Below are 72,089 nucleotides of genomic sequence, written 5' to 3' on the forward strand. Positions count from 1 at the left end.
CTGAGTCATAAGAATTTGCTGCTATTTATCGAGCACTTACTATGTGCTGGGCGCTGGGCCAAGCACTTTGTCTGCATCATCCCAGCTAGGCCTGCTAACTTCCCTTGAAGCAGGTACTATTATTCTCCCCATTTGGCAGTTTGAGGGTGCCTGGGGGCCAGGGCTCAGGGCCGGGAAGTGGTGGGGCTGGGATTGTATCCAGCCTGTAGGACCCCCAGAGCCCGAAGGGGCCCCTCGGATAGGCCCCTCAGTCACTCAAAAGGGAACGGTCTCTGAAGCCTGGACGCCCGAGACAACCACGTCACTGGTGTCCTGGCCTCCAGGCCACCCTCCTTGTGGCCCTGACTGCCACTCCCTTCTTCCCCATAGTCCTGAGGCTCTGCGTCTGGAAGCCCCGTGTAGCCTCACCTGGGCGGCTTGGGGAAAATACAGATTTCCCAGGCCCTGCCTCACCCCGCTGAGTCAGAATCCCACTGCGGGAGAGGGGGCTGGAAACCCAGATTTTAAAATGTTGTCCTGGGAATACAGAGGCCTGTGGACTCTCAGAACCACTGCCCGGCCCAGTGGTGTTCAGGCTGCTTTAAGAGACTGCCTTGCCCTTAACCCAGATCCCTATGACCCTGCCCCCGCTTGTGTTCTCAGCCTCTGCCCCCTGCTACCCTAACCCAGCTCTGCACACACCACACCACACTGACCCCCCACGCCCCAATTTGCCTTTATCCAGGCACCTGCCGCCACTGTTTCCTTCTGGAAACAGGTCCCAGCTGGCCACAGACCCCACAGAGCTTGTGTAATACTCTGGACCGGTCGATCGCGGCCCCGCTCCTGCTAGCCCAGGCCTGGCACACAGCCTGGGGGAATCGTGGTGGGTGAGCGATGGTGGCCGGGAAGGCGGAACAAGGGAGGGCTGCCCATGACAGGTGGGGCTTCTAGGCTGGGCACAAAGGCACTCTCTGGGGGCCGGCACCTTGCCTAACATGCAAAAGGCATTTGATGACTGTTCCTTAACTGCTTAATGAATGGTGATGGGTCGTGTGACAGGTGAGAGCCACTTTCGGAAGCAGCGCAGATTGGCCGGTTTAGGCAAAAGATGGAGAAGGTGCCTTCCGGGCCATCTCTGAGGACCGTGAATATTAATGGTCTGAACTCATTTATGGCTCGGATGGGAGTGAGGGGCTGGTGCTTTCTTGCTTGATTTCATTTCAGTATCTCAGGAGCCCTGGGAGGGGGTGCTGATGTAATCCTTATTTCGTTCAATGGAAACTGAGCCCTAGACAGGTGACTTAGTAGGGTCACACAGCTGGGAGGGGCTCCTGCAGAACGGAGCCTTGCCCGTTGTGTGAAAAAAAATCAATGAGTCTGCACTCTACAGTTTATGAAGCAGTAACACCTTATCTCAGTTGGTTCCAGCTGTGGCTTGGAGGTGTGGCTCTACGTTTTCACCTATGCCCACATCCCAGGGTCAGAAAACCTGCATCCAGGGGCCTTCTGTGTCTGTAAGGGGTGGTGGTGGGAAGAGATCCCGCCTCCGCGCTGGCGGAGAGAGAGAAACAAAGGGGCAGTGTTGGGGGCTCTGGCACACAGTAGGTGTTTGGGGACCCCTGTAGTCGGTTCAGGCAGAGCCAGCTCTGGTCCCATCTGGACCTTGGAACAGCCCAGATCAGGCTTCAGTCTTTGAGCCAAGGCCCACAGGGTGTGGGTGACGGGTCCAAGGTCATACCTGCCATAAGGACTAGAGCAGAGGGTGTGAGGCTCCTCCACCATGGCCGAGAGGTCCAGGGAATGGGTCAGGGGGATTCTGTCTGTGCGGGATGACCTCTGTCAGAGCCAATAAACCACAGAGCCTGGCCCCAAAGGGTCCCCAGGCAAACCCCTCTCAGGGGTGTCCAGGACTGCTGTGGGGCCTGGAGTGTTATTGCTGTCACGGAAGTTCGGGGCCATACGTGAGTAGGGGCAGTGGTCCTGCAGCCACCAGTGGGGGATGTAACAGACTCTGTGGTCTGCCTCCAGGCACTGGCATATGGGGAGGGCGAAATGCACCAGCACCCCACCCAGACTAGAAATCCAGGTGCTGGCTTCCCCCACACACACCTCCCTCACCCCCGCCCCGCCCCGCCGCCGGGCCTTTGCAGATGCTATCCCTCTGTCTGCAGTGGCCTTCCCCTCCTCTCCTGGCAGGTGCTGGCTCATCCTTTAAGACCCCTCCAGGAAGCCCTGCCTGACTCCCACCCCAAGGGCCAGGCTGATCCGCCCTGCCGGGATTTCCATCTGGCTGCTCCACAGGATGCTGAGAAGCTTGAGGGCCTGGTCTGAGATGCCAGTGGAGTGGGCAGGGAAAGCAGCTGTAAGGTGCAGCCCAGTTCAGGCGACTGTCCCTGCAGCCCACAGAGGGGACCAGGCTGGGGAGCCTTGAGGCCAGATAGCTAGCCAAACATGCTCATTTCACAGAGGGAACGTTGAAGGCCCGAGGTGCTTGGGACTGACCTAGAGCACCCTGGGGAGTGGTTGGTAGTCCCTTTGTGGCTTGTAAGAGGAGAGCCCAGGGCTATGTGGCCATACCCCTCCCCCACTCCGGTCCCCAGCTGGAGCATTTGTCTGCAGGATCCAGGTCAGGTCTGGGGGGGATGGGAAGAAGCCCAGGAGAGCAAAGTCCCCAGGGCTCAGGTCTGCACTCGGTCTTCCCATGTGGAGGACAAAGCTCCTTAGAGAAAATGCTTGCTGTCCAAAAGCTGGCAGGAAATGCACATCGATAGCTCATTCCAGCAAGAAGGTGCACAGGGGAAAAAAACCTGTGAGAACTTAGGCCTAAATGTTAGCCCCGGGGATGGTGGGCGATATGAGCCTTCTTGCGCTTTGATTTTCACATTTCCTAGGTTGTAGGTGAAACCGTTATGCCAGAAAAATGAAGTTACCATGGAAAGGAGAGAGGTCTAAGAAAAGGTGCCCTGAGAACAGCCAGCTCCCCATTCATGAGACTCTGGGGTCACCATGTGTGAGTGGCTTCCAGAGGGACCCTGGCCCCGGGCCCATCCCCCAGAACAGGCGCGCCTGGGGCAGACAGCTTAGCCCGTGTGTCTCTCTTTCTCGGAATTTGGGTCAGCGAGAGTCCAGACCTGGGGCTACTGGGATGTAGCACAGCCAGAATGCCATTCAAACCTCTGCTGTCCTTCCTGTCGTGTGGGTTAGGCCTCAGGGCCCTCACCTTCCCACCTCCACCTGGAAAGCCACCCCACCCCACCCCACCCCAGGCTGCCCTCTGCCCCTCCCAGCCAGAGGTGGCCCTAGGGCTATTTGCTTCACCTCCATCCGGGTGCCCAGGTGGGTGTGTAGCACTGTTGACTGCCTTCCTTACCGACTCCGGCCCCGAAGTGCCTTTCCAGGGGGTCCTCCTACAATGTAGTCAAGTTCGACCTCGTGCAAATGGTCTTTGGAATCACAGCTGAGCCTTGATCCTGGGTGAGGATCCGATCTCCGTCTCCCCCATATACCTAGCCCAGAGCACCCGTTCATTCGGTCAGCTGTTATTCAGCCAAGTGCCAGGGCCCAGGCTAGGTGCCAGGGGCACAGATCTGCTGACTTGAGGGTGTGACGTGTCTGTGTTTTTGAGCACGTGTTTTGTGGGCATCACCTGCACGCACACACAGCGTGAGCATCTCTGTCATATGTGAACTCTGGTCTTTGAGGCTGTGACAGTGTGTAATCCTGCCGGGACTCTGGGCACACCTGGTTGATTCATTCTGCAAGTGTTTAACAGACACCCACTAAGGAAGTACCAGGCTCTGACCCCAAAGAAACATGACCCAAGGTCTCTGTCCTCGAGAAGTGCCGTCTTGGGGGCTGTCGCAGTGCGGACTGGTGGGAGCAGAGGCCGGCAGGGCTGGGGGTGGTCAGAAACGTGGTCCTGGAGACACGGGGAAGAGTGGGGAAGGGTGTTCCTGCCCAGCTGTGAGGATGATCTCCAGTTTCCCCTTTAGCCCAGTGATCTGGGGCCTGGGACAGGCCTCCCCAGCCATTTTCATGCCCTAAAGCAGCCCCGAGGGCCGACGGAACCGGAGCTCCAGGTGGTGACCCGTGGGCCCCGACTGCTGGGGGCTGGGAGAGAATACAGGGAATGAAAATGAAGCATGTTGGCTGGAGGACCTGCCTGGGCTGCAGACCTTTCTGAGAGGCGAACTTGGGGACCAGGCACCAGAACACAGCACCTGGAAAGTAGAACCCCGTGATCCAGACCAGAGAAGCGGGATCATGGAACTTAGAGGAGGAAGATGGAGCAGCAGACCTAGAATGTGGGCCTTCTAGAACCTGGAACACTCAAGTCGGCCGGAAGCTGGAAGATCCAGTCTGTGCCCCCAGTGGTCAGTGGGGGGAAGGTGGAGGTCCGGCAGGAACGGGGAGGCCTTGAGCATTGGTGAGCTGCAGTGGCACGCACGTGGTCTCTGCTGAGCCAGGACCTCCCCACAGCTCGCTGCTGCCTGACCTCGGGTGAGTCCTGTCCCCTCTCCAAACCTCAGTTTGCCCCTCTGTGAAATGGTCACGTGACGGTGAGACAAGATGGAGCACTTCACCTGGTGCTCAGGCTCTCCCGGCAAGCTAGTGGCATGGCTAAGGCCTGGACCCTGGCCACCTGACTCCTGAATGACTCTGTCCCCTTGTGGTGATGGTCTGGTCACTGCTGTTCCTTTCTCTTCTTTCTCACACTCAGTGGGACATTTGGGCACTTGTGGCCCTTTTCCGGAATGCTCTCGGGATCTAGCAGAGGGAAAAGACTAACTAATCAGAGGAGCAAGAACAGACTGGCGGCTCCATAGGGAGGAGCAGGGGCCCGGTGCCTACAGCCCTGCATGGTGCCCTGTGCCATTTGGTGAGGGCTTCTTGAGTGTCCCCCGGTGGAGATGGTCGGGTCCTGAGCCGAGGACGCCACAGCCCCTCAAAGGCAGGGGTGGGCAGAGGTGGATTGGGAAGGGAAAAGAGAAAGGGCTCATTGTTCCAGCTCCACGGAGGCTCCCCAGGTGCACCTGCTCCAGGCCACCTCTCCTGAAGGAGGTGGACGACCTTGCTCGGGCTCCCAGAGAGCTGGAGCTGTAAGAGCTGGGCCAGGAGCAGCCCGGTCACTTCCCCAGATCCCTGTGAGGCGGCGCTACCAGCCCCCGCTTTTCTGCCTCCAAGAGAGCAGGATTCCAGAGTTGGGGGCGGGGGGCAGAGCCAGGGTTCCAGCCCATCCTTTGAGGCAGCAGCAGCCGGGCATGGTGCCAGGCACTGAGCACCCAGGGGGGAACCGAGATCCCTTCCTGTTTCCCCTCCTTCCTTGCCGGGTCTCCTCCGGACCATCAGCCATCCTGCTCAGAGCGCTTGGAAGGCTGGAGTCCTTCCCCGTGTCTCCGCTCTCCACCATTTCCCTCCCATTGTGGGGGACCCGTCGAGTTCCTGTACATGAACCACCTCATCGGGGTGTGCCTTGCCCAGGCAGGACTAGACTTTTTCGAACCCCAGACCAGTTCTGAGAGCCCAGCAGCACTGACTGCAGGTGCAGGTGTGTGGATTTGGGGGCGGAGCGGGGGGGTGTCGTTTATTCATTCAACAGGCCAAGGTCAGCGCCTCCTTTGCATCAGGCTCTGTGCTGGGGCCCCAGGAGAGTTGGGCAGCACCGCCCAGTGTGGGGTGAGGAGCCCTGGGAGGCAGGCCAGGGGTGAGGCAGCTCAGTCCTTCCTCAGCCTGGGGGAAGTGCAGTTCAGCTGAGCCTCCCTGGGCAGGGAGTGAAAGATGACACAGAAACTTGGAGCCTCCTAGAGGATTTGGACTTTATCCTGGGAGCAGGTGTTCCAAGCTGAGAGGGGCAGCATCAGATGTGGCTTTTGCTTGGCTCGTGGGGCTCAAGCCAGGAGCCCCTTCCCTGGCAAGGCTGCTGCTGTTGTCCAGGTGAGCGTGGATGGTGGCGCAGGCAGCGTGGGACAGTGGCACAGGGGGCCGGGTGGGACGACAAGTACCTGGGCATGGAAGAGACGTGCCTGGCGATGGGGAGCGCGAGGTCAGCGAGAAGCCAGATTCAGGATGACTGCCGGGCTCCTGGCCTGGGAGACTGGGTGGATGGTCACATCTCGGGTTATCAGCTCAGGTTTCGGGAAGCACTATTTGAGCGAGTTCTTTGTGGCTGGTTTTGCGGCGGAGGGTCCCAGGCAGGATGGGAGCCGACTCTGCGCCCAGGCCTCTGCCCTCCAGCTTGGCCCAGACCCCGCCGGGTCTGTTCCTCTCTCTCCCTTAACCCTACAGGCACTTTAGCCTCTTGAGTGCAGGGCTGCACCTCGCAACTGTGCCCTGTCCACATGGGGGAGCGCCACTCCACTCCTGCTGCCTGGGTCCACGGGAACCGCCCTCTGCCCCGGCACGCCGACCCTGTGCTTTGATGTGTCTCATCCCCTCGCTGTGCAAGGGCATCTCCCCCACGCCTCAAGGCGCAGCTCCTGGAACAAAGCCTCTCCGCACTACAGCTTGAATCTGTCACCCTCCTGGCCCTGTGCTAGAGCAGGCTCCGTGAGAACAGAGGACAGCTGGGACACACCCTCCCCTCCCCTCCCCCACCTCAGGCCTGTGGGCTAGAGATGGAGCTGAAGCTCCTTGCTGAAGTGGCCCTTTGTACATTGTCCCCCTGGGGGAGGGGGGAGCCTGGTGGGAGGGGCTGGCACTGCCCAACACCCTTGTGCTGATCTCAGCGGCACTGAGGATCCAGGTGGGGAGTGCGGGGGGTGCGGGGGGGGGCGGGTTGTCTGGGCCTGGGATCAGGGGAGAACACCCTGCCAGGTTGGGCTGGCACTGGCCGGGCCTTCCGCCCCACACTAGACGGTACTTGTCATTCAGAGTCTGTCATCACTTCTCAGGCAAGGTGCGTCGTCAGGCCACAGTTGTTTAGGGAGCGCTGCTCCTGGCCAGGCTTTGTCCTAGGGGGTAGGGGCTGGGGCGCCACCGCGACCGGTGACCGGTGACTGAGGCTTACAGGCTTAAGATGACCCTGCTCTCCTGTTGACATTCTGAGCGCCAGGGTGTGGGTGGGGGAGACAGACCAGGAACAGGTAAACAAGGAGCCAGCTAGCTTCCACTGTGAGTGCCTGAGTGCCAGGGAGCAGAAGACCCGGGCAGGGGACAGCCGCTGTAGCTGGAGGGCCAGGAGGGCCCCTCTGAGCAGGCAGCCACATTCCAGGCTGAGGAGCAGCCAGTGGGAGGACCCTGCGACGGAAAGGTGGGGACTGTGACTGGAGCCCAGTGGACGAGGACGGGGAAGGCACCAAAGATTCGAGGACCAGCTTGGCGGGGTCTGTGGGCCCAGAGAGGAGTTTGCATTTCATTCTGAGGGAGACTAGTGTGCGGGTGGGGTCGAGGGGAGGGGGGACGTGGCCTGGTGGGGACTTTGCAGTGACAGAATTTGTGGGGCCCAGTGCCAAATGAAAATGTAGGCCCCGAGGGGCGCCTGGGTGTCTCAATGGGTTAAGCATGCGACTCTTGATTTCTGCTCAGGTCAGGAGTCCAGGGTTACGGGATTGAGCCCTGCGTCTGGCTCCGCATCGAGCCTGGAGCTTGCTTAAGAATTCTCTCTCTCTCTCTCTCTCTCTCTCTCTCTCCCTCTGCCCCCCTCCCCCACTCTTGTGTGCGCGCGCTCTCTCTCCCCCCCCCCCCAAATAAAATAAAATAGAGGCACCTGGTTGGCTCATTTGGCTGACCACTTCTGCTCAGGTCATGATATCGAAGTTCGTGAGTTTGAGCTCTGCGTCGGGCTCTGTGCTGACAGCTCAGAGCCTGGAGCCTGCTTCAGAGTCCGCATTTCCCTCTCTCTCTGCCCCTCCCCTGCTCACGCTCGGTCTCTCTCTCTCTCTCTCTCAAAAATAAACATAAAAAAAATAAAATAAGATAATGAAAAGAAAAAAAAACGAATGAAATCACAACTATGTTCAGTTAGTCTGAGAAATGCAAAGTTGGTTTAACATGAGCAAATAATGTAATTCCCCACAGTAACAAATACTTTATTTTTTTTATTTTTACTTTTTTAATTTAATTTTTTAGTTTTTAGAATTTACATGCAAATTAGTTAGCACAGAGTGAAACAATGATTTCAGGAGTAGATTCCTTAGTGCCCCTTGCCCATTTAGCCCATCCCCCCTCCCGCTACCCCTCCCGCAACCCTCAGTTTGTTCTCCATATTGGTGAGTCTCTTCTGTTTTGTCTCCCTCCCTGTTTTTATATTATGTTTGTTTCCCTTCCCTTATGTGCATCTGTTTTGTCTCTTACAGTCCTCATACGAGTGAAGTCATATGATTTTTGTCTTTCTCTGACTGACTAATTTCACTTAGCACAATACCCTCCAGTTCCATCCATGTAGTTGCAAATGGCAAGATTTCATTCTTTTTGATTGCCGAGGAATACTCCGTTGTATCTAGATACCACATCTTCTGTATCCTTTCATCCATCGATGGACATTTGGGCTCCTTTGCATACTTTGGCTATTGTTGATAGTGCTGCTATAGACATGGGGTGCATGGGTCCCTTCGAAACAGCACACCTGTATCTCGTGGATAAATGCCTAGTAGTGCAATTGCTCGGTCGTTGGGTAGTTCTATTTTTCGTGTTTGGAGGAAACTCCATACTGTTTTCCAGAGTGGCTGCACCAGCTTGCATCGCCACCAACAATGCAAAAGAGATCCTCCTTCTCCACATCCTCGCCAACATCTGTTGTTGCCTGAGTTGTTAATGTGAGCCATTCTGACAGGCGTAAGGTGGTAGCTCAGTGTGGTTTTGATTTGTATTTCCCTGATGATGCGTGATGTGGAGCATTTTTTCATGTGTCGGTTGGCCATCTGGATGTCTTCCTTGGAGAAGTGTCTATTCATGTCTTTTGCCCATTTCTTCACTGGATTATTTGTTGTTTGGGTGTTGAGTTTGAGACGTTCTTTGTAGATTTTGGATAGTAACCCTTTATCTGATATGTCATTTGCAAATACCTTCTCCCCTTCTGTCAGTTGCCTTTTCGTTTTGCTGATTGTTTCCTTCGCTGTGCAGAAGCCTTTTAGTCTGATGAGGTCCCAGTAGTTCATTTTTGCTTTTGTTTCCCTTGCCTCCGGAGACGTGTTGAAGAAGAAGTTGCTGCGGCCAAGATCAAAGAGGGTTTTGCCTGCTTTCAACTCGAGGATTTTGATGGCTTCCTGTCTTGCATTGAGATCTTCCATCCATTTTGAGTTTATTTTTGTGTATGGTGTAAGAACGTGGTCCAGGTTCATTCTTCTGCATGTCGCTGTCCAGTTTTCCCAGCACCGCTTGCTGGAGAGACTGTCTTTACACCATTGGATATTCTTTCCTGCTCTGTGAAAGATTAGTTGGCCATAGGTTTGTGGGTCCATGTCTGGGTTCTCTATTCTGTTCCATTGATCTGAGTGTCTGTTCTAGTGCCAGTACCATACTGTCTTGATGATTACAGCTTTGTAGTATAGCTTGAAGTCTGGGATTGTGATGCCTCCTGCTTTGGTTTTCTTTTTCAAGATTGCTTTGGCTCTTCGGGTCCTTTTCGTGTTCCATACACATTTTAGGAGTATAGGTTCTAGCTCTGTGAAGAATGCTGGTGTTACTTTGATAGGGATTGCATTGAACATGTAGATTGCTTTGGGTAGTATAGACCTTTTAGCAATATTTGTTCTTCCTATCCAGGAGCATGGACTCTTTTTCCATTGTTTTGTGTCTTCTTCCATTTCTTTCATAAGCTTTCTATAGTTTTCAGTATATACATTTTTCACCTCTTTGGTTAGATTTATTCCTACGTATTTTGTGGCTTTTTGTGCAACTGTAAATGGGATCGATTAGTTGATTTCTCTTTCTGTTGCCTCGTTGTTGGCGTATAGGAATGCAACCGATTTCTGAGCATCGATTTTATATCCTGCAACTTTGCCGAATTCATGAATCCATTCTAGCCGTTTCATGGTGGCCTCTTTGGGGTTTTCCATATAGAGTATCGTGTCATCTGTGAAGAGGGAAAGTTTGACCTCCTCCTGGCCGATGTGGATGCCTTTGATTTCTTTGTGTTGTCTGATTGCAGAGGCTAAGACTTCCAATACTATGTTGAGTAACAGTGGCGAGAGTGGACATCCCTGTCTTGTTCCTGACCTTAGGGGGGAAACTCTCCCATTTTTCCCCACTGAGGATATTAGTGTCGGGTTGTTCATATATGGCTTTTAGGATCTCGAGGTATGCTCCTTCTCTCCCTACTTTCTTGAGGGTTTTTATCAAGAAAGGATGCTGTGTTTTGTCAAATGCTTTCTCTGCGTCTATTGAGAGGGTCCTATGGTTCTTGCCCTTTCTTTTCTTGATGTGATGAATCACGTTAATTGTTTGGCAGATATTGAACCAGCCCTGCATCCCAGGTATAAATCCCACTTGGTCGTGGTGAGTAATACTTTTCATGTATTGTTGGATCCGGTTGGCTAATATCTTGTTGAGAATTTTTGCATCCATGTTCCTCAGGGAAAGTGGTCTATAGTTCTCCTTTTTAGTGGGGTCTCTGACTGGTTTTGGAATCAAGGTAATGCTGGCTTCATGGAAAGAGTTTGCAAGTTTTCCTTCCATTTCTATGTTTTGGAACAGTTTCAAGAGAATAGGTGCTAACTCTTCCTTAAATGTTTGGGAGAATTCCCCCTGGAAAGCCGTCTGGCCCTGGACTCTTGTTTTTTGGCAGCGTTTTGATTACTAAGTCGATTTCCTGACTGGTTATGGGTCTGCTCAAATTTTCTACTTCTTCCTGTTTCAGTGTTGGTAGTGTATATATGTTTCTAGGAATTTGTCCATTTCTTTCAGATTACCCATTTGATTGGCATAGAATTGCTCATACTATTCTCTTATTGTTGTTTTTATTTCTGCTGTGTTGGTTGTGATCTCTCCTCTTTCATTCTTGATTTTATTTATTTCGGTCCTTTCCTTTTTTTCTTTTTTGACCAGACTGGCTAGTGGTTTATCAATTTTGTTAATTCTTCCAAGGCACCAGATTCTGGCTTGATTGATCTGTTCAACTCGTATTTTTGTGGGGTTTTTTGTTGTTTGTTTGTTTGTTTGTTTCGATAGCATTAATTTCTGCTGTAATCCTTATTATTTCCTGTCTTCTGCTGATTTGGGGTTTTATTTGCTGTTCTTTTTCCAGCTCCTTAAGGCATAAGGTTAGGTTGTGTATCTGAGATCTCTCTTCCTTCTTTAGGAAGGCCTGGATTGCTATCTATTTTCCTCTTATAACCACCTTTGCTGTGTCCCAGAGGTTTTGGGTTGTGGTGTTATCCCTTTCATTGACTTCCATATACTTTTCAATTTCCCCTTTAACTGCCTGGTTGGCCCATTCATTCTTTAGTAGGATGTTCTTCAGTCTCCAAGTATGTGTTACCTTTCCCAATTGTTTCTTGTGGTTGATTTCGAGTTTCATAGTGTTGTGGTCTGAAAATATGCACAGTATGATCTCGATCTTTTTGTACTCACTTAGGGGTGATTTATGTCCCAGTATATGGTCTATTCTGGAGAACGTTCCGTGTGCACTGGAGAAGGATGTATATTCTGCTGCTTTAGGATGAAATGTTCTGAATATATCTGTTAAGTCCATCTGGTCCAGTGTGTCATTCAAAGCCATTGTTTCCTTGTGGATTGTTTTGATTAGATGATCTGTCCATTGCTGTGAGTGGGGTGTTGAAGTCTCCTACTATTATGGTATTACTATCGATGAGTTTCTTTATGCTTGTGATTAATGGATTTACATATGTGGGTGCTGTCACATTTGGCGCATAAATGTTTACAATTGTTAGGTCTTCTTGGTGGATAGACCCCTTGATTATGCCATAATGCCCTTCTGCATCTCTTGATACAGTCTTTATTTTAAAGTCTAGATTGTCTGATATAAGTATGGCTACTCTAGCTTTCTTTTGTTGACCATTAGCATGATAGATGGTTCTCCATCCCCTTATTGTCAATCTGAAGGTGTCTTTAGGTCTAAACTGGGTCTCCTGTAAACAGCATATAGATGGACCTTGTTTTCTTATCCATTCTGTTACCCCATGCCTTTTGATTGGAGCATTGAGTCCATTGACATTTAGAGTGAGTACTGAAAGATATGAATTTATTGCCATTATGATGCTTGTAGACATGGAGTTTCTGGTGGTGTTCTCTGGTCCTTTCTAATCTTTGTTGATTTTGATATATATATATATATATACACATGTATATATATATGTATATGTATACATATGTATGTATGTATATGTAATTTTTTTTCATCTTTTCTTCCCTCAGAAAGTCACCCTTAAAATTTCTTGCAGGGCTGGTTTAGTGGTCACAAATTCCTTTAATTTTTGTTTGTCTGGGAAACTTTTTCTCTCTCCTATTTTGAGTGACAGCCTTGCTGGATAAAGAGTTCTTGGCTGCATTTATTTTTTATTTTATTTGTTTAATGTTTATTTTTGACAGAGAGAGAGAGAGAGACAGAGAGACAGAGCATGAGCAGAGGAGGGGCAGAGAGAGAGGGAGACACAGAATCTGAAGCAGGCTCCAGGCTCTGAGCTGTCAGCACAGAGCCTGACGAGGGGCTCAAACTCACAGACCGCGAGATCACGACCAGAGCCGAAATCGGACGCCTAACCGACTGAGCCACCCAGGCGCCCCCGCACATTTTTCTGATTCAGCACACTGAATATATCCCGCCACTGCTTTCTGGCCTGCCAAGTTCTTGTGGGTAGGTCTGCTGCAAACCTGATCTGTCTTCCCTTTGAGGTTAGGGAACTTTTTTTTTTTCCCCTTGCTGCTTTCATGATTCTCTCCTTGCCTGAGTATTTTGTGAATTTGACTATGATATGCCTTGTTGATGGTCGGTTTTTGTTGAATCTAATGGGGGTCCTCTGTGCTTCTTGGATTTTGACGTCTGTGTCTTTCCCCAGCTTTCGTACATGTTTTCCGTTATGATTTGCTCACATTACCCTAATACCCCTATCTCTCTCTCTTCCGCTTCTGGGACCCCTATGATTCTGATGTTGTTCCTTTTTAATGAGTCACTGGTCTCTAATGCTTAAATGGTGCTCTTTTGCCTTAATCTCCCTCTTTTTTTTCTGCTTCGTTATTCCTTCTAAGTTTGTCCTCTATATCGCGGAATCTCTGTTCTGCCTTGTCCATCCTTGCCGCCACTGCATCCATCCGTGATTGCAGCTCAGTTATAGTATTTTTAATTTCATTCTGGCTATTTTTTACTCCTTTTATCTCTGCAGAAAGGGATTCTAATCTATTTTGAACCCCAGCTAATATTCTTATTATCGTGATTCTAAATTCTGGGTCAGACATCTTGCTTCTATCTGAGCTGGCTTCAGATCCTGTCTCCCTCTCTCTCTGCCCCTCCCCTGCTGGCTTGCTTGGTCTCTCTCAAAAATAAACAGTTAAAAAACCTATCTCAATAGACGTGAAATAAACATCTGTTAACGTTCAATATTCATTCATGACAGAACTTAGAAAACTAGTATTATAAGGGAACTTCCTCAATATACTTGTGGCAGAAAGACCCTAAGTGACTCCATAATATCTGCCCTTTAGTGTTGTCACCTTTTCTTTATAATTCTTTTCTCTTAAGATCTGTGACTTGACTCTAGCTATTAGAATATGGCAAATGTAAAGGAATGTTGCAGACATAATTAATTCAGTTAATTTAGAGTCAATCAAAAGGAGGATTATGCTAGGCCAACCTGATCTGATCACGTGAACACCCTTCAAGGAGGACTGAGCCTTCTCTGAAGTGACATTCTCCTTGCTGGCCTCCTAAACTAAGCGGCCACATTGAGGAAGTCTACGTGGCCACGAACAAGGAACAGCCTTGCTCTAGGCTGAATATTGTGTCCCCACTCACCGAAACTCATGTGTTAAATCTTAATGTTCAACGTGATAGTATTTAGAAGTGGGGGATTTGGGAAGTGATTAAGTCATGAAGGTGGAGCCCTCATGAATGGGATTAGTGCCCTTATAAAGGAGGGCTGGGAGAGCTCCCTTGGCCCTGCGCCAAGCAGGAAGACCAGCGTTCATGAACCAGGAAGCAGGCCGTCGCTGGACACTGAATCTGCCAGTGCATTCGTTTTGGACTCCCCAGGCTCCAGAACTGTGAAAAATAAAACTTTTTTTCATAAGCCTATGGTATTTTGTTAGAGCAGCCCAAAAGGACTAAGACAAGTGTCTGGGAACGCTTAGGACCTAAGCCTCCAACTAGCAAAGAGCTGTGGAAATGAGTCCAGTCATACAGTCACAAGGAAATTCTCTTAAAAACAAACACAATGGGTTTGGAAGCAGATTCTTCCCCATCGAAGCACCCAAATGGGGAAGCGCAGTCTAGTGGACACCTTGGGTAGAGCCTTGTGAGAACCTGAACAAAGGACCCAGCTAAGCCATTGCTCAGCTTCTGACCCATAAAAATGTGAGATACATGTGTGTGGCTGTAAGACACTGTGTTGATGGTGATCTGTTGTAAACGGCAAGAGCAAACTAAGAGACTGATAAAAGATATACACTTTAAAAAACCCAAAGATAGTGGGTAGAAATAGTTTCTAGAATAGTTCTAGAAAACTATTTTTACGTGTTGCAATTTCAAGAAGACATGAACACTCACTATCCTCACATTTACTCAACGTCATTCTTGTAGTAGGAAAGAGAGAAAAAAAGAAAGCTCTAGGAATTGGAAAGAAACGAAAATGCCACTATTTATAGATTGTATGTCGCTGCTGTCCCAAATCCAAAGCAATCTGCAGATAAGACACTCGAGTAAGAAACAATATATTGTGGGGAATAAGCTTAGACAATTAAAAGACTAGTTGTTTGGAAAAATCAGTATAAGAAATGTCTTTCCTGACAAACTCTTGGCAGATTCAATGCAATTCCAATGAGAAACGGCTTTGGAGAGCTTGCCAAGTTGATTAAAGAAGACCTGTGGAGCCCTTCCTTCCTTTCTTCTTTCTCATCCCCAACAGTTTAGTTCCCAGTCCTAGAAACAGAGGCATGGAGTTGTGGGGGTCCAGAGTGAGGTGCTGGAGCTTAGACAGAATGGGGAAGGCATTATGTGTGGGACAGTCACCCTGCACAGTGTTGGAGCTCAAGTGAGAGCATCCCTGAAAAGTGAATGATCTAGAATAATGAAGTATCACAGACTGGACAGGGTGGGGAGGCATCTGCACAGGGGAAGAATAGTCCAGCGTGGGTTTTCAGAACCTGCAGGGGGGCAAACCGTCTGCAGAAGAGGTGGCCTGGCACAGGGTGTCTGAGAAAGGAGATATGTACATGTCTCAAAGTACTTCCCCACAAAATACTAAATAATTGGAAAGTGGAAAGTTGACATTCCAGGCGAGAAACCTGGCAGATACTACCTCTGGTGGCCAACATTAACATCACCAGTACTGGGACAAATCAAAATTGTAGGTCACACGATAGGATGCAATGAAAAGAGTAGGTTGGAGTGATACTCTTGCTAAAAATGTATGATCTGAATTTTACCATAAGGAAACCTAAGAAAAATCCACATTGAAAGACATTCCACATTACTGGAATTTACTTGTCAAAAGGTTAAAAGTCATGAAAGTCAAGGAAAGACAAAGAACTGTTCTAGAGTGAAAAAGACTAAGACACACAACTGACTTCAATACATGGCTCTGGACAGGACCTTCCTTGGTATTACGTATACTACAGATAAGTGAGCAAACTTTAAAAGAATTATGAGGAATAAATGATAGAATTATACTGAACCTTGAACAAAAGAGTTTTAATGGGTGCACTGATTACACGCAGATTTTTTTTCAGTACTGGAAATGTACTTTATAGTTTTCTTCATGGTATTTTTTTCTGTAGCTTACTCTATTTTAAGAATATGGTACGATACAGATCATATACAAAAGATCATTGGTAGTAGCAGTGGTTAAGTCTTTGGGGTCAAAAGTTGTTCATGGCTTTTTGACTGTGGGGGGCAGGGGTCAGAGCCCTTAACCCCATTATTCAAGCATCGAGTGTATTAATGTTCTGACTGTGAAGGTTGTATGGTAGTTATGTGGAATGTACTGACTTGTAGGATTTTTTTTTTTAATTTTTTTTTCAACGTTTATTTATTTCTGGGACAGAGAGAGACAGAGCATGAACGGGGGAGGGGCAGAGAGAGAGGGAGACACAGAATCGGAAGCAGGCTCCAGGCTCTGAGCCATCAGCCCAGAGCCTGACGCGGGGCTCGAACTCACAGACCGCAAGATCGTGACCTGGCTGAAGTCGGACGCTTAACCGACTGCGCCACCCAGGCGCCCCTGACTTGTAGGATTTAAATGCTACAGGAATCGGGCATCCCATTAGCAATTTACCTGCAAATGGCTCTCGGGCTGGGGGAGTGAGTTCTTTTTTTTCTCTATTTTTTCTTTTCTCTAACTTTGTTTCCAAAAAGCAAATCAAAAATACATACATACATACATAAATAGAAAAAGTGAAAAGCCTTAGGCAAATCTTATTTCTCCATGTGGAAAGAGCTATGAATCAGTGTTTACAATTAAAATTATAGATAGGTTTTATGGCACTATAAAAAATTGTAATATGTACAAACATTGGCAATAGCCATAGCAGGAATACATCAAACTAACATCTAAATCTTTAGGCCCACATATAGTGATAAAAATTGGAAAATGCAAAAAAGCTATCTATGAACACTACTGAAGTACTCATAACAACTTGGCTGTGGAACAGTCTGATGTATGTCAAACCCTCTAGTGCTGGTTTCCACGTACAAAATGTGCTTAAAAGTTAATGAGATGCCAAGAAACATAGTTTAAAATATTATACAGATTTTCATTACACACATATGATACAAAACATTTTCCTTTAATCAAGATTTTGCCATATAGTGTGTTCAATTGGGAAACAATGACAATGTTTTGTAAGCATCCGGCAAATTTTTTTCTATTTATTTTTCAAATCATATAATTTTTGTTCAAAATCTGTACACATTCTCGTGACACTTTCCATACTGGATCTTGATTTAGAATTGAATCATCAGTAGATACTAAAGGAGTTCTACAGGATCCTCATTCAAATTTGGTAGCAGCTGAAAAGGAAAAGAAAGAATTATCTTCTTTCTCCAAAATACTTTTCACTACAAGTCCTTAAAAAAAAAAGAAAAGAAAAGAAAAGAAAAGAAAAAAAGAGAAAGAGAAAGTTGGGGCCTTTATGAAAAGGTGTTAAGGAAAATGAAAAATAACTACGTACAACTGCAATATGAAACCCAAGATTAGTATTCAATATATTTTGCTCAGGGTTGCACACTGAATGAATTGCTATTGTGGATAAATATCAGAGTTTCTGTTTTTTTTCATTACAAGGTGAAATTACAAGATGGGGACACAGTCCACCCTGAACAGTCATAAACGATAAACTGAAAAATCAAACAGGCATTTCCAAACATTTCTGAACAGGACCTTCCTTGATATACAGATGTAAGTGACAGGTATAAAACACAGCACTACTGGAACATACAGAAGGGACATCCCAGTTTTGCATCAATATTGTCTGCTTTTTGGTGAAGGTGATATGTAAGCTGACACCTGAAGGACAAGAAAATAGTATGCTAAGTAGAGGGAAGAAGCACATAGAAAGAGCTAGATGTGAGGAAGAACACTTGTGCAATTATGAGTAGTTTAGTTTGAGAAGGTGCTAGAGCAAAGCAGCAGAGTAGGGCAAATAGTGAGAGACAAGGCTGAATAATCTGGCAAGAAGCAAACTGATTTGGGTGTTTTCATTCCATGCTAAGGAATTTGAAGTTTTACCCAAGGGCAAGAGCAATGACAAAGTCAATGAGTGAAGATTGAAGCCTGCTACCTGTCAAGTGACAGCTATATGACCTCTAATTACTTAACCAAGCATTACTAAGACGACTTTGGCTTTTTGGGTCTTTTTGGGTCTTCTAGCAGAAACAACAATTTGATAAAGCACACCTTATCTGAGACTTGTGCAGGTTGACAGTTCCATAGGGATGGCACCAGTGAAGGAAGATTATTGCCACAAATAATAACAGATATATAGACTTAAAGGCCATGGAACAACCTTAGTGACTTGCTCCTAATGAACAGAATATGTGACTATGATCCTGTGTGTATTCCAAGCCCAGGTGACAAAAGGCGATACAGGTTCTGCCTTGCTCTGTATCTCAGGCTGCTTACTTGGAATCTAGCTCCCCATATAGTGAGGAAGCCTAGGCCACAAAGAGGGTCTAGGTGTGTCAGTTTAAATGTTTCCTGCTGCCTCCTGAACTGAAGTCCCAGGCAACAGCCAGCATCAACAACCAGACGTTAGTGAACAAATCTTCAAATGGATCCAGCCCCAAACCTTTCAGTTGCCCCACCTGAAGCTGAGCGGGGCAGAGACTAGCTGTCCTGGTCGCACTTTTCCTAACAGATTTGTGAACAAAAGAAATCTAAACTTTGGGGAGTTTGTTAAGAAAACACAAAAATGATAAATTGGAAAGTGGATGAAAGAAAAGAGATAAGACACATAAACTTGTATAGGAGAAATTGGTCTCCATTAAAGTAGGATGTAATAAATGTTAAGATTAATTTATTAACAACCAACAGGGCTAATGAGAAGAAGCAGATAACTAGAAGCAAGATCTAAGAAGTTTTTCTCTCCGTTTTTCCCCAGTTAGGATCATATTAGCTGTTCATTTTTCATATATGACCTTATGTTGACGTATGGTTCCTCTAAGCCTACTTTGTTGAAGGTTTGTATCATGCATGGATCTTATAGTTTGTCAAATTGTTTTTCTGCATCTATTGCAATGATATGATTTTATGCTTTTTTGAAAATTAATACGAGGTGTCACATTCATTGCTTTGCAAATATTGAACCACCCCTGCAAACCAGGGATAAATCCCATTGGGTTATAGTCAATGATTTTTTTTAAGGTTTATTTATTTTTGAGAAAGAGCGCAAGTGGGGGAGGGACACAGAGGGAAACACAGAATCTGAAATAGGCTCCAGGGTCCAAGCTGTCAACAGAGCCTGACACTGGGCTCGAATCGACGAACCATGAGATCGTAACCTGAGCTGAAGTTGGATGCTTACCTGACTAAGCCACCCAGCTGCCCCTGGTAAATGATTTTTTAATGTATTGGTGGATTCAGTTTGCTTATTTTGTTGAAGATTTTTGCACGTTCATCAGACATGCTGGCCTGTAATTCTCTTTGTGGTGTCTTTACCTGGTTTTGGTATCAGGGTAATGCTGGCATCACAGAATGAATTTGGAAGATCCCTTCCTTTTATGTTTTTCTGGAACAATTTGAAAAGGACAGGTATTAATCTGTTCCTTTCTTCCTTCCTTCCTCCCTCCCTCCCTCTTTCTTTCTTTCTTTCTTTCTTTCTTTCGGCATTAGCTCTTCTTTACATGTTAGAATTTACATCTGAAGCCATCTGGTCCTAGATTTGTGTTTGTTGAGAGTTTTGTCATTCCTGATTCAGTTTCTTTGTTGGTTATTGATTTTTTTCAAGTATTCTATTTCCTCTGGTTTCAGTTTGGTAAGTTATATGTTTACAAGCAATTTATTCATTTCTTCTAAGTTGTCCAATTTGTTTGCATACAGTTTTTCACAATATGCTCTCATAAATGATTCTATTTCTGTGGTGTTGGTTCTTATTTCTACGGTCACATTTGTGGTTTTACTTATTTTGGTATTTTCTATTTTCTTGTTGATAACTCTGGCTAAAGCCTTACCAGTTCTATTAATTCTTACAAAGAACCAGCTCCAGTTTTCATTCATCTGTTCTACTTTTATGTTTTTTTTTGTTTGTCTATCATTTATTTCTGCTTTAATGACAGAAACGAGTTGGTCAGTGTATCTACCTCATTGCTCCCACTTAGGATTTACAACGGGAATCCTACAAAGGAGGGTGAGAGTGGGATGACATTAACTGTTCTGCTTGGAAAACAGTTGGAGTTTCACTACATATCGATAAATTAGAATCCTGAAGGGCACATTAGTCTTTTCTGAGATTGAATTGTGAAATCTCTGAAAGGCTGATTCACACAAGCGGATGGAAAAAAAAATGAGTTTCTGAACTTGCAATGGTAGGAGCACTATGTTACTAGGTAAGGCCCTGACTGAGCAGCCATTTCTAGTTTTTCACTGGCATTTCTTTTCCTTTACAAAATCCAACAAGGAGAAAAGTCCATTCCTTTGAGAAGGACGTTTGCATAACGACCTGCTAGTCATTGTCTTGATGAAGACAATAAATTGCAAATTTGTAACTACAAATTACAAGAAATCATCATTAAAACAACCCGTTCTCAAACTCTCACTGAAGGGTTGAGATTACAGGAGAAAGTCAGAACTCAAAATCAAATGATCACTCAAAGTTTGGGGAACTTTGAAACACGCTGAAAAATATTAGCAGGGACTCACACATCTGTATGCCAACGTTCCCAGCAGCATTATTCACAATAGCCAAAAGGTGGACTAAACCAAACGCTCACGGTGGTATATATAAAATGTTGCTTGTCTTAGACTCTCACGTTTTTATTAAAATCTCACTACAAACATCATTACTTTATGAATTCAATCCACTTCATCTACATAGAAGAATTACATCACTCGTAGTAAGTAGGAACAATATGAACCTACTATTCTAATCTCTGAGATTTTTCATATGATCCAAAACATTCTTATGTACCACTAGTGAAATAAGGATTCCTTTTCAGAAGGACAGACATTAAGAGACTGACTTACCAAACTTGTCTTTAACAAGTTGCTCTGAAGGTCTTGAATATGGGCCACTTGCTGTTTGATGGTTTTTTCCTGTCTGGCATTTTGAACTTCTAGCCTAAAATGCAGATCTTAAGATAATTATTCTCACACATCAATGTAAAAGAATACCATATAATATCTGAACAAATGAGGGTATTACAGAAATTCTGAAAAGTGTATCAAGAGGAAGTTTTGCAATTGTGCCATTTTTCTCGTTGTGTTTTGTGGATAAGGTGCAGCATTGAGACATAATATGACACAATTTTGCATTTCAAAATAGCTCAACTCTGGAATTTGTATCCAGCTTTTAACAATGATATACTGGCATAACTAGTACATTTCTCTTACTACACTGCTTATCTGCCTTATAAATAATCAAGCTATTTTCTATGAGGTTTAAATTATACTTTTTCATATGATCTTTCATCTTCTCAGCATATCTTATGGTCTCTGCATATCGATCTTGTTCTTCTTGCAACTAAAATAAAGAAAAAATAATAATTTTAACTACTGAGAATCTCGTATAACACCATCACTTGTTTTTGTAACTAAATGTTTTTTTTTATTTGAGAGTTAGAGAGTTAGAGAGAGAGAGAGAGAGAGACAGCGTGACAAGTGGGGAAGAGAGGCAGAGGGAGAGACAGAGAAAATCGTAAACAGGCTGCAACCTCAGGGCGAAGACTGATGAGGGGTTCGGTCTCATGACCGGTCTCACGATGTGGGGTTTGGGATCATGACCTGAGTGGAAATTAGGAGTCAGGTCGCTCAACCAAATAAGCTGCCCAAGTGCCCCTGTAACCAGAATCTTATTGGACCCAGCCACACTCTCCTCTACATGCTGATCGATGGCTACTTTTAGGTCATAACAGCAAAGCTGAGCTGCTACAACAGAGACTACGGCCTAAAAGCCGAAAATGTTTCAATACTCTTACAGAAGAGTTTACCAACCGTACTCTACTATAAAAACATAACGTCTTTAATGTTTTTAAATTATATATGATCAGATAAACATACAAATGTATCTATCGGTCAAGTAGAGGGAATATAGGAAATTACCTTATGGTAAACGTTTCTGTTTTCATACTCCAAGCACCGCATCAACTATGATTTCAAATATTCACATAGGTGAATGACATTGCCATTCTCGTGATTATAAAACTGAAGATGCTGTTTTCAGTGACAACAAGATATTTCATGGAACAGTTTGAGAAGCAGTATCTTAGTAGGAGCCAGCATGCCTGGATCTAAATTCCCAATTCTGCTGGTGATGCGCTGTATGACCTTGAGCAAACTACCTAAAACTCCTGTGTCTCATTCTTTGCATCTGTAAAATGAGGGTAATAACAGCACCTACTGGGGCACGTGGGTGGCTCAGTCGGTTCAGCGTCTGGCTCTTGATTTCGGCTCCGGACATGATCTCAGGGTCATGCGATTGAGCCCCACATCAGGCTCTGCGTGGACAGCGAGGAGCCTGCTTGGGGTTCTCTCTCTCTCCCTCTCCCTCTCTCCCTAACAGACCTACCCCACAACCTCTCTCTCAAAACAAAGAACCTTAAAACAGTGATCTCCAAATAAATAATAATAGTATCTACCTCACTGGGATGTTGGGAAGATTAAATTAGGAAATAATACATGAACAACTTAGAAGGGTATGCGGCACATAGTCAGCTCTAAGTGTCTGCATTCAGCATGATTACTGTTGCTGTATTTTGCATTCCAATACAATGTGATAGTTTAGGCAGGTGGCCTGCCAATACAAGTGGTCCCCATACATATTATATTGAAGTTATTCTTCACTTCACCGCAAGTGGCAGCAAATGGGGAGCATGAGGCCCAGAATCTCTCCTCAGTACTTCAAACAACTTTGCCAATGCTGCTAGCCAACAGTACTTTTTTCCCACTTATGATACTTTTAACTTACTTCCTCTCTATACTACTCAGCGGACAATGCTCACGGACTACACTACAAATAGCACCTCCTAGATTGAGTAATAGATGCTTTACGTGACCATCAGAGGCAAGGGAAAGCCACTGACATGGAAATAATGGAGTCTTGCTAAACCAAAGTTCCTCAATCATTTCATGTCCATACTGTTTACGTTAGGCTGCTTTAGCAGGTACTCTGATGAAGAGATTAAGGCTTTGTGGTAAAAGCATATCAGAAAAGCTGTCCCCAGAGCTTTGCAGTTGGTAAAGTACTATAAATCTATAAATCTATAAATCTATAAATCTATAAATCTATAAATCTATAAATCCTAGTTCTGGCTGTGTAAGGAAGAAAGACAAATTTAGAGTGTTTTTTCATAGTGAGAGGGAAAAATACCCAAACATTTGATTGAACATTTCTCCTCTATTAGATTAAGTGCTCTCATTAATAGTTTTACATATATACGTGTGTGTGTGTGTGTGTGTATATATATGTATATATGTATATACATGTATATACATATATATACATGGGCGTGTGTATATATATATACACACATATATATGTATATACATGTATATATACATATATACATATATACATGTGTGTATATATATATATATACACACACATTTTTTTTAATGCTTATTTTTTGATAGAGAGCACAAATCTGAGTGGCACAGAACGTGAGGGACACAAGGGATCCAAAGCAGGCTCTGCTGACAGCAGAGACTCCGATGCAGGGCTCAGTCTCAAGAACGTGGAGATCATGACCTGAGCCGAAGTCAGACGCTGATCAGACTTGAGCCACCTAGGCACCCCTCAATTTTGTATGTAATTTCTTAGCATACATTTAGAATAAAAGCTTTGTTATACCAATGTTTCCAAGAAGAATTTATTGATACGGTGTAAAGTACTTAATTTTATCGGAAAAACTGTTAAGTTAAAATATTTTCAATTTATACAAGGGTAAGTACCACACGTATCAAATATTGTTATCCCTTAAATTTATACTTAGAAAGACAAAATTTCCTGTCATGAAAAAAATAAAAACGTCAAATAAAGGACTAAATTGTTCTGCGCAGGCTAGATGACAAGTGTCAAGAGAGTTAAGGCTAATGGGAGTTACAACAGTCAGAGAAAGTTCATAGGAAAGGAGACTGTGAGACAAGTCTGAATAACATAGGTTTACTCAAGAGGAACAGAAACTAAAAAGACAGCATGAGTAACGGCGGAGAGATGGTGAAATCAACCCAATTAACTCAGAGGATAAAATCTGATGGCAGAGACATTAAAAACAGGTGTCCACACAAGAACTACGTGAATGTTCATAAGCAGCAGTATTAACAGGCAAAAAGTGGACACAACCCAAAGGTCCATCAACTGATGAATGAACAAGGGCCTTAGCCCACAATGGAGTACTGTTTGACAATAAAAAGAAATGAAGCGCTGATATAAGCTGTAACCAACACAGATGAACCCGGAAAACATTAAGTGAAGCTAGCTAGTCCCAAGGGATCACACATTGTGTGACTCCATTTATATGAAATATTCACAAGAGGCAACTCCAGTGAGAGACCAAGTAGTAGACTGGTGGTTGCCTGAGGCTGGGGGCAACGGGTAAGGGTTTCCTTTCAGGGAGAGGAAAGCGTTCTACTTGATGGCAGTGATGGTTGCACGAGTGTACACAGAGACAGTGAACTGTGCGTGGCAAATGGGTGACTTTTATGGTATGTGTATTGTACCTCAAAAAGGCTTTAAAAAAAACCAATGGCAGGACACAGATAATGTTCTTAATTCTCGCTTTTGGGCGTACATACTATACATGATCTGAATATTTCAGATCATGTGCTTTGACAACATGTCTAAAAGGCAAAGAAAATGAAGGAAATGCCTAAGTTCAAGTGGTTTGTTAAGTGATCTTTCTGTACAAGTCATCCTGAAATCAGTACAGATTCTTCCCAAAAGTGAAGATGAGAACTAAGACAATTATCTGAAACATTCCATTAAACATTATCTTCTGATTTTGTCCAGCTTGCCTCATCATGGTAATAGAGATATCATTAAAAAACATTGTTTAGGAGGGGACAAAAGTCTCTTGGGGCACCTGGGTGGCTACGTCAGTTAAGCGTCCAATTCTTGCTTTCAGCTCAGGTCATGATCTCACGGTTCATGAGACTGAGCCCACGTTGGCTCTACACTGACAGCATGGAGGCTGCTTGGGATTCTCTCTCTCTCCTCTCTCTGCCCCTCCCCTGTTAACATGCATGCACACATTCTCTCTCTCGCTCTTTCTCTCTCAAAATAAATAAATCAACTGTAAAAAAAGTTTTACATTAAGGAAAGAAAGAAAAAAGTCTCTCAATTTCTGTGAGGAAGGAGACAAAAGCCTCAACTTTCCTAACTATTACAAGAAAAAAAACGTATAACGCAAATAGTAGAATGAAAGTCAGAGTTTACGAAATAAATGTATTGTAAAGATACTAAAATCATAATCAATTAATTATAATGAAAATACAAAAGAAAGCGGCCCATGGAAGTTCGTATCCTGAAACACCTTATATTATTTAACCAGCTATGTTAACTGTTGACAGGTTACATTTACTACATACTTGACTTCTGATTCGACCTAATTTCTTCTTGAGATCCCGTGTCTCATCTTCCAGACAAAGATGTGATATAACCTCCGGGGAAGCGTGTGACATAGACTGTTTCTTCAGAGTATCAGCCAGTTTTTGTTGAAGTTCTCTCACCACTACCTAATAAGACATTTCTGTTACTGATTTTCCAAATCATCTTATTATTAAATTATGTTAATAGACAACTCTAACATGCGTACTTTGAGAAATATCACCACGTACATCAATTCACCTTCTTTTTTTTTAACGTTTATTTATTCTTGAGACAGAGAGAGACAGAGCATGAACAGGGGAGGGGCAGAGAGAGAGAGGGAGACACAGAATCTGAAACAGGCTCCAGGCTCTGAGCCGTCAGCACAGAGCCCGACGTGGGGCTCGAACTCACGGACCGTGAGATCATGACCTGAGCCGAAGTCGGACGCCTAGCGACCAAGCCACCCAGGCGCCCCAATTCACCTTCTTTTAGCAACACATACACATTCCTGTTCCCTGAATTCAGTTAAAGAACAAAAGGTGTTCTCTCCCTGCCTAGTCAGGATGATGTCACTTAGATAATGAATTCAGCCTCACTATCCATTCTCCACTGGTGAATTTGCAAAGCTTCATAACCTACAGAAGTCTCAAAAAGAAATGGGGACATAGTGGGCACAGCAGTCGTAAATTCTATATTATGAAAGGTTTTCTCTCTTTTTTTTAATGCAAGCTTAAGTTACGTCAGAATTCCTCACATATCCAATCCTCTCCTCTTATCCTTCTAATAGAGTCGTATCTCAGAACCAAAGTAAAGTCATTCCAATGGCCCCTGCTTCCACCAACCTCCCTGACCTCAGCTCCTACAGCTCTCTCCCCTACTCACTCCATTCCTGCTGAAACAGGAATCCTGCAACCCCTCCTTGGTCTGAAAATGGAGATCCAATGCCAAATTAATAAATCACAGAGAGATACAATTCTCTTTGTACTGGACAAACCTATGCCCACATGATAGTAACTGAGCTTCGAAATGAGCAAATTATTTGTAACAATATTTAAATAAGTTATAAATAGCAGTGGGAAGATTCTTCAAAGATGGCTTTGCTTAAAACTCACCACAGTTGTCCCAAATTATGATTTAGTGAAAAGTAGATACATTTAAAGAATTAAGAGTTTGTAGGAACACATGATTTGAGACTGAAAATTTATGTCAATAAAAATGAAATCATACCAACTTAAAATGCATAAGAAGCTACCAAAGGAAAAGTACTACCAGATAGAGCACCTATACTTCATTTCATCTGGGAAATCTGAAGTGACTGTCCAGTTAACTCAATTAAATGAATCTGAGTTTCAAAATACTCATTTTACCTTTGAGCATTTTCATTTACCAGCTCACCCCAGTAATAAAATGCGGTGGCAAAGATTACAATTATTATTGTAGGGGTGCCTGGGTGGCTTTCTCGGTTAAGCAAGCAACTCTTGATTTCGGCTCAGGTCATGAATCTCACAGCTCCTGACTTTGAGAGTCCTGTGTCGGGCTCCACGCTGGCAGTGCAGAGCCTCCTTGGCATTCTCTCTCTGCCCCTCCCCAGCTCATGTTCTCTCTCTGACACTCTCTCTCAAAACAAAGTTAAAAAAATATATATATATTATAGCAGTATAAGACTATCATCTAGTAACAGTTTATAACTTAACCTGTTGAAGTTTCATAGATGACATAGTATCTGTACTCAAATCAAAACACCTCTCAGGTCTAATTTTTATTTGCTGCATACGAGTTATGCTTTTTGTTGATTTATAGTCTTTTTGGGTTTTTTTGTTGTTTTTTTTTTTTAATATTCAACTAGAGTCACAAGTCAGCCATAATCAAATATTACTTGAGTTTTCTTTCTGGAAATCTGAAAAATTTTTATCTCTCTGGATACTTACTTCTAATTTTGCTTTCTCATTTTTATACTGATACATTCTTTCTTTTAAATGTTTACATTCATCGATTAACTCTTTATTTCTTTCTCCCAGCATAAGACCTTGTTTTTCACGTTTAGCTTTAAGGTTTATTTGGATATTCTGAAACTGGTCTTGGATATTAATCACTAGCTTTTCTTTACTGCCAGCTTTGTTGTGAGCATCATCTAGTTGCTGTCTAAGCAACATATTTTCACTTTGTAGTTGAGATAACCTTTCCTCGAAGGATTCCTGCTTTGCAATGTAGTTATTCACTTTACTTTGTTCCTTCTGATACATGTGTTCAATTTCCATCTTCTGGCATTGTGTTTGGCTTAGGTCCCTTTGTACACATTCTAAAACTAAAGTCTTTTCTCTGAGAGCATCTTTTGTGTGATGGAGCTCAATTTCCAGGGCATTGAATTTACTTTCATCTTGAGAAAGTTGCCGAGAAAGAACTTCATTGTTATCTTGTAGTTTAGACACATCAAAATTCATCTGGTCCTGTAAGTGACCATTCATCTCTTGCTCTCTGGAAAGCAAGTTCTAGGTCTCTTCTTGATGTCTGACTCTGATCATGATCGTGTACAGCAGTAGCCAGTCTAGCACGGTATGATTCAACTTCTGCTTCCAGGCTCTCTTTCTTTTGTTTTTCATTCTCCAGTTTAGACTTTAGCATCGTGATCTCAGCAGTCAGAACATTAAGCTGTCCACTATATTGAAATATTGTTTTTGATAATGTTTCCTCATTCTGCTTTATGGTCTTTTGAAGATTGTCATTCTTTTCCTTTACACTTTCAATGTCTTCACAATATTTCGTTTCCTTTCTCTGGTTCTGATTTTTTATGGTGTCTCTTTCCAGTCTTAGCATGGCGATTTCATCCTGCAACATGTGGTTTTTATGCAACAGATCTTGTATTTTCTCACGACTATCAGAAAGCTAAGTAAAACAAAGGACATTTTCAGATCGCATTCAATAAAATGACATTATCATGCTTTTCTTTGAAATTGAAGTATAATCTATGTTTAAACAATGAAAAGTTTACAGGAGGCACCAGGTGGCTCAGTTGGTTAAGTGTCTGACTCTTGATTTTGGCTCAGGGAATGATCTCACATTCTGTGGGTTCAAGCTCCACATCAGGCTCTGTGCTGACAGTCAGGAGCCTGCTCAGGATTCTCGCTCTCCCTCTCCCTGCCCCTCCCCTGTTTGCGTTCTCTCTCTCTCTAATGAATAAAGAAACATGAAAGAAAGAAAGAAAGAGAAAGAAAGAAGGAAAGAAAGAAAGAAGATTACAGTAAGTGAATATCCAACTGGAAAAAAATGAAGTTGGCTCCAAATCTCAAATTTTATACAAGCATAATTTCCCAAAAGTTGAGAACTTTAACTGAAGATAATGAAGGCATGAAAGTAAAAAAGAATTCGTGAGAAGTTTTCAGAATCTCAGAATTGGAAAAGCCTTTCTCTGATTTACGACAAACCAGAAGGCCTGAAATGAAAGATTAATACCTCTGACTACACTTAAAAATTGAGTTTACAGTAGATATCAAAAACACAGCTACCCCACAGTAGAAATCGTTAGCTCTGCATCTACTTGGACAGATTAAATTTCCTAAAATTCTTTTTTCCTGAGAATATTTCATAGATATCTACTTTGCTAACATTTCTATAGTCAGATATAAGAATAGATCTATTGATAACTGAGAAATCTAGGCACTGTACTATAATAGAAACACTTCTCCATACATCAATGAACTCATGGGGTTACCACAATTCTAGAATGGAGAGATTAAAACGGTGAGCTGCAGGACTCTCCCCAGGTCTTCTCACTCCACAACTAGTGATCTTGCACCAACCACTGCTACTTCTCTAGTGTAAACACACAAATATGAAAGAAGTCTTGGATTTCAAACTACTGATAGGAAATAAGGTGAAATGTATACATCTCTTAGAAAATCATGAAATTATTTACTGCTGCAATCAATAACTTGTATTTCCTCTTCATGTTGAAAATAGTATTAAATATAAAAGAGGGGAAATACACTCCCCTGTTTTATTAGGAATAAAATACCTATCAATAAATTGTCATTAAGTATATACCATAGCATACCATTGTTTTCAAAAGTTCTTTGTAATGAAAGAGGATGCTACTTGAAGCAAACTGTTACTTTTCTCAAAAGTAGGAGACTTGATACCGAAAATATGATCTGGGAACTGGCTATACTCGTCCTCCTGTCCATTAGCAGAAGTGTTCAACTAATCTATTAATATATCAAGGCAGTGAAGTAACTGTTCAAGACCAAAACTCATGTTGCTAGTAGCAATAGTTTTGAGATTAGGGAAAGCTCATCGATTCCTACAGAAAGTAATAAAAGCCTCTCCTTTGGATGAGGACAATTACGAATGTCACTAGCTGTTGCAGACAAATGCATTTAATCAAGAATATTATTTTATGCGATGAAACAAAAATGCCACCGTCCCCCATGCCCCTCCCCCAAAATATATGTGCTTTTAAAATCCTCTATAGTTTCCATGATGTACAGTGTTGGGTTTTTAAAAAATTTTTTTTTCAACGTTTATTTATTTTTGGGACAGAGAGAGACAGAGCATGAACGGGGGAGGGGCAGAGAGAGAGGGACACACAGAATCGGAAACAGGCTCCAGGCTCTGAGCCATCAACCCAGAGCCTGACGCGGGGCTCGAACTCCCAGAGCGCGAGATCGTGACCTGGCTGAAGTCGGACGCTTAACCGACTGCGCCACCCAGGCGCCCCCAGTGTTGGGTTTTTTAAATTTATATATACATACATGGAGAAAAAGTAATAATAATTAAAAGATAGAATGTATACAAATACATACACACATGTACTTCAAAATGACTAAAGAAAATATTTCAGAATTCATTTTCTTATGAGCCATTTCTAGCACCTTTTGCTTGTAAAAGTGATTGTTTAGACTTCCATCTTGTAATACTCTGGCCTTCTGTTCTGGAGAAAGTTGCCACTGTCACTGCGCTTTTCTACAACCTGGAGATACATTTCATAATGATTTTGGTCTCATACCGTTAAAAAAAAAAAAAAAAGTCCAAAGCTGAAGAGGAAAACTTTAAACAAATGTTCCAAGGAACATGATCCCATGTTTTAATTTATTTTAAACCTAAATAATGTATATTGAATCAAAGGGATACCATAGAATATATGTATAATACATTATATAATATTGATGGAAATATACAATTTTTTATCAGAAAGTAATTTACCTGATTCAAATGATCTTTTGTGGCCTTCAATTCCATGTTTAGTGTTCTAAGAGCGAGTTCAAATTCTTGTTTTGCTTCAACTTCTTTCTTATATTGGTCTTCTGTTCTTCTTAACTTCTCCCTAATTTTTTCATATAACAGATCAGCATTTTTTCTTGTTTCTTCCTCTTGTTTTAAAGTAAATCTGCAATTAAATGTGCTTATTTTAAAATTTGTTTTGTTAGAAATAAAAAGTTCCTCTTATGATCTGGTTCCACATATGTTGGCTTACCGTCCAAATGAAATTTCTATGTTCTCAAGTTTTTTTTTTCCTTTCTAGGGCTCATGTTTTTAATTTGTCACTTCAATCTCTTCCAAAACATATATACCATTGAAAAGAAGCAAGGACAAAGCGTTATGCAACTTAGTTACTTTTAGTCAGTAATAACTCTGGTAGATGTTGTAGGAAAGAAGTTTGAAATTATTCAAGAAAGTGAGAGTTGAAAATTACCCCTTTTCCCACAGGTATAATTATTCCTCCACAGGACAGATAATTCAGTTACTCATTAAAAAGAGAAGTTGCTGTTTAGAAACAAGTTTATCAATTCACTGGAAATACAAATTTCCACTTGACGAAACATTACAGGTACCCTCAAAAATGATGTGCAGTGTAAGAGAGCATCTGCGGATGTTGTTTACACAACACACACGTGCAGATTACTGTCATCCAAGACTAGACTAGCAAGTCTAATATCTGTTGCCCTATACTTTTTGTTTCTTCTTCCACAACACTTGCAACTTACCTTGTTGATGATTACCTACTTTATCAATCACTTAAAAATCCCTTCTAGAACAACACAGGATACATATCAATTAAGTAAACAATAGAGAGTGATATGAGCTTTCAGCATACACTTTTGAATTAATTTTATCTACCTATGACAGAGATGTTGTAAAAACTTATCAGTAATCACTTTGCCTATTACATTTTTTAAAAATGTTTATTCATTTTTGAGAGAGAAAGGGAGAACCCATGCAAACAAAGGAGGGACAGAGAGAGAGAGGGAGACAGAAAATCCGAAGTGGGCTCTGCACTGACAGCAGAGAGCTCAATGCGGGGCTCGAACTCACGAACCCTGAGATCATGACCTGAGCCAAAGTCAGACGCTTGAATGACTGAGCCACCCAGGCACCCCCATTTTCCTTTGTTTAAATTTTTTATTGAGAGAGAGATGACACAAGTGAACGAGGGCAGAGAGAGAGAAAGAGAGACAGAATCCCACGAGGGGCAGAGAGAGAGGGAGAGACAGAGAGAGAGAGAAGAGGGGCTCACCCGAAGTGGGGCTCGTGCTCACCCAAAGCAGGGCTTGAGCTCACCCAAAGCTGGGCTCAAACTCACGAGATCATCACCTAAGCCGAAGCCAGATGCTTAACCAACTGAGCCACCCAGGCACCCCCACTTTACCTTTTAACCCCTGCATGTTAAGAATCAAATGGAATCAATTTGGGGGAATTTTACTGTCTTGAGAAAAATGACCATTTTATACCCTGTTGGTAGGGACAGAAATTAATATAAACTTTCCTGAGGACAATTTAAAAATATGGATCAAATACCTTTTTCAAAATTTTTATACTTTAACCAAATTATATTATATTGAAGAACTTATTCCAAGTAACCAGAAATGTAGAAACAGATTTATATAAAAGACACTCTTGACAGCACTAATTAAAATACAGAAAGATGAAAAACAAGCAGAATTCAATCTGTTAAATAATGATGTGTCTTGGGCTATGGTGGACTTTTACATGGCCATTAAAATTGTGATTTGGAATAGACATTAAATTATTAGAAGTATTCATTGTTAAGAACGTGCTGTGTTATTGCCAAGAATCTCACACTTCACAACACTAAAGAAGTTTCCTTTCCTGGAAAATCCTATAAGGTAAGAGTGCAGTTACAAAACTGCCCCTACACATCTGTAGTATAAAAGTAAAGAGTTCAAATATTTCTTTAAAACCGAGACGCTATACCTCAAACTGCATACTTCATGTTCCCATTCCACTTTTTGATGCTCTAACTGTGATATCACGCCGTTGGCTTCTCGTAGCTTGTTTTGTAGTGCACTAACCGTTTTTTCCATTTTTTAAATTTTTCCCATAAGTAGTTTATAGTGATTTTTGTTACGTTTCCTTAATCTTTCATAGGAAACAAGTATATCCTGGATTTTTAAGAAGTCACCAGAATCTGCATCAGAGAAGAAACAGAAACAGAAATAAAATATATGAGTACTTTTTGCTTATACAGGACTGTGCATCTTCAATTCACTCATTCACACATTGAATAAATATATACCTTCAATGTAAGACATTATACTCAGCTCTACAGATAGACTTGAGAAGACCCCTGGTTCGCGATTAGCTTAAAGTTTGGTGAAGGAGAAAGACAACTCAAATGATAAGTCTAAATTCAGATAGTTCCTATTAGAAAACAGAGTTCTGTGATCATAACTTGATCCAGATTGGGCCCAAGAAAGAAAGATTTCCCTGAGGAAGAGATAACTCTACTGAGGAATGAAGGATGAGCAGGAGGCAATTAAGCAAAGGAGGAAGACAAGCACCCTCGACGGTCTAGAGCGTGTGCCGAAGTTCCACTGTAACCTGCTTCTGGCCAACATGGAGTAACACGTACTGATTGATCTTCCTACCTGAAGCAGGCAAAACCAAAACAGACAAATTAGAATTTTAACATGATTTTCAAGACACAGAACTTCAGACAATGAAGGACAATGATCCCTGAAAACAAAACACGTTAGCCTAACACATGCCCAAGCTCACTGCCTTGAGAGAGTTTTCAGGCTACGACCCAGGAGACATAAATGATTTAAATAGACTCTACCAGACTCCTTGAGTCGAGGTGACAAAACTGAGAGTCTGGTGAATTCAAGGCACATAGAGATGACAGGTCAGCATCCAGGAGAGGAGAAAGCAGAACACAGAAAGAACCCTGGACATCTGCAGAGGGTCCCCTTTGGCTATTCAGCAGAGTAACAACCAGTGCATACATGGAAGGAAGTCATCAAGGGAGAAAAAATCTGAAAAGATAGAGGAAACACTGCCTGGTGCTCCCACAGCACGAGGGACAGTATCTATTCACATTAGCTAGGATAGAAAAACTCATGATTTGCCTTAGGCTGATCACCACTCTGGATTCATCCAATAATTCCTAAGAGTAAGACTAAAGGATCCAACTGTTTGTAAGTAACTTAACTATATCTCCAAACAAAGCATGAAAAGATAACTAGAGGCATAGAAGCTATTGTTTTAAAAACCAAATAGCACTTACAGAGATGTAAATTATGTTAGACATGAACAATACGATGGACAGGAATAAACACATTAGACATCACAAAACACAAGACTGAAGTTTAACACTGGAAACCCGGGAGAAAACTTCAAGGGGGAAATACACAATTGCCCAGAGAGGCAGGGGAAAGGGACAGGAAAAAAAAAAATGGCCCAAATCTTCCTAAACTTCATGAAAACTATAATCCCACCGACCCAGGTAGGATCTGTCTAGGAAAGAAGAAATGGAAGTAAACTATTGTAATTTTCCTAAACTATATACGATGTGGTATAACATTAATGGAAGCTAGACTGTGATGTTTAACCCACAGACTATAAAACCCAAACCAACCACCACAATAGCAAAACTGAAAAGTTCTAGCTAGGAAGCCTAAGTAAATAAGGGAATAAGTGAATAAGTGAATAAATAAATAAATAAATAAGAAATAGATAAAACTGAATCATAAAAATGACTCGATTAAAAGAAACCGGAAAAAGAAGAGAAAAGGAACAAGGAGCAGATAGGACAAATGCAAATCAAACAGCATGATGACAGATTCAAATCAACTATATCAATAATCACAGTAAAGGAAAACGGTCTAAAAGCCTCAACTAAGACGCAGAGTGTCAGAATGGAGAAAAAAGGAAGACTCAGCTATACGCTACCTATACAAAATGCACTTTAAATGTCAAGACAGAAATTTGTTCAAAAGACAGAAATATGATATAGCACACTAACACTTGACCAAAGAAGGCTGAGCTAGAGTGGCTATATGAATACCAGACAAAACAGTTTCAAAGCAAAAAATTATTACCAGCAATAAACAACAGGTCACTGTATAATCATAAAAGGGTCAATTAATAGCAATCTTAAATGTTCATGGATCTGTTAATAGCTTCAAAGTACCTGAAGCAAAAATTGATAGAACTGAAGAGAGAAATAGGCAAATTCACAATTATAGTCTGATATTTCAGTAGGCACAACATCAGCAAGGACACAGTAGACTTGACCACCACTATTCTTCCCAAGGATCCATGGAACACTTAGCAAAAAAGACTATAATCTGGGTCAAGAAATAAATCTTAATAAAAGGAAGAAGTCAAGAGGCCTGAAGTCATAAAAGTGTGTCCCCTGACCACAAAGCAATCAAATCAGAAATGAAGAACAAAACCATCTCTGGAAAATACTCAACTATTTGCGAACTACAGAACACATCGAAATATCCCCTGGGTCAAAGAAGTAATGAAAAGAGAAAAAAATTAGAAAGGATTCTGAACTGAATGAAAATGAAACCATAGTAGAATTTGTAGAGTCCTGCTTTAGTATCACTCACATGAAGACTGATGGCACTCAATGTATACATTAAAAAAGAAGAGGGAAGTGCTACACTCTTTGCTGCCTTTGTGGCTCCTCCCCTGCTTCCCAGGCGACGCTCTCCACCCTGCCCCTGTGGCAGTTGGAGAGCTAGAACTTTGTTCACGTGCACACGGAGCTGGCTTTCAGCCTGGTGGGGGCGGGGTGCGCCACCTACCGGGAATTGAAGGTGGGGGAGTACCTGCAGGAGGCACCACCCTACACTGAGATGGGCAGGGGACGGACGCCCCAGGGCCAGGCCCCTTCCCTCCCCCCCCCCCCCCCCCCCCGCCCAAGGCCCCTCCCACACCACATCCCCGCCACGCCCCTCGCCCCCCCCCCCCCCCGCATCGCCCCGCCCCCCTCCCAACCGCGGGCACCCACGCCCCTGCCACACCTAGCCCCCACCTCCCCGCCCCCCCCACGCCACACCCCACCCCTGCCAACCCGCACCTGCCACACCTCGCCCCCGCCCCCCCTCGGCACCCCCCTGATGCCCCCCACCCCCGCGCCAACCCCCGCCCCTGCCACAAATAGCCCGCGCCCCCTGGCCCCCCCGCCCCCACCACTCCCCCACCGGCGCCAACCCCTGCCCCCTGTTCTAGAGTGAAAAAGACTAAGACACACAACTGAATTCAATACATGGCTCTGGACAGGACCTTCCTTGGTATTACGTATACTACAGATAAGTGAGCAAAGTTAAAAAGAATTATGAGGAATAAATGATAGAATTATACTGAACCCTTGAACAAAAGAGTTTTAATGGGTGCACTGACTACACGCAGATTTTTTTTCAGTACTGGAAATGTACTTTATAGTTTTCTTCATGGTATTTTTTTCTGTAGCTTACTCTATTTTAAGAATATGGTACGATACAGATCATATACAAAAGATTATTGGTAGTAGCAGTGGTTAAGTCTTTGGGGCTCAAAAGTTGTTCATGGCTTTTTGACTGTGGGGGGCAGGGGTCAGAGCCCTTAACCCCATTGTTCAAGCGTCGAGTGTATTAATGTTCTGACTGTGAAGGTTGTATGGTAGTTATGTGGAATGTACTGACTTGTAGGATTTAAATGCTACAGGAATCGGGCATCCCATTAGCAATTTACCTGCAAATGGCTCTCGGGCTGGGGGGAGTGAGTTCTTTTTTTTCTCTATTTTTTCTTTTCTCTAACTTTGTTTCCAAAAAGCAAATCAAAAATACATACATACATACATAAATAGAAAAAGTGAAAAACCTTAGGCAAATCTTATTTCTCCATGTGGAAAGAGCTATGAATCAGTGTTTACAACTAAAATTATAGATAGGTTTTATGGTACTATAAAAAATTGTAATATGTACAAACATTGGCAATAGCCATAGCAGGAATACATCAAACTAACATCTAAATCCTTAGGCCCACATATAGTGGTAAAAATTGGAAAATACAAAAAAGCCATCCATGAACACTAATGAAGTATTTATGACAACTTCGTTGTTTGGGTCCTGTTCAAACAGCAGGGAGTGGAACAGTCTGATGTATGTCAAACCCTCTAGTGCTGGTTTCCATGTACAAAATGTGGTTAAAAGTTAATGAGTTGCCAAGAAACATAGTTTAAAATATTATACAGATTTTCATTGCACACATATGACACAAAAACATTTTCCTTTAATCAAGATTTTGCCATATAGTGTGTTCAATTGGGAAACAATGACAATGTTTTGTAAGCATCCGGCAAATTTTTTCTATTTATTTTTCAAATCATATAATTTTTGTCCAAAATCTGTACACATTCTCGTGACACTTTCCATACTGGATCTTGATTTAGAATTGAATCATCAATAGATACTAAAGGAGTTCTACAGGATCCTCGTTCAAACTCGGTAGCAGCTGAAAAGGAAAAGAAAGAATTATCTTCTTTCTCCAAAATACTTTTCACTACAGGTCCTTAAAGAAGAAGAAAAGAAAAGAAAAGAAAAGAAAAGAAGGGAAAAAGAAAAAGAAAAAGAAAAAGAAAAAGAAAAAGAGAAAGTTGGGGCCCTTATGAAAAGGTGTTAAGAAAAATGAAAAATAACTACGTACAACTGCAATATGAAACCCAAGATTAGTATCCAATATATTTTGCTCAGGGTTGCACACTGAATGAATTGCTATTGTGGATAAATATCAGAGTTTCTGTTTTTTTCATTACAAGGTGAAATTACAAGATGGGGACACAGTCCACCCTGAACAGTCATAAACGATAAACTGAAAAATCAAACAGGCATTTCCAAACATTTCTGAACAGGACCTTCCTTGATATACAGATGTAAGTGACAGGTATAAAACACAGCACTACTGGAACATACAGAAGGGACATCCCAATTTTCCGTCAATATTATCTGCTTTTTGGAGAAGGTGATATGTAAGCTGACACCTGAAGGACAAGGAAATAGTATGCTAGGTAGAGGGAAGAAGCACATAGAAAGAGCTAGATGTGAGGAAGAACACTTGTGCAATTATGAGTAGTTTAGTTTGAGAAGGTGCTAGAGCAAAGCAGCAGAGTAGGGCAAATAGTGAGAGACAAGGCTGAATAATCTGGCAAGAAGCAAACTGATTTGGGTGTTTTCATTCCATGCTAAGGAATTTGAAGTTTTACCCAAGGGCAAAAGCAATGACAAAGTCAATGAGTGAAGAATGAAACCCGTTACCTGTCAAGTGACAGCTATATGACCTCTAATTACTTAACCAAGCATTACTAAGACGACTTTGGCTTTTTGGGTCTTCTATCACTAGCGGAAACAACAATTTGATAAAGCACACCTTTTCTGAGACTTGTGCAGGTTGACAGCTCCATAGGGATGGCACCATTGAAGGAAGATTGTCGCCAGAAATAATAACAGATATATATACTTAGGGAGATTGAAAAAACTTCTTTAACGTTTATTTTTGAGAGAGAGACAAACCACAAGCGGGCAAGGGCACAGAGAGAGGGAGACACAGAATCTGAAGTAGGCTCCAGGCTCCAAGCTTTCAGCACAGAGCCCTCTGTAGGGTCTGAACCCCCCTGAGCTGAAATCAGTCGCCCAACTGACTGAGCCACCTGGGTGCCCCTAGACTTTTGGGAGATTTTAAAAGAGCTGTGAAACATGAGGACTAAATGAGGAAGAAGTGTGTTCTTCATTATGCTCATGCTTTTACATTTTTTATTAGATATGTACAAAAAAAATTTGAATGCAGTATCCATTATCCAAACAATGGAAAGGATGCCATTTACTATTTATAGTTTATTTCAGAAATCAATGATATCTAACTTCATACATTTTTGGCAACATACCTTCTTCTAGTGCTCTAGTTACTCCTTTCTCCAACTCCCACTGCATCTGAAATAAGTCAAATATTATTTAGAATGTGTAAGGTAAACAAAAGACATTGTAGGAATTATATATAGCTTACGACATGTGGTCTTGAAACAATACTTGTAGAGATTAAACCAAAGTTAGGGATTGCTTACATAGAAAGACAATCACATGAATAAAATAAATTCCTACCTATTTTATGTTAGTTTTAGGTAATTGAGAACAGATACATACATACATACATACACACACACACACGTATATATGTGTATATATATATGTGTGTATGTATATATACGTATATATAATATGTGTATATTATATATATAATGCTATTTAAGTGAATCTGATAAAAAGCACAATTAATATTGATCTATTGAATGTGTATAATCTCTGAAAGGTGATGTTTGATCTTACTGGTACAAAAAAGTTTAAACAAGAATCATATTGTATACTGAATTATTACTTGGAAATGATTAGAAAACCTGTCATTTATGAAAGTTTAATCAGTTTTTTACCTTAATGAATTGTTCCTTAAAATGGGCTTTCCATTCTTTCACTTTTAGAAAAACAAAATTTGAAGGAATGCTTTTGCTATTAATTTTTCAGGACTGACTCTTAAATACATATAAAATGAAGAAAGTGGGACTGTCATACTGTCATGTGGAAATTCTACTGGCAAAAAATTGAGTAATAATATTTTGCTATCTGTATTATGACCAAAACATTTATTTCTTTTCATATGCACACAAAGATTTCAGAAAATCTCTTTGAAGAAAGGAAAAATAGAGGGTTACAACAGTTTTCAAACTTAGCTTCTGATTTATAACTTTCTCAATTAGAGTTAAGGAAAACAATATACAATTTTCAATTGTAACTTTGTTTCCTTTGTCCAAATTAGGACCAAGTTTGGAAACATTTGACTTATTAAAGTTATGGTTATCTACTTACTTATGAAATGTGTATGAATATTTCCAACTACAGGTGACCTTTGAATAACACAGGGGTTGGGGTGCAGTCAAAAACCTACATATGAGTTTTCATCCCCCAAAACTTAATTACTAATAGCCTACTGTTGACCGGAAGCCTTACCGGTAACATAAACAGTCGATTCGTACATATTTTGTACAGTAGAATAAGCCAGGGCAAAAAAATGACATTGAGAAAAACAGAAGGAATAGGAAATACACTTACAGTACTATACAGTATCCAAAAATAATCCATGTGTAAGTAAAGTAGACCCGCACAGTTCGAAACCATGTTGGTCAAGGGTCAACTGTATATTACAACTGTTCCTGTCTAGAATGTTCTTATTTAGATCTTTCTTATACAAGGTAGCCTCTCCCTGAATGCCCCAAACGGGCTCCAAAATAGTGTACTGAACATAATCAACACTGGTGATAAGGATTCCAATGTCTTTACAAATGTAGGTGTGAGGACAAATGTTTTGGCTGACATGTTTCCCAATATTTTCAGAGACTGTTTTCCCTAATACCTTTTTTTAATTGAAGTATAGTTGACAGACAATGTTACACGAATTTCAGTATACAAATTCAGATTGGACAATTGTAGACACTATGCTATGCTCACTACCGTACGTGTAGTTACCCTCTGTCACCATACAACATTAATACAATATTACTGACGATATTTCATATGCTGTATTCTTCATTCCTGTGACTTATCTATTTTATAACTGGAATTTGTACCTCTTCCTCCTCTTCACCTATTTTGTCCTTACTCTCTACCCACCTCCCCTCTACCAACCACCAATGTGTCCTCTGTAGTTATGATTCTGTTTGTTGACTTGTTTGTTTTTTTTATATTCCACATGTAAGTGAAATCAGATGGTATTTATTTGTCTTTCTCCGTTTTATTTCACCTAGCATAATACCCTCTAGGTCTATCAATGTTGTCATAAATGGCAAGATCTCATTCTTTTTGATAGCTGAGGTATATTTCATTGTATACATATTACACATCTTCTTTATCCATTTATCTATCGATGGACACTTAGGTTGCTTCCATATTTTGGTTATTGCAAACAATGTTTCAATAAACATAGGGATGCACACAACTTTTCAAATTAGTGTTTTCATTTTCTTTGGGTAAATACGCAGTAGTGGAATTAATGAATATCTATTTTTAAGTTTTTGAGGAACCATAACACTTTTTTGACAATAGCATTATATTCAGGCCTTATAAAATGAATGGGACAACATTCTATACCAGACTTATAAAATTAATAACTCAATACCAGATGATGGGGGAAGGCTTTATTCAAACAATTTTATATTACCATTAATAAATACGATATAAAATATAAACCACGTTTTTTACATGACATGACTTAAGGAACTACCAAGGTAATGTTGCATCTTTTCCCCAAAAGCTCTTTTCCTAAATATTTACCTCTGTGACCTTTATGTTTATTTCTAGGTAAAAACTGTGTTTCGATGGTGAAAATAGCTTTCAAGTCCATGAATAAGAACATATGTGTACTTTTATGTATACCTTTCCATTTATCAGAAATATAAGAGGGTGAGAAAATTATACACAGAAAAACTATATATCAGCAAATTTTAATTCAAAGAACATTTTTAAAGAATTTTTAATTAGAAGGATTTTCTCATTAACTGTTAGCATTCAAATATGGCCCATAGAAATCTAGGGTTCGGTTGGGGACACTGCAGGATTGAGTCACAGCCATAGTCTCCATCTCTCCTTTAGTTAGACAGCTCTACTTCTCTCTGTTTTACACAATACAGTTTAATGCAAAAAAAAAAATACATTCTATTCTTTGAAAACAATTATTTTGAAGGTATAAAAGTCACTAATTTAGTCAAAATCCCGAATTTTGCATAATAGACAAAAAGGGCTCAGAGAGAATGTACTTTGCCTGAGGTCATGAAACCAACTAGATGCAGACCAGGAATACACTCTGGTCTTACCAAGCCTAGAGTTCTATGCCAGTTACTTCCTCATAGTCAGGAAAAATACGTATATTTTAAGTATAACTCAGAGAAAATGAATACATAAAACTTTGTCATGTGGCTCAATAATGTTTAGGTATGAGGCACACAAAAGTAACTCTCTAACTAAATTACAAATTTTAAAGTCATGAATAAAAATAAAGGAACAGAAATTATGTTAACTCCTTTTAGTAGCAGTCAATTTTTAAGCACTTTTTTAAACCACAGGACAGAGAACTTGAGAGAGAAAATCTTTAGGTGAAGCAAGCAAGCTGAAACTGAGGAAATTCTTCCTGAAAGAATGATTTATTTCTTCCAAAGAAAATTTGGTTTATCAAAATCAATCAACAAATGAGTGAACCCATGGTGTGGTTATTTATAGCAAAATTTAAAACCCAACACAGATTTCTCTTTCCCATCTAGCATGCTTCTGTCTAACCTCTCATCATTAGTTGGTATGTACAAAAGACACAATTCGCTTTATTTATAATTTAAATCCAGTCAGAAATAATAGGTGAACCTTCACTTCTCACATTTGGACTTCTCTCTCTCTCTCTCCCGACAGGAAGGGAGACTTACCTAACGGGTGAATTTGGGAGAAGGAGCTAAGTAGTGCTTATGTGTTTCTGAGTCTCCTCTTTGAAAAGATGTGCCTGCCCACAGTAACATGAATTTGGGTCTGCTCTCAGCTCTGTGGTAAGCACCCTGCCCCCAGGGTGGATGTCAAGCATTTGTTTCCTCAATTGACAACTGTGTGGGGAAGTGCCCAATTTGGGAGGAAGCCCAGTGTGGCTAACATAACCTAAATCATATCCTCCAATTTGTTAGTGTGTATTAGTAATAAAGCTACTAAGTTTCTCTCCATCTCCCTGTCTCCTGTGTTCTGAATTTAGAAAGAGAAGATCAGTGTTACTTGTCGCCTACCCAGTGTCACCTGTCACAGCTCCACCAAGAAAAATGACTAGACAACACTTACAGAAACATTCTCTTCTTCCTTGACTTCATAACTAATGTACATTGTTCAAAAGCAACGCCCACTCAAAAGAGAGAAAAAGTTGAAAGAAACCATTTTAGAAACAAACATAGAAAGTCAGACAAACTGAGGACACAGAGGAATACCTTCCAAATGAAAGAACATGACAAAACCTAAGGGAAAAAAAAACTAACAAAACTACGAAAAAATTCTAAGAAAAAAAAACAGAGATAAGTGATGTACCTCATAAAGAGTTCAAGGTAAAGGTCATAAAGATGCTCAGTGAACTTGGGAGGAGAATGAACGGATCCAGTGATAACATCAACAAAGAGATAGAAAATATAAAAAAGAACCAAGCTGAGCTGAAGGATACAATAACAAAATGACAAATACACTGGGGGAATCAACAGCAGATAAGAAGATGCAGAAGAACAGATCAACAATTTGCAAGACAGGGTAGTAGAAATCATCCAAACTGAAAAACAAAAAGAAAAAAGAACTTTAAAAATGAGACTAGGTTAAGGGACCTGTGGGACAACATCCGGTGTAACAATACTTGCATTCAAGGGGTTCCAGAAAAAGAAAAGAGAAACGGGCAAAGAACTCATTTGAAGAAATAAAAGCTTCATTTTAAAAATTCAAATATTTGCTTGATTTAGCTATTTATAAAATGCTCTACAATCGCTCAGCAAGATATTTTATAAAAATTGAAACAGAGGTGCTATTAGTCAAAAAAAAAAAGGAAAAAGAAAAAAGAGTGCCATAAGTAAGAGAGCAATTAAAGATGTATTCTCATGTAAGAAAATAACAAAAATTTAACTTAAAAGAGAAATTAACCTTTTTAGTGTTACAAGTTGATTTAATTCATAAAAAAGGACTTACCATGGATTCTTTTTTTTTTTGTTTAAAGTAGCCTCCATGCTTAGTGTAGAGCCCAGTTCAGGACTTGAACTCATGACCCTGAGATCAAAACCTGAGCTGAGATCAAGAGTTAGACGCTGAAATGACTGAGCCACCCAGGCACCCCCTTGGATTCTTTTAAATAGTAAACATTCATATGTCGTTAAGTGTTTGGAGGATGATCATTCACTGACATACAGTGGTGCAAAAACTGGATGATAGCAAAACCTTCAAATGTTTATGAACCACTGCCAACCGAAAATAAGTCGAAGCATCTAAGTGTACCTGTGGTCAGCAGGCAATAACATTTACTTTCTAAAATCAAATTTAAATGAAAGCTTTTCAAGAAATTTAACATGGGTCAGTTTAGTTATATTTATTGAATACAGTTAATACTAGGTGTCTCTTGTGGCACACCTGGATGGCTCAGTTGTTTTCAGTGTCCAAATCTTGATTTTGATTCAGGTCATGATCTCATGGTTTTGAGACTGAGCCCCACATTCGGCTCAGTGCTGAGCATGAAACCTGCTTGGGATTCTCTTTCTCCCTCTCCTTTTGCCCCTCCCCTGCATGCACTCACTCATTCTTGCTAAAATAAAATAAAAATAAGTATCTCTTGGAAATGAGAGATCAAGGGACTAAAATATATATATATATATACACACACACACACATATATATACACACACATATATATATACACATACATATATATACACACACACATACACACACACACATATATATATATATAATTTACCTCAGTTCTTTCTTAGCACATATAATTATGACTTTTACTTCGTATGTATTAGTTACTTAAACAACTCAGAATTTCACCAAGTTAAAAGCAACAATTATATCAGATATCTGAAACCCAAAGTAAAACAGATAATATAACTAACCTTCCACAAGGAAGTCTCCCAGTAGGCATATGACGGCCGTGGGGATAAGGTAGGAATGGGGATAAGGTAGGAATCACTAAGTTTCCTCTTGGAGTAAGGTTTCCATTGAGCACTGAATTATTTTCAAAATGTCCACAATAAGGTGTTTCCAGGCCTGGGCTCATAGTAAGAGTCCTGAGTAAAGTTTGATGCTGCTGTCTCTCCTCAAGAAGTTTTGTATTGCTCTCTGACAGTCTCTCATTAGTCCTGTGAAGATTAAAAAACACAAATACATTTTCTTTTTCCCTAAATCATTCCTAAATGACTTACATCTTTTTAAGTTTCCATAATAGTAAATAGCATTTGCCATTAAACAGTGTTTTAACACTGAACATGTGACAGAGCACACCTACTATCTAAAATTATACTTTTAAAATTGTTCTAAAGAAATACTTATGTTTCCAGGGGGATCCCTAACTAACAATTCAAATTAGGGAAGGGAGAGAAGTGGCTATCAGTGATGTACATGGCTTAACGAATAATACTTGCTGTCTTCTGGAATGGCTGTACTGACAGGATCCTTCAGGATGCCAGTATATATACATACTTATATTTAGTAAACCTGTTTACAGATATAAAAATAAACCATCCCTCAAAGACATTTTCAAGCGTTTGCTTTCACCACTCTTGTACATTTCACTTACTATCTCAAAGAAACTGAGCATTTGACACCGAGGAATCACTGAGACCAACAATCTCTAGGGGAGATAGTGGGTGGCAGATGTGTGATCAGAAAGAATTAAAACAGCTACAGAGGCAATTAGCTTATAACAGTTACCAAGGCACTGGAGGCAGAATCTGCCCTTTCTGTCTTCAGTCTTCCACATACCTCCCTCCCACCATGGTGCTCTTTTTAGCCACTTTGGGAACTATACTCCCCTTCAGCCCTGTGTGAATCTTTCTGTATTTCACATGTATGCCATTATATAAAGTAGAAAAACCATAAAGGATAGTTTGTCTCAAGGCCCACTCTAGTAATAATACCAAAGTTCACAATCAAGAGAATAAATGTACCAAGCTGCCAGGATGAGTAGTAGTAGTACTTGACCTTTTAGGTTAAAGATGTCATCTTCCAAAAACAAACTCATTGACATTTCTATTTAGGGTACTTCTGACAAGCAATTTTATAATAATATGCTTCTAAATGAGAAAGCTTCAAACAATGCACTTAAAGACTAGCAGATCCGATCAATGGAAAATATACAGGGCAGGGGGTGCGGGGGTGGGGGGTGGGAGAAGAGGTCCTGTAAAACCAAAAAGAAGAGGAGGGATGCAAACTGTCCTGGACTAACATTTCAAAGGTAAGTTCACTTAGAAACATCATTTTCCAAAATTACACGATCTAGTTGGCTTTCACTTCCTACTCATCTCATGATCTTGGCTCCACAGAAATTATGCTTTAGAGGCAAATTAATAAGCTAAATTTCTTGTCTATGATTCTGTTTTGACTTACATGTTCAGCTTATTTCTCAAGGACTTTCTAAGTTTTAATTCTTCTAGGTAGAGTTGCCTGTAGGTTTCCAACTCTGTTTTAGTAGAATCTTCTTGAGACGTCTTCATTGTAGAGACCTGAGATTCCAGATCTTTAATTCTAAGTTCCATTTGACTTCTCGTTGAAGCATGAGCATTTTCTCTTAACTGGTCCAAGTTTTCTTGAGCTGCTGCTTGTGCCTAAAGCAAATTAACAGGATAGTTTTAAAATAGCTATAATCTGAATAATTAATTATACCTGTTTCCTTTAGTTCTGAGTCAATGATTCAGAACAATTTTAAATGAAAAAAAAGCTCAAGTGTAAAATATTTATCATCAATGTCAACTGAATTAAATATGATTTATAAAATTAAAGTTCAATCATTCTTGTATTAATATGCATGCAATCTGATAATTCAAATAATAGAATCAATGACAAAAATTTAAAAGTCAACAATAAACTTAAGAATAATCCAAGTAGAGTGCAATTTTTAAATCATAATTTTTCTTTTCCTCTTAATAGTGAGACTAGTTGTTTAAATCATCATTTTTTCTTATCCTCTCGATTTAGTGATAATAATGATGAAAACTGAAATCTTTAAAGGGAGGAACAAATGCCTCCAGAAATCTACAAATTACCATAAAGCAAATAGAGGAAATCCATACATCTATCCAAAATGTAATTTGCAGTGAAATGAATGAAAGCACATTACAGATCAATCAATTAACCTGTAAAAACAGGTTGACTTCGTGTAATTTTTGCACTATGTCCAGTCGTGCTCTTTCTTCAATCTCCCGTTTATACTGTTCCACTTGACTGCGTTCTACCATATTCATTTCCATAAATTGTTTCAATTTTACTACTTCTTGTTGTAACTTCTTGTTATTGCTTTCTAGTTTTTCACGTTCTTCTTTGAAAGCTTTCATTGATAATAACTCTTGTTGAAGAACTTGATTTTTTGCATCCAGGTGTAGACATTTTGAAGATGTGGTTTCCAGTTCTGTTGTAAGGACATCAGCCTGCATGAATAAAACACTATAGTTTGGAAGTGGAGTGAAAAGAGTCTAACTCAAAACTATGATCAAAATTTTTTTTCAGATTTTAAGTAATCTCTAAGCCCAGTGTGAGGCTTGAACTCACAATCTCAGGATCAAGAGTAAATGAGCCAGCCAGGCACTGAAATTTTTAAATAAACTCATTTGCAATAAAATGTTACCTGTCTTAGAATGTGGAAACTTAAACAACTCAGAAAATCAAGAGCAAACTTAAAGCCATCAGGTGTTACTGAAATAGATCTTTGCTATCATTGTCTTTACTACACAACATTTGCACTTGATTCTATGCCTTTATTTTTCTATGATTTTTTCATATCTTTCTTTCATAAAATAAGTCCCCCCTTAGGAGAAAGTCTCTTAGCCTTTCCTCCATCTTAACACTCCATAGTTTTTAAAGAAGATTTAGCAAAATCATATTGACTTATGTATGCCCGAGTCCAAAAATACGTCCCAAGACAAGACTCTGAAAATAAGACTCTAATTCATGAATCTATAAGTAATGATTCTAATGCCACGGCCTTTTTCTGAGCTGCAAATGTTTTATGCTAATTTGAACTGCATTCCCAGGAGAAATGATTCTTCGGGATGTGTTAAGAAATCACATCTCCCAGGATAAAACTTTAATTGGATGATCCACATATTTTTTTGAGGCAAAACAAATTTTTAATTCAATATTGTTATCTTGTAATCCTTTGTTACTTTCTAGAAAATAAGAGATCATACTAAACAACAACAACAACAAAACTGGCTGGAGTTTCAGTGATGCTGAATTGGGAAGGACTTCGATCCATTATATATGATTGGTAAGACAAGGTGAGTGGATGTGGTGGTTTTATAAATTCGTTGATACTTCTGTGAAAATCCCTCCCCTTAAATATATGCTGGCTTCAGTAACTGGTTTCTAGTGAACAGAATATGCAGAACTGCTGTGATTTTTATGGCCAGGTTAGAAAATGTGATACAGCTTCCATCTGACTTTCTTTCTCTAGGGAAGCTCACCCTTAGAACTCAGCCACCACGTTGTGAGGAATCCCAGGCTAACCTAGTGAGTCTTCATGTAGATACTCCAGCTGAGACTAGCCAACGTCCTAGCCAAAGGCCAGCCTCAACAGCCAAACACATGCATGAACAAGCCTTTAGATGATTCTAGTCTCCAGCTTCCAGTTATGCCAGCTGATGCCAAATGAAGAAGAAATGAGTTACCCTACTCTGCTTTGCCTAAACTAAAGATTGGTGAACAAGGTAAATGCTGTTTTGAACTACTAGGTTTTGAGGTGGCTTATTATGCAGCAGTAAATTACTACCACAGATACTGATACTATAAATGGTGTGCTGCTATTCAAAAACACCTAAAACTAAACTTCCTTTGAACCAGGAGGTAGGTGGAACCTGGAAAGATGTAGAAAAGCATAAGAATGAGACCCAAAAAGGGCCTCCACAAGACTCTTAGTGGAAACCTGATGGCCTGTGAAGAGGCTGACAGCAAGGGTTTCTAAGCAAGTGAATAAAATGACACTGGAGGAAAGGGAAGTCATGCTACAAAATACCTGAAAGTAAAACGGATAGGAAAGAGAAACTAAAGAAAGACTATGCAACTGAAAGGAACCAGGACTTACTGGGTTCAAGTATCTGTTTCTCATTTACAGCCTCTCTACATGTGGAACTGGCAAATAATGCCAACATGAAGAAATGGCTTTTGGGTGACGAGAAAATCCAGGGTGCTACCAGGAAAACAGAAAGATTTAAGGTATGCCTCAAATTTCTTTAGGGATCTTAAGACTATAAGATATTTTTTTTTAAGTAGGTTCCACACCCGACATGGGGCTTACACTCAGCACCCAGAGATCAAGTGTCACATGCTCTACCAACTGAGCCAGCCAGGAGCCCCAAGAGTAGACGAATTTTAAAGGCATTGTCATATAAGAGCTTCACAGGAAACCTGAAGCGAAAAGCTGATCTCAAAAGGACTTGGGAGGGTCGCTTTGCTCCAACACGGCATGAAATCCAGTAATATTTATAGAAAACTAAAAAAGGTAAGAGATTTATAGTAGCAAACATACTATTTGCTAGCTTGGACTACAAGAGACCAAATCGTGCAAAAGGAAAAGAGGCCTTTGGGTCTTAGAAGTCCCACAGGGAGGAAGCAGGATGAAAAAACAGCTGCAAATACAGGTCATTCCTTGTGAAAAGGAAGGAACCAAGAGCTCAAAGAGTAAAGAAAGGGAAGAGACATGGAGAAAGTATTCCCGTGGTTAGGACTAAATCCTATCTTAAGAACTGACAGCATGCATCAGGCTATATTTCAAAACTCTTATGGACTAGGGTGCTTCCCATCTTCTTTTTCTGAATGGGAGAGTCTTCAGCAGTTGACTAGAATGTTGCATTTGTGAGTGGTAAATAACTGTCTCTTTCGTTCTCAAGTCCTCATATTGAGAACACTTGCAAATATTTGCAAATGACATATCGGACAAAGGGCTAGTATCCAAAATCTATAAAGAGCTCACCAAACTCCACACCCGAAAAACAAATAACCCAGTGAAGAAATGGGCAGAAAACACGAAAAGACACTTCTCTAAAGAAGACATCCGGATGGCCAACAGGCACATGAAAAGATGCTCAACGTCACTCCTTATCAGGAGCGATACAAATCAAAACCACACTCAGATATCACCTCACGCCAGTCAGAGTGGCCAAAATGAACAAATCAGGAGACTATAGATGCTGGAGAGGATGTGGAGAAATGGGAACCCTCTTGCACTGTTGGTGGGAATGCAAATTGGTGCAGCTGCTCTGGAAAGCAGTGTGGAGGTTCCCCCCAAAATTAAAAATAGACCTACTCTATGACCCAGCAATAGCACTGCTAGGAATTTACCCAAGGGATACAGGAGTACTGATGCATAGGGGCACTTGTACCCCAATGTTTATAGCAGCACTCTCAACAATAGCCAAATTATGGAAAGAGCCTAAATGTCCATCAGCTGATGAATGGATAAAGAAATTGTGGTTTATATACACAATGGAGTACTACAGGGCAATGAGAAAGAATGAAATATGGCCCTTTGTGGCAACGTGGATGGAACGGAAGAGTGGGATGCTAAGTGAAATAAGCCATACAGAGAAAGACAGATACCATATGTTTTCACTCTTATGTGGATCCTGAGAAACTCGACAGAAACCCATGGGGGAGGGGAAGGAAAAAAAAAAAGAGGTTAGACAGGGAGAGAGCCAAACATGAGAGACTGTTAAAAACTGAGAACAAACTGATGGTTGATGGGGGGTGGGAGGAAGGGGAGGGTGGGTGATGGGTATTGGGGAGGGCACCTTTTGGGATGAGCATTGGGTGTTGTATGGAAACCATTTTGACAATAAATTTCATATATTGAAAAAAGAATAAAAATAAATAAATAAATAAAATTTAAAAAAAAAATCCATCATGAATGGATGTTATAGTTTGTTATAGTTTGTCAAATTCTTTTTCTGCATCTATTGCAATGATATGATTATATGCTTTTTTGAAAATTAATATGAGGTATCACATTCATTGATTTGCAAATATTGAACCACCCCTGCAAACCAGGGATAAATCCCATTTGGTTATAGTGAACGATTTTTTTAAATGTTTATTTTTGAGAAAGAGCACAAGCAGGGGAGGGACAGAGAGAGAGGAAATACAGAATCTGAAATAGGCTCCAGGGTCCAAGCTGTCAACAGAGCCTGACACTGGGCTCAAACTGACGGACCATGAGATCATAACCTGAGCTGAAGTTGGATGCTTACCTAAGTCACCCAGCTGCCCCTGACCCTGGTGAATGATTTTTTAATGTATTGTTGGATTCGGTTTGCTTGTTTTGTTGAAGATTTTTGCATGTTCATCAGAGATGCTGGCCTGTAATTCTCTTTGTGGTGTCTTTATCTGGTTTTGGTATCAGGGTAAAGCTGGCATAGAATGAATCTGGAAGTTTGCCTCCTGTTATGTTTTTCTGGAACAATTTGAAAACGACAGGTTAAACTTTTTCTTTTTTTTTCTTTTCTTTTTTTTTTTTTTGTATTAGCTCTTTACATGTTAAAATTTACATCTGAAGTCGTCTGGTCCTAGACTTGTGTTTGTTGAGAGTTTTTTGATTCCTGATTCAGTTTCCTTGCTGGCTATTGATTTTTTTCAAATTTTGTATTTCTTCTTGTTTTAGTTTGGTAAGTTATATGTTTCTAGGAATTTATTCATTTCTTCTAAGTTGTCCAACTTGTTGGCATACATTTTTTCACAATATTCTCTCATAAATGTTTGTATTTCTGTGCTGTTGGTCCTTATTTCTACTCTCACATTTGTGGTTTTATTTATTTCGGTGTTTTCTATTTTCTTGTTGATTACTCTGGCTAACGCCTTATCAGTTTTATTAATTTTTACAAAGAACCAGCTCTAGGTTTCATTGATCTGTTCTAGTTTTATCTGTTTTTTGTTTCTCTATCATTCATTTCTGCTTTAATCTCTTTTTTTTATTTTATTTTGAGAGAGACCACACATGAGTGGGGGATGGGCAGAGAGAGAGAGAGGGAGAAAGAGAATCCCAGACAGGTTCCATACTGCCAGCAGAGAGCCTAACACGGGGCTCGATCTCACAACTGTGAGATCATGACCTGAGCCAAAATCAAGAGTCAGACACTTAAGCAGTTAAGCCACCCAAGGGCCCCCTGCTCTGATCATTATTACTTGCTTTCTTCTGCTGGCTTCAGGCTTCATTTGTTCTTTTTCTAGCTCCCTTAGGTGTAAGGTTAGGTTGTTTGAAATTTTTCTTGCTTCTTGAAGTAGGCTTATATTGCTATGTACTTTCTTCTTAGGACCACTTTTGCAGCATCTCAAAGGTTTCAGACCATTGTTTTTTCATTTCCATTTGTATACACATATTTTTTTAAATTTCTTCTTGTATTTCCTGCTTAACCTATTCCAGTGTAGTAGCACGTTATGTAACCTGCATGTATTGTTTTTAATAATTAAGGCCTGTTTTTTGTTTGTGATCCATTCCTGAGAATATTCCATGTACACTTGAAAACAACGTGGATTCTGTTTTAGGATGGAACGTTCTGAAAAAATCTCTTAAGTCCAATCTGGTCCGCTCTGTCATTCAAAGCCATTGTTTCTTTTTCTTTTTTTAAATATATGAAATTTATTGTCAAATTGGTTTCTATACAACGCCCAGTGCTCATCCCAACAGGTGCCATCCTCAATCCCATCACCCACCCTCCGCTCCCTCGCACCCCCCCATCAGCCCTCAGTTTGTTCTCAGTTTTTTGTTTTTTTTTAATATATGAAATTTATTGTCAGATTGGTTTCCATACAACACCCAATGCTCATCCCAAAAGGTGCCCTCCTCAATACCCATCACCCACCCTCCACTCCCTCCCACCCCCCATCAACCCTCAGTTTGTTCTCAGTTTTTAACAGTCTCTCATGTTTTGGCTCTCTCCCACTCTAACCTCTTTTTTTTTTTCCTTCCCTTCCCCCATGGGTTTCTGTTAAGTTTCTTAGGATCCACATAAGAGTGAAAACATATGGTATCTGTCTTTCTCTGTATGGCTTATTTCACTTAGCATCAAACTCTCCAGTTCCATTCACGTTGCTACAAAGGACCATATTTCATTCTTTCTCATTGCCACTTAGTATTCCATTGTGTATATAAACCACAATTTCTTTATCCATTCATCAGCTGATGGACATTTAGGCTCTTTCCATAATTTGGCTATTGTTGAGAGTGCTGCTATAAACATTGGGGTACAAGTGCCCCTATACATCAGTACTCCTGTATCCCTTGGGTAAATTCCTAGCAGTGCTATTGCTGGGTCATAGGGTAGGTCTATTTTTAATTTTGGGGGGAACCTCCACACTGCTTTCCAGAGCAGCTGCACCAATTTGCATTCCCACCAACAGTGCAAGAGGGTTCCCATTTCTCCACATCCTCTCCAGCATCTATAGTCTCCTGATTTGTTCATTTTGGCCACTCTGACTGGCGTGAGGTGATATCTGAGTGTGGTTTTGATTTGTATCGCTCCTGATAAGGAGTGACGTTGAGCATCTTTTCATGTGCCTGTTGGCCATCCGGATGTCTTCTTTAGAGAAGTGTCTTTTCGTGTTTTCTGCCCATTTCTTCACTGGGTTATTTGTTTTTCGGGTGTGGAGTTTGGTGAGCTCTTTATAGATTTTGGATACTAGCCCTTTGTCCGATATGTCATTTGCAAATATCTTTTCCCATTCCGCTGTTGCCTTTTCGTTTTGTTGGTTGTTTCCTTTGCTGTGCAGAAGCTTTTTATCTTCATAAGGTCCCAGTAATTCATTTTTGCTTTTAATTCCCTTGCCTTTGGGGATGTGTCGAGTAAGAGATTGCTATAGCTGAGGTCAGAGAGGTCTTTTCCTGCTTTCTCCTCTAGGGTTTGGATGGTTTCCTGTCTCACATTCAGGTCCTTTATCCATTTTGAGTTCATTTTTGTGAATGGTGTGAGAAAGTGGTCTAGTTTCAACCTTCTGCATGTTGCTGTCCAGTTCTCCCAGCACCATTTGTTAAAGAGACTGTCTTTTTTCCATTGGATGTTCTTTCCTGCTTTGTCAAAGATGAGTTGGCCATACGTTTGTGGGTCTAGTTCTGGGGTTTCTATTCTATTCCATTGGTCTGTGTGTCTGTTTTTGTGCCAATACCATGCTCTCTTGATGATGACAGCTTTGTAGTAGAGGCTAAAGTCTGGGATTGTGATGCTTCCTGCTTTGGTCTTCTTCTTCAAAATGACTTTGGCTATTCGGGGCCTTTTGTGGTTCCATATGAATTTTAGGATTGCTTGTTCTAGTTTCAAGAAGAATGCTGGTGCAATTTTGATTGGGATTGCATTGAATGTGTAGATAGCTTTGGGTAGTATTGACATTTTGTCAATATTTACTCTTTCAATCCATGAGCAGGAATGTCTTTCCATTTATTTATATCTTCTTCAATTACCTTCATAAGCTTTCTATAGTTTTCAGCATACAGATCTTTTACATCTTTGGTTAGATTTATTCCTAGGTATTTTATGCTTCTTGGTGCAATTGTGAATGGGATCAGGTTCTTTATTTGTCTTTCTGTTGCTTCATTGTTAGTGTATAAGAATGCAACTGATTTCTGTACATTGATTTTGTATCCTGCAACTTTGCTGAATTCATGTATCAGTTCTAGCAGACTTTTGGTGGAGTCTATCGGATTTTCCATGTATAGTATCATGTCATCTGCAAAAAGTGAAAGCTTGACTTCATCTTTGCCAATTTTGATGCCTTTGATTTCCTTTTGTTGTCTGATTGCTGATGCTAGAACTTCCAACACTATGTTAAACAACAGCGGTGAGAGTGGGCATCCCTGTCGTGTTCCTGATCTCAGGGAAAAAGCTCTCAGTTTTTCCCCATCGAGGATGATGTTAGCTGTGGGCTTTTCATAAATGGCTTTTATGATCTTTAAGTATGTTCCTTCTATCCTGACTTTCTCAAGGGTTTTTATTAAGAAACGGTGCTGGATTTTGTCAAAGGCCTTTTCTGCATCGATTGACAGGATCATATGGTTCTTATCTTTTCTTTTATTAATGTGATGTATCACGTTGATTGATTTGCGAATGTTGAACCAGCCCTGCATCCCAGGAATGAATCCCACTTGATCATGGTGAATAATTCTTTTTATATGCCATAGAATTCGATTTGCTAGTATCTTATTGAGAATTTTTGCATCCATATTCATCAGGGATATTGACCTGCAGTTCTCTTTTTTTACTGGGTCTCTGTCTGGTTTAGGAATCAAAGTAATACTGGCTTCATAGAATGAGTCTGGAAGTTTTCCTTCCCTTCTATTTCTTGGAATAGCTTGAGAAGGATAGGTATTATCTCTGCTTTAAACGTCTGGTAGAACTCCCCTGGGAAGCCATCTGGTCCTGGACTCTTATTTGTTGGGAGATTTTTGATAACCGATTCAATTTCTTCGCTGATTATGGGTCTGTTCAAGCTTTCTATTTCCTCCTGATTGAGTTTTGGAAGAGTGTGGGTGTTTAGGAATTTGTCCATTTCTTCCAGGTTGTCCAATTTGTTGGCATATAATTTTTCATAGTATTCCCTGATAATTGTTTGTATCTCTGAGGGATTGGTTGTAATAATTCCATTTTCATTCATGATTTTATCTATTTGGGTCATCTCCCTTTTATCTTTGAGAAGCCTGGCTAGAGGTTTGTCAATTTTGTTTATTTTTTCAAAAAACCAACTCTTGGTTTCGTTGATCTGCTCTACCGTTTTTTTAGATTCTATATTGTTTATTTCTGCTCTGATCTTTATTATTTCTCTTCATCTGCTGGGTTTAGGCTGCCTTTGCTGTTCTGCTTCCATTTCCTTTAGGTGTGCTGTTACATTTTGTATTTGGGATTTTTCTTGTTTCTTGAGATAGGCCTGGATTGCAATGTATTTTCCTCTCAGGACTGCCTTCGCTGCATCCCAAAGCGTTTGGATTGTTGTATTTTCATTTTCGTTTGTTTCCATATATTTTTTAATTTCTTCTCTAATTGCCTGGTTGACCCACTCATTCGTGAGTAGGGTGTTCTTTAACCTCCATGCTTTTGGAGGTTTTCCAGACTTTTTCCTATGGTTGATTTCAAGCTTCATAGCATTGTGGTCTGAAAGTATGCATGGTATGATTTCAATTCTTGTAAACTTATGAAGGGCTGTTTTGTGACCCGGTATATGATCTATCTTGGAGAATGTTCCATGTGCACTCGAGAAGAAAGTATATTCTGTTGCTTTGGGATGCAGAGTTCTAAATATATCTGTCAAGTCCATCTGACCCAATGTCTCATTCAGGGCCCTTGTTTCTTTATTGACCGTGTGTCTAGATGATCTATCCATTTCTGTAAGTGGGGTGTTAAAGTCCCCTGCAATTACCACATTCTTATCAATAAGGTTGCTTATGTTTATGAGTAATTGTTTTATATATTTGTGGGCTCCGGTGTTCGGCGCATAGACATTTATAATTGTTAGCTCTTCCTGATGGATAGACCCTGTAATTATTAGATAATGCCCTTCTTCATCTCTTGTTACAGCCTTTAATTTAAAGTCTAGTTTGTCTGATATAAGTATGGCTACTCCAGCTTTCTTTTGGCTTCCAGTAGCATGATAAATAGTTCTCCATCCCCTCACTCTCAATCTAAAGGTGTCCTCAGGTCTAAAATGAGTCTCTTGTAGACAGCAAATAGATGGGTCTTGTTTTTTTTATCCATTCTGATACCCTATGTCTTTTGGTTGGCGCATTTAATCCATTTACATTCAGTGTTATTATAGAAAGATACGGGTTTAGAGTCATTGTGATGTCTGTATGTTTTATGCTTGCAGTGATGTCTCTGGTACTTTGTCTCACAGGATCCCCCTTAGGATCTCTTGTAGGGCTGGTTTAGTGGTGACAAATTCCTTCAGTTTTTGTTTGTTTGGGAAGACCTTTATCTCTCCTTCTATTCTAAATGACAGACTTGCTGGATAAAGGATTCTCGGCTGCATATTTTTCCTGTTCAGCACACTGAAGATCTCGTGCCAATTCTTTCTGGCCTGCCAAGTTTCAAAAGAGAGATCAGTCACGAGTCTTATAGGTCTCCCTTTATATGTGAGGGCACGTTTATCCCTTGCTGCTTTCAGAATTTTCTCTTTATCCTTGTATTTTGCCAGTTTCACTATGATATGTGGTGCAGAAGATCGATTCAAGTTCCGTCTGAAGGGAGTTCTCTGTGCCTCTTGGATTTCAATGCCTTTTTCCTTCCCCAGTTCAGGGAAGTTCTCAGCTATAATTTCTTCAAGTACCCCTTCAGCACCTTTCCCTCTCTCTTCCTCCTCTGGGATACCAATTATGCGTATATTATTTCTTTTTAGTGTATCATTTAGTTCTCTAATTTTCCCCTCATACTCCTGGATTTTTTTATCTCTCTTTCTCTCAGCTTCCTCTTTTTCCATAACTTTATCTTCTAGTTCACCTATTCTCTCCTCTGCCTCTTCAATCCGAGCTGTCGTCATTTCCATTTTGTTTTGCATTTCGTTTAAAGCTCTTTTCAGCTCCTCGTGACTGTTCCTTAGTCCCTTGATCTCTGTAGCAAGAGATTCTCTGCTGTCCTCTATACTGTTTTCAAGCCCAGCGATTAATTTTATGACTATTATTCTAAATTCACTTTGTGTTATATTATTTAAATCCTTTTTGATCAGTTCATTAGCTGTTGTTATTTCCTGGAGATTCTTCTGAGGGGAATTCTTCCGTTTGGTCATTTTGGATAGTCCCAGCAGTGGTGAGGACCTGCAGGGCACTTCCCCTGTTCTGTGGTGGTGTCTAACTGGAGTTGGTGGGCAGGGCCACAGTCCGACCTGATGTCTGCCCCCAGCCCACCGCTGGGGCCAGAGTCAGACTGGTGTGTGCCTTCTCTTCCCCTCTCCTAGGGGCGGGATTCACTGTGGGGTGGCGTGGCCCGTCTGGGCTACTTGCACACTGCCAGGCTTGTGGTGCTGGGGATCTGGCGTATTAGCTGGGGTGGGTAGGCAAGGTGCACGGGGGCAGGAGGGGCAGGCTTAGCTCGCTTCTCCTTAGGTGATCCACTTCAGGAGGGGCCCTGTGGCAGCGGGAGGGAGTCAGATCCCCTGCCGGAGGTTTGGCTCCACAGAAGCACAGAGTTGGGTGTTTGCTCGGAGCGAGCAAGTTCCCTGGCAGGAACTGGTTCCTTTTGGGATTTTTGCTGGGGAATGGGCGGGGGAGATGGCGCTGGCGAGTGCCTTTGTTCCCCATCAAACTGAGCTCTGTCGCCTGGGGGCTCAGCAGCTCTCCCTCCCTTTGTCCTCCAGCCTTCCCGCTTTCTGAGCAGAGCTGTTAACTTATGACCTCCCAGACGCTAAGTTGCGCTTACTGTCGGAACACACTCTGTCCGTCCGGCCCCTCCGCTTTTGCAAGCCAGACTCGGGGACTCTGCTTGGCCGGCGAGCCGCCCCTCTGCCCCGGCTCCCTCCTGCCAGTCCGTGGAGCGCGCACCGCTTCGCCGCCCTTCCTACCCTCTTCCGTGGGCCTCTCGTCTGCGCTTGGCTCCGGAGACTCCGTTCTGCTAAGCCTCTGGCGGTTTTCTGCGTTATTTAGGCAGGTGTAGGTGGAATCTAAGTGATCAGCAGGACGTGCGGTGAGCCCAGCGTCCTCCTACGCTGCCATCTTCTTCCCTCTCCTCTTGTTCTCAGTTTTTAAGAGTGTCTTATGCTTTGGCTCTCTCCCACTCTAACCTCTTTTTTTTCACCTTCCCCTCCCCCATGGGTTCCTGTTAAGTTTCTCAGGATCCACATAAGAGTGAACACATATGGTATCTGTCTTTCTCTGTATGGCTCAAAGCCACTGTTTCTTTGGTGATATTCTGTTAAGATGTATTTTTTGGTGATTTTTTTGTTAAGATCTATTGATGTAAATGGGGAGTTAAACTACCCTATTAATGTATTATTATCAATTAGTTCCTTTATTTTGGTTATTGTTTTATGTACTTGAGTGCCCTCATGGTGGGTGCATAAATATTTACAATTGTTAGATCTTCCTATTGGATTGTACCCTTTACTATGGTATAGTAACATTCTTTGGCTCTTGCTACAGTCTTTGTTTTCAGTTAAGTTTATTTATTTTGAGAGAGACAGAGTTGGGGAGGGACATAGAAAGGGGGAGAGAAAATTTCAAGCAGCCTCCATGCTGTCAACCTGGAGCCCAACATGGTGCTCAAAGCCACCAGCCATAAGATCATGACCTGAGCCAAGACCTAGTCGGTCGCTCAAATGACTGAGGCACCCAGGTGCCCCACAGTGTTTGTTTTAAGGACTCTTTTGTCTAACAAAAGTATCGCTACTTTTTCTTTTAACGTGATAAATTTTTCTCCATCCCCTCGTTTTCATTTTTTTTAATAGAATTTATTGTCAACTTGGCTAACATACAGCGCATACAGTGTGCTCTTGGTTTTGGGGGGTAGATTCCAGTGGTTCATCACTTATAGACAACACCCAGGGCTCATCCCAACAAGTGCCCTCCTCAATGCCCACCACCCAATTTCCCTTCTCTCCCAACCCCCCCCCCCCATCAACCCTCTATTTGTTCTCTGCATTCAAGAGTCTCCTATGGTTTGCCCCTCTCCTTCTCTGTTTGTAACTATTTTTCCCCTTCCCTTCCCCCACGGTCTTCTGTTAAGTTTCTCAAGTTCCACATATGAGCAAAAACATATGACATCTGTCTTTCTGTGACTTATTTCATGTAGCATAATACCTTCCAGTTCCATCCACATTGCAAGAGATAGCACGATTTCACTCTTTCTCCTTGTCAGGTAGTATTCTAGTGTATATATAAATCACATCTCTTTATCCATTCATCAGTTGATGGGCATTTAGGCTCTTTCCACAATTTGGCTATTGTTGAAAGCACTGCTATAGACATTGGAGTACATGTGCCCCTATGAATCAGCACTCCTGTATCCTTTGCATAAATCCCCAGTAGTGCTATTGAGGGGTCATAGGGTAGTTCTATTTTCAATTGTTTTGAGGAACCTCCACACTGTTTTCCAGAGCGGCTGCACCAGTTTGCATTACCACCAACAGTGCAAGCATCCCCTCACTTTCAATCTGCAGGTGTCTTTATGTCTAAAATGAGGTTTTTATAGGTAGCATACAGATGGGTCTTGTTTTTTAATCCATCCTGTCACCCTAGGTCTTTTGGTTGGAGTGTTTATTCCATTTATACCCAAAGTAATTATTGACAGGTATGTATTTATTGTCATTTTACTACTTGTTTTGTGGTTGTTTCTGGAGATTTTCTCAAATCCTTTATTGTTTTTCTCTCTTTGATGTCTTTCTAATTTGCTTTAATGATATATTTGGATTTCTTTCTCTTTATTCTTTGCATGTTTATTAGTGAGTTTTGGTATATGATAAGCATTAATTTGTATATCACCTCTTCTGCGTGTAGCAGTCTATATTAAGTTGATGGTCACTTAAGTTAGAGCTCATTTTTTTTCTCCTCCCCATGGTTTAGATAAGCTATTATATTGTATATCCTTTTTTGGGGCATTCCTTGACTGATTTTTTTACAGAAATATACATTTTTACTGCTTTTACATTTCCTGCCTTTATACTGTCACTTTTGATCTCTCCTTTCCACTCAGAGTCCCCGATAATATTTCTTACAGGCTGATTTAGTGGTCACAAACTCCTTCCATTTTTGTTTGTCTGAGAAATTCTTTATCTCTCCTTCTATTATGAATGATAACCTTACCGGATACAGTATATTTGGCTGCAGATTTTTCTCATTCAGCACTTTGAATATATCATGCCATTTCATTCTGCTTTGCAAAGTTTCTGTTGAAAAATCTCCTGCTAGCCTTGTGGGTTTTCCCTTGGAAGTTAATGACTTGTTTTGCTGCTTTTAAGATTTGTAGCAGTGGGGCGCCTGCGTGGCTCAGTCGGTTAAGCATGACTTGATCTTAGTTCAAGTCGTGACCTCACAGTCCATGGGTTTAAGCCCTCCAGTGGGCTCTGCACTGACAGCACAGAGAATGCTTGGGATACTCTCTCTCTGTCTCTCTCTCTGTCTCTCTCTCTCTCTTTCTGCCCCTCCCCTGCTTGTGTCTGCGTCTGTCACAGAAAAAAACCAAAAACAAAACAAAAAAAACAAAACACTAAAAAAAAAAAAGATGTTAGAAGTATGTTTTGCAAATTTAATTACATGTCTTGGGTGTTGATTTTGATGGAAGTTCTCTGTGCCTTCTGGATCTGGATGTCTGTTTTCTTCTCCACATTAAGGAATTTTTCAGTTATTGTGTCTTCAGATCAATTATCTGTCCCCTTCTCTCTGTCTTCTTCTTCTGGGACTCCTATCATACTGAATGTTTTTACATTTGACGGAGTCACCGTGTTCCCTAAGTCTATTCTTGCATTGGATAATTCTTCTTTGTCTTCTTCAGCTTCACTGCTTTCCATTACTTTGTCTTCTAGGTCATTAATTTGTTCCTCTGCTTCTTCCAGCTTGCTGTTCATTTTTTACTGCACTCTTCATCTCTGATTCTTGAACTCTTTTATGTCTGTGGTAAGGGTCTCTGATGTCTTCCATTCTTTTCTCAAGTCCAGTGAATATCCTTATGATCATGGTTTTAAATTCTCCATTAGGCATGTTATTTACACCTGTCCCATTTAGGTCTCTGGCCATGGCCTTATCCTGTTATTTCATTTGGGATAAATGCCTCTGTCTTTTCATTTTGTCTAAGTATCTGCCAGCTTCTGTGTGTTAGAGAAGCCAGTTATGTCACCTGCTCCCGAAAAGTAATGGACTTAGGGAAAACACATCATGTAATGCCCAGGGTCTAGCACTTCAGGGAGTGTCACCAGTGTGTGCTGCATGTGTCCTGCTGTTGTGTTCTGGCTATGCTATCCTTCAGGCCAGTCGTCTGCAGAGGCTCTCCTTGCCTGGTCTGGTGTGTGTTTGGTCCCTGGCCTGAATGTAGCGAGTTTTAACTAGGTGTGCTCTGGTCTGCTTATGAAATGAGACCTGTCACCACCTCTACTGGAACTGAGGCCAAGAGAGACTCTCTGGTTGGGAGATGTGTGTGGGCAGGCGTTTGTCCTGGTCTTCTGGGGGAGGGTCTGCTGTGCTGGAACTCAAGCAAGAGTGATTGAGAAAGGTAGTTCCACCAGAGTGTAAGGGGGTGGTGCTTGGTGTAAGCAAGTTAGGTAGCCAGTGTTAGCAATGCATTGCTTCCTTTAGGTGGCTTTATGTTTGTGGTGAGGGGCAGAAGGAGATGGTGGCAGCCAGCAGCTTTGTTCTTACAGACAGGTCTCTCTGAACTTTGCCTCTGAGGGACGTGCTCTGAGAAGAGCAAATAATTTCCCCACTGTGTGCCCCAGGCACTCTTCAGACTACGGTATCCATGCTGTATGCTTCCACGTTGTTTTCTTGCCCTCTGTCCAAGAGCAGTGTAGTACCTCAGGGCTCTAACCCAGCTAAACCGGATGCCCTTTAAAACTCCAGACTTTAGGGGCGCCTGGGTGGCGCAGTCGGTTAAACGTCCGACTTCAGCCAGGTCACGATCTCACAGTCGTGGTCATGATCTCACAGTCCGTGAGTTCGCCGCGTCAGGCTCTGGGCTGATGGCTCAGGGCCTGGAGCGTGTTTCCGATTCTGTGTCTCCCTCTCTCTCTGCCCCTCCCCCATTCATGCTCTGTCTCTATCTGTCTCAAAAATAAATAAACGTTGAAAAACAAAAGAATCACTGAGATTCTTTGATTAAAAAAAAACTCCAGACTTTAAGCACTACTGGTTGCAAGAACTCATGCAATGCAGCCCCTCTTGTTTTCCAAGCCAGCAGGTATGGGGAAATGTTCTCTTTGTGCATTCCCCTGTGCGTTCCTCTCTCTCACCCTTATCCACAGCCTCGACTCCCTCCCCTCTGCAGCAGCCAGGATCTGTTTCTCTTCTAGATGACATTTCTGCATCAAGGACCTTCTTTGATGTGGCCTCTTCTCTCCCTTTTGTTGTGGAGTTTGTTCTTGTGGAGTTTGTTAATTTTAAGTAATCCAAAGCAGGGGCACCTGGGTGGCTTAGTTGGATAAGCATCTGTCTTCAGCTCAGATCATGATCTCATGGCTCATGAGTTCAAGTCCCGCACTGGGCTCTGTGCAGACAGCTGGGAGTCTGGAGCCTGCTTCAGATTCTTTGTCTCCCTCTCTCTTTGTCCCTCCCCCGCTTGCACTCTGTCTCTCTCCCCAAAATAAAATAAACATTAAAAAAATTAAATAATCCAAGGCAAACTAAAACAACACATTATTATCATTTAAGCCAGCATTTTCCAAACTGTGTTATGAGCCATATATACACTATGGATAATTTTGAACTAAATGTATTTATAAGTGCATAAGAAAAAATATAAAATGTATTTAAGTTTTGTTATGAAATTATAATAATAATGCACTTTTAAGAAAGAAACGGTATAGTAGGTACAAGAATACCTGGAAGTTGCATGAAAATGCTTGATTCCTTTTGAATTTAGTAACAGAAAAACTATATAATTCTAATTATTGGTTATTTTCATTGTTATAAAGGTTTTGTAAACTTATGTGAATTAAATATTTGTTATTATATAGATATGACCATTTTTATAGTCTGCTTTCTTCAAAATATAAGTTATAACTAGTTAATTCTTTATAGTATTCTGTCAATAAATATTTTTTAAATTAGCATTAAAAATAAATAAATTAAATAAAACTTAACCACGATCAATTAACTTGGGAAATACACTGCCAGAGTCAAAAGGGATGGCTCCAAAGGAAAGTTCAAATAAACAATTTTATACTTTCAGACACTGTACTTTGAGGCAAGAAATCTGTGTTTTTGTAGCTGATGTTAATTCAGATTCATGCTGTATTTCAGTTACACTGATTTGTAATTATTTCTTAGATGAAAGAGGGAAGTAGGTGGATGCCCCTTCCTAGTGCAGCAATAATTGCACATTTAGATTCTTAGTGTTTATTTTAACCAACATTCCTTAGAAGAATATAAACACTGTTACCTTTATTGAAAAGAAGTTTGTTTCAAGTGGCAAAATTCACTAAAAGTTTAACTATTTATTAAGTATAATAGCACATAGTGTTAAAAAATACTACTTGTCTAGAACCACGATTGAAAATTTTTTAGAAATGGCCTGATAATAACTTTGACTTTTCCCTATGACCTCTATTGTATCCATTCCACTCTACTATTGTAACATGAAAGCAGCCACAGATAAAAGGTAAAAGTCGGAGTATAACTGTATTCAAATAAAACTTTATTCATGAACACTGAAATTTAAGCATAATTCTCATGTGTGGCAAAATAGTGTTTTATAATTTTTCCCCAACCATTTTAAAATAAAACATCATTCTTAGCTTGCAGGTCCTATCAGAACAGGCTACAGGAAGAATTTGGTCCTATAGCAACAGCAAAACCAGGCCTCCTTAGAGACTACTATTCCAAAACAGATTGATTGTACTAGCCATGTGCCCAAAAATAAGAATACTGAAAAATAAAATACAAATTAGCAAGGGCTGACTAAAGTGTGAGAGATCAGGTCCTCACCCAGGATGTCCACCTGCCCTGCTGATGCATGGCCACCTCCCCTTGGCATTCCCAGCCACCAGCAGCGAATGAAAGCATCCAGACCAGGTGCACACAGTCCTGTAGCATGCAGGCTGTCCCATCTAGTTCTGAGCAGCATTTACTTGCTGAGCAAGGTTTTCTCATCCATCAAGTCGCTGCTACCTACTGTGGTTCCCAGAGGGACAGAAAGCTGCCTTTCTGTCCCTCACCTGCTGGGCTTGTAGTCCAAGACAGAGTCCAGCTTCTCTGGTTGCTCATGGCCCAGTGGAGGTAGCAGCTGATTTGTGTTCTTCATACAAGTGAGTTGGGGGCTGTGACAGGCCCATGGGGATCACAGCCAAGGTGAATGGTTGACTCTGGTGCTTCAAATTTACTGAACATCTTATTTGGCAGAAGATAGACTACCTTCTAGAAAACATGTTTAAAGAATGTTTTTTGCTCACTATGGGATATTTAGGCCCTTTCCCATCAGAGACAGAGGATCAAAGAAAGGGCACTCTGGGTTTAGTGTGGGAGTGGCCCAGTTTGTTTTCCCAGCAAACGTCCTGGGCACAGCTGGAACACAATGGTGCAGTAGATAATGTGCCCCCCCCCCGACCCCCGCCTTCCCTTCCTTGGGCTTCAGGCCTGAAGAAAGCAGGAGAAAGCTCCTCCACACCCCCCAACCCAGCAGAAAACCCCAGCAGCTCTGGCTGTTGCTGCGTCCACCTGTCCTGGACAGACCGCCCTAATTGCATGTGGTAAGCACCGCTGGGGCCCTGGGCCCCGGCTGCCAAGTACTTGGCTGGAACCCCTCACTCTGAGCTTCAAGACGCCCAGGGAACAGGAGCCCTGGGCACATCGCTGCCTCTGTAACAGCTCGGCGGAAGGGCTGGAATCCTGGCTGGAGCACCAGAGGCGGCACGGAGAGAGGGCGCGGGGAGGGGGACGGGAAGGGGGGGTGGGCATCGGAGGCCAGGAACAGGGTGGGCTGCCCCTGCAGCTCTTGGCCTCGCTGCAAGGCTTCCCGCCTTGGAGGCTCCGCCGCCAGCGCCTCCAGGAACTGCCCGGCTTCTGAGCATTTGGCTGGGTCTCTGCCGCTGCTGTTGGGACCTGGCGGCCTGCACGCTAGGGTTGGAGGGCAGCGAGGCCTTGAAGCGCGCGGCAGCAGGGACTCCTGTCCCTCCAGAAGTCTGTCCCGAAATGAGCGTCTGGGCTGGGGCGTGGTGTCAACACCGACCTCGCCACCCTCCTTCAGAGGACAGGGCGGGCAGCTCCTAGCATGCGGTTGTGAGTGTGTGTGTGTGTGTGTGTGTGCGCGCGCGCGCGCGCGCGCGCGCAGGAGAGTCTCCGCAGGACTCAAACTTAGCAGCGGAGCCTCCAGGGTCTCCGTGTCACCTTCCTGGCCCAGACTAGTTCAGGTAGCACAGCCCTAGCCAAGATTCCCCTGGAGACTGAACTTCTCTGGCCCTGGCTCCTCCTTCGGCTAGGAAGCAAGAGGGGGCCCTGAGTGTTGAGTCCCTGTTTCCTTCTCTTCCTTTCTTCCCCGACTCTGGGCGCTGGGCCCCCACCCCAGACCTGACCAGACGCAAGCGTTGGCCTGTGGCACTTCCAAAATCTGGGAGATGAAGTGGCAGGTTCAGTGGTGCAGGGTAGGCATTTTGAGTTTGGGGCGGGAGGGTGGCACAATGGTGGCAGCCAGGCTGCCAGCTGCCAGAGGCCATTCACCCCTGGCCAGAGCCCTTCCCCTTCCATAGTCCCAACGTCCATGTCTGGAAATAGAAGCAGTCTTTACAGTTCTCACCTCAAGGCCTTGCCTTTGGTGTCTTTTCCCTTATTCTAGTGGTAGGGATCTCCCTCTGTGGTCCTCATCTTGCTGCTGCCTTTTGTTTTTGTTTTGAATCCACTCTAGATCAGGAAATAAAGGTGACAGCAGATGTTGAGGAGAGCAGGGTACTTGTACAAATCGCTGAAATGAGGAGTCTTAGCCTCTCAGAAAAATCCACATCCATAGCTGCATACCAGCAACCAGGCCCATTGATTCCAATGTCTTGGTTTCATCCTGAATAAACTCTGGTGCAGGACTGGGTGTCCTTTAATGCACCTGTGTCCACTTGGTCCTCTCCTTGCTCCTCCCAGGCTATGCAGATCCCACCTGCCCTTCCCTACCTCCTTTTCCAATGTATTTTCTCCTGCCAGGGCAGGTATTATCCACCAGAGTCCTCTCCGTATTTCCTGCTGGTGAAAAATTAGGAAAGCATTGTACTAGCTCCGTTTATTGTGATCCACTCTCATCATCCCTATTGATTTATTATCTGGAACTTGTATTTTAGTTCTTGATTATATTCTGGACTTATGTAAACAAACTTTTTAACTATAGAAAATAATTTTCAAGTTGTGTAGAAAGGGTGGTGTGCTCAGCAGAATAATGACTCCCACAGAGTAGTCCTACTTCTTAATCTTCATACCTGTGAATATGCTATCTCACATGGAAAAAAAAAAAGACTGTAAGGATGTGATTAAATTAATGATCCTGATATAGAGAAACATTCCCCATGGATTATTTATGTGGGTGCAATGTAATCACAAGGGTCCTCAGAGGGCCACAGTCAGAGAAGGAAATGTCGGGACAGAAAAAGAAGCAGAGGCAGGAGTGAGATGAGAGCTGCAAGGGGCAATGAGTCAAGGAATGTCAATGGCCTCTGGAAGCTGGTTAAAGCATGGAACAGATTCTCCCACTAGAACTTCCAGAAGGAGCCCAGCCCTGCCAAAATTTTGATGCTAGGATGGTGACACCCATTTGGAACTTCTGATTTCTAGGACTGTAAGAGTATAAATAATGTGTTAATTTGTTACATCAACAATAGGAAACTGATGTAGGTAGTGAGATGTATTTTTTCTGAAGCAGAGATTTAGTATAATATTGGTAAGTGAAACTTCCTTGTATCAAGGAATTAGAATGAAGAAGGGTGACTCTGATAATCTATTTTCTCTGAAAATCAATTCTGAGCCACTCCTCTCAGAAGAGAAGGGGAACTATGGGCAGATGTTAAGGACCCATCCCTGAAGACAGGCTGGGACTGTGAGCACTAGAGCCTCAGGGGACAACACAGGAAGGAGCTGTGTGTGCAGGACCCTGTTGAAGAGCTTCCAGGGGCATCTACAGCTGGGACGAGGACATGCCAAGAGGGCTTCCTGAGGGCTTTGCATCTTTATCTTCACCAGCAGCTGAGCAGGGACGATGTCTCATTGGTAGAAGAAAGAAGTTAACCATGGTGAGTAATATGTTTTATTCAACTCAGTTTTGTCTCTTTTTCTTCCATATTATACTAGGATAAAGTGACAGCAATATTTTATTTAATGCTTAAACTTTAAAAAATGCCACTATAGTTAACATACAGTGTTATATTAGTTCCAGGTATACAATACAGTGATTCAACACTTCCATACAATACCAGTATGCTTAAACTTTTATAATTTTTTTTACACAAAGTAAGATTAAGATAAATAAAAACACATACCACATGATTTTATTAATATGTGGAATTTAAGAAACAAAAGAAATGAACAAAGAAAAAAGAGACATAAAAAATAGACTATTGGGATGCCTGGGTGGCTCAGTGAGTTGAGCATTCAACTCTTGATCTCAGCTCAGGTCATGATCTCATGATTGGTGAGATTGAGGAGCCCGGGGTTGGGCTCTGCACACTGACCCATGTGGAGCCTGCTTGGGATTCTCCCTCTCTCCCTCTCTCTCTGCCCCTCGCCTGCTCATGCTCTTTTTGTCTCTCCAAAATTAAATAAATAAACTAAAAAGACTAAATAGGGGCACTTGGGTGGCTCATTTGGTTGGGCATCTGACTTTGGCTTAGGTCATGATCTCATCATTCATGAGTTGGAGCTCCACATCTGGATCTGACAGCTGGGAACCCGGGCCCTGCTTCAGATTCTGTGTGTGTGTCTCTCTCTGTCCCTCCACCTCTCACACTCTGTCTCTGTCTTTGTCTCAAAAACAAATAAACATTAAAAATAATAATAATAAACAAATTAATGTTTTTAAAAAATGACTCTTAAATACAAAGACAAACTAGTAGTTGCCAGAGGGGAAGTGGGGAGAGGGATGGGTGAAATAGATGAATGGTATTAAGAGGATACTTATCATGATGAGCACTGAATAATGTACAGAATTCCTTAATCACTATATTGTACACTTGAAACTAAGGTAACAGTGTATGTTAGTTATACCTCAATTTAAAAAGTAAGATTAAGATTATTAAGTAGAAGACCATTGCTTTTCACAGTTCTTTAAGCCTGAATTAAACTGTGCTTGTATTAGACGTTGCTCATCCACTTAAAAATGGGGATGCTTTTAAGAAAATACAAAAGCTGGCTCCTAATTACACATTCAAATACTGGCACTACCCCTTCATATTTGTGTGATGTTGGACAGGTCACCTAACCTGTCCTGGATTTCCTTACTTCTAAATCACAGATAGCAATACTGTAATCACCCAGCTGTTGGAGATATGTATATATTAGCACATATCTAAATTTTTTTTTCAACGTTTATTATTTTTGGGACAGAGAGAGACAGAGCATGAACGGGGGAGGGGCAGAGAGAGAGGGAGACACACAATCGGAAACAGGCTCCAGGCTCTGAGCCATCAGCCCAGAGCCCGACACGGGGCTCGAACTCACGGACCGCAAGATCGTGACCTGGCTGAAGTCGGATGCTTAACCGACTGCGCCACCCAGGCGCCCCAATATATTAGCACATATCTAAAGGGAGATAGCAATCTCCAATAATACCAATGAATGATTAGTGATTAATAGTCAAATTGGGCATGGGGTAATCACTCTCAATGTCTGTTGGGTCTGGTTCTGCTTTGGATGCATTTCATCACTTGTGGCCCATTTCTATTTCTACATGCCCCTTGAGCCACACTGATCTAATTCCAGCTGAAACTCTAGTGTGTGGTTGAAGGGATGGACAGGGAAGCAGTCTTCTTCTGTGCCCACCTTCCTCTAAGCCCTTTATTTTGAGGATCTTATTTAATCCTCATAAGCTGTGGGCTAGTACTGTTATTCTCCTTGTTTTCCAAGTGACGAAACTGACACTCAGTGCTTTTAGTACTTGGCCAACATCACAAAGCAAGTAATGACTTACCAAGATTCAACCTGAGGCAAGTCTGACTCCTGGGCTCTCATGGCCACAGCAATTCACTTCTCCTAGGACCCCACTGCTAGCTCCACTCAACTCAGTGATTCTATTCATGGTTCTTTTGAAGTAGCTTTCAAAGATTTCTCTTATTACCAAAGTCCTGTGTAGTTACCATAACAAACTTTGAAAATATTGATAAATCTGAAAGAAAAATTTATATTCACCTGTAACCCCACAACACAGAAAATCTACCCAGCAGAGATAATCTCTCTTCATCTTTTGATTTATTTCCTTTCTGTTTTAAACATTTGTATGTTATAAAAAGGACTATTTTTGTTTAACCAAATCTTTATTTTTAGCAATTAACATTATTCCTCAAGTGAAAGTAAACATTCTTATAATTAAAATGTTTTACATAATTATTTCTCTTGTATAAATTTCCAGAAATAAGAAATGAAAATTCTATGTTAAGCAGAAACCATTTTTAAAGTTTTTTGATCTATATGTACCACCAAAGGGTCAAGGCAGGAAGGACTGTAGAGTATGTAAATCTGCATGGATAAAGGCTAGAGTCTTGTTAACTGGTATCATGTTATATTAAAAGATTCCTATTGGGGTACCTGGGTGGCTCAGTTGGTTGAGTGTTTGACTTTGGTTCTGATCATGATCTCATGCTTTGTGAGATCAAGCCCTACACAGGGCTCCTAGCTGTCAGCTCCAAGCCTGCTTCAGATCCTCTGCCCCCTTTGTTCTTCCCCTCTCTGCTTGTCCTCTTTCTCTCTCTCTGTCTCAAAAATAAACATTTTAAAAAATGAAAGATTCCTGTTACTTCATAGAAGAGAAATAATATCACAGTCTTAATTTGTACAAGCAGGTTGATTTTTTTAATGTTTATTTATTTATTCATTTATTTATGAGAGAGAGAGAGAGAGAGAGAGGCAGAGCACGAGTGGGGGAGGGGCAGAGAGAGAGAGACACACAGAATCCGAAGCAGGCTCCAGGCTCTGAGCTGTCAGCACAGAGCCTGATGCGGGGCGCGAACTCACAAACTGCAAGATCATGACTTGAGACTTTTAACGGACTGAGCCCCCAAGCGCCCCCAGACAGGTATTTTTTTTTTCATTTTTCTTACAACTATTTGTTTCTTTATATGAGCTTTCCAGCTTATGTAACTTGCCAATTTTTATGCTGGAATGTTTATTTTATTATATATTTGTAAGACTTATTTATTAGGAATATAATATTTATTTCATTCTGACGTTTTAGTTCTTTTATTTTTGTACATAAAAGTGTACAAATAGATAAAATAATGAATGAAAATGGAATTATGACAACCAATCCCTCAGAGATACAAGCAATTATCAGGGAATACTATGAAAAATTACATGCTAACAAACTGGACAACCTGGAAGAAATGGACAAATTCCTAAACACCCACACGCTTCCAAAACTCAATCAGGAGGAAATAGAAAGCTTGAACAGACCCATAACCAGTGAAGAAATTGAATCAGTCATCAAAAATCTCCCAACAAATGAGTCCAAGACTAGATGGCTTCCCAGGGGAGTTCTACCAGACGTTTAAAGCAGAGATAATACCTATCTTTCTCAAGCTATTCCAAAAAATAGAAAGGGAAGGAAAACTTCCAGACTCATTCTATGAAGCCAGTATTACTTTGATTCCTAAGCCAGACAGAGACCCAGTAAAAAACGAGAACTCCAGGCCAATATCCCTGATGAATATGGATGCAAAAATTCTCAATAAGATACTAGCAAATCGAATTCAACAACAAATAAAAAGAATTATTCACCATGATCAAGTGGGATTCATTCCTGGGATGCAGGGCTGGTTCAACATTCGCAAATCAATCAACGTGATACATCACATTAATAAAAGAAAAGATAAGAACCATATGATCCTGTCAATTGATGCAGAAAAGGCCTTTGACAAAATCCAGCACCCTTTCTTAATATTAATTGATTTACTTTTACTATTCATTAGTTCGTAATTTAAATATAACCAAACTTATCCAATAATTTTAATGGATATTTGAATATTTCCAGCTTTTGCTATTATGGAAATGGTTCAACCCTCCTGGCTGGGGGCTTCCCTCAAAGGGCTCATCTTGCAGGTGCCTGCCCACGCGTGTGAGCCCCGTCCCGCCCTGCCCACTGGCTGCCCGCCCTAGCGGCCGGTTTGTTCTTGGGTCGTCCGCAGGCCGGGTGGGTCATCTTGGCTGTCAGGCCCCCAGTCCTCCTAAGTGCAAACAATGGTGGTCGCCTCCTCCTCCACAGCGTGCTGATTCCCACCGCCCCCCACCCCCACCTGTGCCTCTAGCCCCTGCTCCAGACCTCCTGCTGCCTTCCTCCCTACCAAGTGCCCTTCCCTCCCTCCGGTGGGGGTGGTTGGGTGGGGGTTGAGATCTGGGGTGTGTCCACCAAGGCCTTTTTCCATGCTGGAGGTCCTGCCAGACCACGTGTCTCTCTCCACCTCACCGGGCTCCTCCCACCGCAGTAGACAAGTTCACATCAAAAGTGAGGACTGCTGAATTTAAGAATATTAGTGGAGGGGTGGGGGGGGACGCCTGGGTGGCTCAGTCAGTTAAGCATTTAACTTCAGCTCAGGTCATGATCTCCAGGTTTGTGAGTTCGAGCCCTTTGCGGGGCTCTGTGCTGACAGCTTGGAGCCTGGATCCTGCTTGGAATTCTGTGTCTCCTCTCTCTCTGCCCCTCCCCTGCTCATACTCTGTCTCTGTCTCTCAAAAAAAAATAAATGTTCAAAAACAGTATTAGTCAGGGGATGAAAAGAAACTAACTAGGATTCCTTCAGCAACCAGGAGTGAACAGGGAATAACTCAGCACCAAATTCCCACATGGTGGGACAGGAAATGTGTATTGAAGACCCACTCTTGGTTGCTGCTTGTGGTGGGCCCAAGTTCTTCTGAATGAGGCCCGGTAGTGACCCTGGAGCACTGGG

At 41.7% G+C, this 72,089-nt stretch overlaps 1 long non-coding RNA gene across 3 annotated transcripts; it reads right to left on the reverse strand.

The window, feature by feature from the left end:
* Positions 1–16,484: 16,484 nt before the first annotated feature.
* LOC122470535 lies at positions 16,485–35,412 on the reverse strand. Of its 3 annotated transcripts, none has more exons than XR_006293929.1 (6): positions 35,181–35,412; positions 32,634–32,749; positions 30,526–30,709; positions 25,326–25,472; positions 20,769–20,862; positions 16,485–17,098 (listed from the first exon to the last, which is right to left on the reverse strand). It is a non-coding gene; the product is annotated as an uncharacterized LOC122470535 (long non-coding RNA). The 3 variants fall into 3 exon arrangements; XR_006293928.1 differs by having other exon boundaries at positions 32,536–32,749; XR_006293930.1 differs by having other exon boundaries at positions 20,769–21,264; positions 32,536–32,749.
* Positions 35,413–72,089: the final 36,677 nt, after the last annotated feature.

The sequence above is a fragment of the Prionailurus bengalensis genome, chromosome D3, assembly GCF_016509475.1.
Source record: "Prionailurus bengalensis isolate Pbe53 chromosome D3, Fcat_Pben_1.1_paternal_pri, whole genome shotgun sequence".
Taxonomy (NCBI): domain Eukaryota; kingdom Metazoa; phylum Chordata; class Mammalia; order Carnivora; family Felidae; genus Prionailurus; species Prionailurus bengalensis.